At 36.1% G+C, this 67,500-nt stretch overlaps 1 protein-coding gene across 1 annotated transcript; it reads right to left on the minus strand.

Annotated features, from left to right (window-relative positions):
• Nucleotides 1-26,075: 26,075 nt before the first annotated feature.
• On the minus strand, nucleotides 26,076-40,146 carry LOC125671106 (plasminogen-like). The gene is made up of 4 exons (XM_048906571.2): nucleotides 39,447-40,146; nucleotides 36,279-36,795; nucleotides 28,353-28,471; nucleotides 26,076-28,028 (listed from the first exon to the last, which is right to left on the minus strand). The coding sequence occupies exons 1-4, from the start codon at nucleotides 39,525-39,527 to the stop codon at nucleotides 27,348-27,350; spliced, it is 1,398 nt and encodes a 465-aa protein (XP_048762528.1). The 5' UTR covers nucleotides 39,528-40,146; the 3' UTR covers nucleotides 26,076-27,347.
• Between the last annotated feature and the right edge of the window lie 27,354 nt (nucleotides 40,147-67,500).

A 67,500-nucleotide genomic window follows, 5' to 3' on the forward strand; every position in this document is an offset into this window, starting at 1 on the left:
GGGTGATCAGAAAAGCTCACTTGAGCTTTCAGCTCAGGTGAGCTAAAAAGTATGATTTTGAAATAAAAATTTTAAGCTTCAAAGAACTCTTCCGCGTACATCTTTCAGTATACAGTTTATAAAGGATCTAAACTTACAAGTTGCAACTGTTAAAAAATCTTATAGATAATGGAATGTATTGATGAAATAATTAAGAATTCATTTTCAATTTACTTTACAGACACTAATATCTACATGGATTATGTAAAACAGTTGTTTTGTCATCAGAAAGCAACCTGTAATCATACTTGGTAAAAGATAGTGCCATAGACATGATAAATGAGTCAACTTACATTTTTTAAACTACATTATTGAATTTTAAAACAATCCCATTCCTACATTACATGTATTTTCATAAAATTATATAAAGTCAATATAAACTGTCCAAATTTTACAATATTAATGACACAAATATCTGCAGTTTCTGTTCTGATTTTTATTTTTTCCTGAACAAACATATATATTATACGACTGTAAAAACGCACATTTCACTAAAAGTTTTTGTTCCACTCTTACAAAGGATTCATAAGGAAATCAAGTGCTAAAAAGTTTTATTTTAAAATTTGAGCCATATCATGTTTCTAGAATTGTTAGCCAAAGTTTAAAATGTCCAGATGCTTTGTAATAAATGTATTAAATTTCATATTACACAGAGCAAAAATGAATTCAAAATGATTTTTCAAATAAAAGATATTTTCAATGAATTATTTAGGGTAAAACACAAAAGTTGATAAATTATGTCTTAATGTTTTATCATAGGATTCCCTTGAACATGTTCAATGTATTTTCAGTTTTGTTTTTCTAAAGATATACGTTTTTAAAGAACATGGGCATTCATTCTCTTTATACTTGGGACTAAAATGCCAATCTCTTGTTATTCGAGCAACCTACAACGTACGTCGTTGACCAGCCTCACAAGAGTTGTTGATAGGTGAATTTCAAAATGAAAAACAATTGCCAACCAAGCATTTTTTTCTTTAATCTGTTAATTACCCACAAACTCACAACTATCCAGTCAAAAATACTTGCAAGTTAAACTCTCCATTCAGTGCAAAATATCCTATAAAGACCGGTCTAATAAGTTGTTTACAAAAACCTGAGGAAATCTGAAAGAAATGGGTTAATAATAAACGGACTTTCGATCCCGACCAAAAATGCTATGCATCGTTTCTTGCATTTACATCTATAGACATATCATTATGGTATGTAAACACATAAAGAAGATCATTTTAGATATTTATAAATATGATAATTACTAGAACATGACAAAAACGTTTGCTTGTTGAATAGTAGAAGAAAATTTAAAAACATGAAAATATATTATTTTCCCGCCATTTTTCACAATCTTCATATATTTTTTTCCGAGTACAGTAAAAACTTTCAAAAAAAATATTGAGTAAAAATTATTCAATAGCATGTACTTCATCCGTCTAATTATAAAACTTTTTTGAAAGTGTTTGCTGTTTCGAGAAAAATGGTCTTAAAGTTGGAATGTTTTTCCGTTAGAAAATCCTTTCGTTAACTACAGGAACGGTTACCATGGTAACACATAACAAATACTCACTATGACAACAGAAATTCGTAAACAGTAGCCTTCTTCTTCATTTTATATAAGCCATTTGAAAATGTATGATCTTTTCATTTAACAAAACCTTTAAGAATATATAGCATTTTTATGAGTCAATTTTGGTCAAAACATGGGTATTCTATTTTTAGTAACACAGCTCTGTGAAGGTGCGTCATATGAAAAAAATATTATCACCGAATGATTTCCTATAAACAATGTTACTATATATATAAGTATCGGCTCGATCCCTGACGGTCGACTTATCACCCTCTGCCTGATTTTTACATGGAACCAAAAGTACATGTACTTTAAAAGTGTTTTTATCGATCACCTGAGTATTACTTAAAAGTATCACTAGTCCCATTATGAAGGCATTATTTAAATGCTTTACACATATATACTATATAATACTAAGTTTTAACCCCACGCTGGAGTCAGAATCTTTACCCCAGGGATCATGAAATTGCAATTTTTGTAGAGGCCTTCTTACTCTACATCACTATGTATTTAGTTTCTCTCACACATGTGCGATTTACTATGACAAGTGGTAAATAGCCAAACCAAGGATTCTGAGAAAAATATATTCCCAAAATTGACAAAGTTCAACGAAGTGTATTTTTTTCACACATAAAGAAAATTAGAATATTGTTGGAAATCAAAATCCTTGCAATACGCACATCTTCAAATTTTTACAATGATCCTAGCTGAAAGCTCGTAAACTGTGAGAGGAATAAATGGAGAAACCATGTACTCATTTTTGAGATATACTGACAAAGTTCAACAACGTGTATTCTTACAAAAATTGAAGAAAATCGAAATTCCTGCCACATGCATATCTTCAATACTAGTAAAACACTCTGTGAATATAAAAAGGTTCTCATTTGAAAACTGTGGAAGGAGTTAAAGGAACAATTCATGTACTTTCTGTAATATTTTCTCAAAATTGACGAAGTTAAACAATCTTGTATTTTATCAATAAATTGAAGGGAAAAAAAAATCTTGCTACGTCCACATCTTCAAAACAAATACACTATGTAATCTGTATAACAAAAAGGTTGTCTCTTGAAAACATTGTGAGGAGTTAGTCGGAAAAGGTACAATATGTACTCTCCATACAGCATTTACCGCCATGGTGGCCTAGAGGTTAGAGCGTTAGTCCCGCATGCGGAAGGCCGGGGTTCGAATCCCGGCCGCGACAGACCTTAGTCGTTAAAACAGGTAGTGACAGTTCCATCACCAAACGCTCGGCATTAGGTGTGAATGTCACAGATCCTCGGAGATAGCCTTAAAAACGGGTGTCCCGTGTCACAGTAGGTGTGGCACGCTAAAGGACCCACACTGCTCCCGAGTTGCAGAGTATAGGCCTAAATTTTAAGCCCTTCACCGGTCTTGGTATATATGAGTGAAAAATTCTCGAACGAGACGGTAAGCAAGATACAATCAATCATATAACATCAAATTTCATATAAATTAGCAATACTCCTACAAGAGAAGTCGAAATGGATTAAAGCGCAACACGATCTAGAGTGGCCCACAGCATAAGGTTTATATGAAACAGCGAAATGTAACTTCGGTGTACCGTAAGACGAGCGTATAGAGATCATCGATATAATAAAAATGTTTGTACTAGTGAAAACGGAGTTTTACATAATAAGTATTTATGTACTATTGAATGTAGTTTTATCCAATCCATAAAAAGTACCGAAAGTATATCTACTTTTAATTTCAAAGGAAAATAGATTTTTTAAAAGGACAGTTGCAGCAGGACAATGATGTAATGTTAACCAGTTTTCACTAATTTTTAAGAAAGGTAACTCTTCTATGTCCATAACATTGACAAGAATCCCACATGCTTTCCATATTATTCACATTGCGGCCCACTTACACAAGGGTTGATCAAATATGAGGGGGAAAATCATTGATAAATGTTATTTTCATGCCACATTCTTGTTTTTTCCCTTAAGTAAAAGTACTATTAGTAGAAAGACTTTACCATAAGTACTTAAAAGTACTATCAGTAGAAAGACTTTACTATAAGGACTTAAAAGTACTATCAGTAGAAAGACTTTACTATAAGGACTTAAAGTACTATTAGTGGAAAGACTATACTATAAGGACCGTTTGAATTTTATACCTGAATATAGAAAATTTAATGAATTAAGACGAACTACCATGTACGAATCAGCTTTCGCGTTGTCTACAACGGACTTCACAAATAAGCTAGCATATCAACTCTTAAGATAATATGTGAGCGATTAAGGACAAATATATGCTTCTAAGCAGGAGAAGGTTGTCATTAAGAAAGCATCTAGTCTATGAAATATCCGTTCTCCAATAATATGTCCGTAAGAGGTATTCTTAGTCAAGGGATTCTTATTCAATAAAAACAATGTCACCGATTTAGAGTGTTTATCATTTCGATAACCGATTTTTCTCTCTTGGCCTGAAGACATCGCCAGATCTCTAACATACAGATTACTTCAATTACTCTTGATGGCTAAGAAAAATAACAGGATATCTGCTTCATTGACTGATAATCATAAATTTATATTCTTTTGTGTCTCAACGCAATGGACATTAACTACTTTTTGCTATATTTTTCTGCTGCGAAAAAGCCCCCTTAATAACATTATAATGATACCATAACTCTCCTTTGAACATGCAAGAAGGTTAGTATATTTTATTGCATACTCGGGTCAATGTTGATTTCGATCGTTGTATTGTGAGAATTCTAGAAAACCATAATTTTGGTAGTTTGCCTTAAGCCATTTAAGGCGGTCAGAGTCACTATCCTATACACTACAAAGATGTAATAATGCTTTAAATGTTCTTGATTATATCTCCGTTAAACATCTCAAATCCACTTGCTCTTAAATAACTAGTACAACTTTACAAGTGAGCGTTTCGAAACGTAAAGTAGTCAGATGTTGATGGGCAATATTTGCATTACTTAGTATATGTAAAATAAACAGTATCGTCAATTAAAATCGCATGTACAATAATAAATTACTTCACTGATTGAGAACATTTCGAACGACATTTCAAGCTGAAACTGCACCAACGTCTACTATGTGCTGTCAAGTAAATCTTTATGATGACAATCACTATCCCCAAAACAACGACTTCCTAGTTAACTTTATGATATAATGATAATATCAATAAAACATACATCGTAAGACAGAAGTTTAAAGGATGTATTTTTCACTTTTCTCATTTTTCTCTCTATTTCCTGTAAGAAATGTTATAGATTTATTACCCGAGGAAGAAGTCACAGGGTTTGTGAATTCTTGGTTTCAGAGCCCCGCTCGTGCCTTGGCCGTATCCGACCTGGGACTAGGTAGTAACTGCTCTTTCGTACAGGCGCGGCATTTAGAAAAGTGAGAATTACGAGTCTTAAAATTTCAGACGAGACCTTAAAATCGGAGGTCCCTTGTCACGGTGTTAGCGCGATGAAGATCTCACACTGTATCATGCATGAGTCCGTCAACAGTTGTTGACGTCGAAATATGAATGACAATTTTTTTTTAAACAAATGAACAAACAGGCGTGTATGAGTGTGTAATAATAGTAATAATTTGAGGGGGGGGGGGGGGGGGGGAGTCATGATCCATGCCCCAAGTGCCTGTGAATTTAGCTACGTTCCATCGAACTTAAATCTTCTTCATTCATTCATTCACATTGATGAACTTATTAAAATGTTGAATCTGGGACAACGCACAGCCTAGTGCGGATTAAAGAATGTCAAGTAGAACAGTTCTAATAAACAGCAGTTTTAGCTGAATGAAAGTGTATGATACCAATTTTTTACACTCACCTCTGCGTCGCACTACGGCATTGATGAAACCAAAAGTGTGAACATTATTTAGACCTGATTTAGATAATTGATTAATGGAGAGGAAAAAAAGACCTTTAGCAAGCGTTGATTATAAAATAATATTGATTTACGAAGACAAGGATATACCAATTATTCTCCGATAAAAATTAGAAAGGGTCAATGGAGAGGGTACAAAAAATACTATGCTCGAAAGGAACCAAATCCAGTGGAAAAAGGTCAATCAAAAAGTGCAATATTTCTTTCTGTGATGATGGATCAAACAAAATCAATTTGGTCCCTTCAAGAGTCATTGCCGTCTGGAGATAAAATCTGTTTTGGTCTGTCTGTCTCTTTCAGCAACATTAACCTTAATCATTACTTTTGAAATATACAAAATCATAGAGACTTCATACCCGGTGAACAAAGTTTTGTGTATCTGTATGTGATGTCCATTTTGAGAATTGTTCGTGTAGAGAGGTCACTAGCTGTAGTTGAAGTGTCAGAGACCTATTCATGGCACCCAGAGCCTTAATAGTGAAGGTTCGATTGGACCTCTGCTGACGTGTAAGGTCATACCTAAATTGCGAAAGACCCATGACCTAGGCTAGGCTAGGCGTAGGAACAGTCACTGTATTAAACGTCAAATTAATTAAGGAGGTATGCTACACCAGAGAAATTTGATATGGATGAAAAGTGGAGGATATGTACAACAATATTTTGAAATTGAAAACTTTCAAATTTACTTTATTTATTCAAAAATGCAGTTTTGGTAGAAAGCAATCTGAAAAAATTAAAACCCCTGCTGGACTCAAACAAGCGATCTATAGTTCAATAGTCGACGTGCCAACCTACTGAACTGCTCAGCTATGCGAGAACAATTCAAATGAATAGATAAATATTGCTAATATTAATATTTTCATCCATGTTTTAACAGGAAGTCAGCCATTATGACGATGTAGAGTACCTCCTTAATTTAAAGTGAAAATAACGAACAATGATCAATCTCTAAATTCTATAATAAACATACAACAGTGATTTACTAAGGCATTGTGTTAAAGACAAAGGGGGACTCTGGCTTCAAGTGGACCCAGGCGCGAGTTATTAAAGGTAAATATAATGAAGAAAAATTATATTTATGAGTTATGTACATAACAATTGATAAAAGTCTGACGACTAATATATGACATTGGGAAGGGACTCCATTTGTTTTGTTTTGTTTTTATTTTTTGTGCACATACCGGTACATCAGATATACATTAATATTATATCCATAGAAAAAAAACACCAAAAAAAAAAAGAAAAAAGCATATAAGCTGAAGGTATTTGGGATTTGAGAGAGAAAGAGAGAGAAGTTAAAAAAACAGAAGGTTCCATCGATTCTATTCAGCATCAAACTTTTCCATTTTACCAATTTTATAAGAAATAAAGTTTTGTGTTTCATAAAAACATTTCATTGTGATATTGCAGCACGCACACTCAAGGACTTCTCAGTGCATCTTGCTGTGTACACATAGTATTTAAGCCATAAGACAATATTGTTTTGTATCATATTATTATCAGTAAAACCAAGAATAAAGGATTGTTTTTGTAATAGCTATCTGTAAATCAGTCTTATCTTTAAGAAAAAAAATGATCAAATTCTGCTAGGATAAATCTAAAAAAAAAAAAAAAAAACAACATATCAGAATGACAATGATTGAAGTACTTAAGAGTCAATTTTTTTTTTAAATTTTGAATAAAAAAGAGTTTGTAGCTAAGATTCGGTTTATAATTCTGTATTGAAATCATTGGATTATTTTATGAATTATTCTCCATTCTTTAGTGTTAACTTCCAAACGCTCGCTCCATTTTGTTTTACCTGATATGATTGAGGTATTTTGATTTATAATTTCATAAAAAAAAGTTTTGATTTGTTGCATTTCATTATATCACAAATAATCTTGTATTTTCCCCAATCTATCTGTTGGGGATGAGACCTGTTTGATCTTGATTAATTATTTTGTCTAAGTATCTTTTTTATTCTATTCGCAATACAACCCGATGCAATTTTATACACAGTATTCAACAAAGTAATTGGTCTCCAATTCTTTAAATATTGTCTCGGCTTGTCACCTTTCGGTAACAGTTTAATAACACCAAGTCTTTGTGTAATAGAAAGACTGTTATTCTTGTACCCATAATTAATAGACCTAACTACAAAAAAGACCAATATACTTCCAAAACATTTTGAAGAATTCAGCAGAAAAACCACCAGATCCTGGGGATTTGTTTGATTTCATTTTGTAAAGGGTATTGGAGGCTTCCTCAATAGTAATGTTACCTTCTAGTGATTCAGATTCTTTATTTGAAAGCTTTGGAACATCTTCAATACCAAGCTCATTGTTATGTTTAAATTGCCTTCTTGTATAATTGTTCATAGAATGTTTTTGTTTCCCAGCTTTCCCTTAATATTTCTGATTGTTTATAAATTACTGTCCCATCATTACTCTCTAATCTTGGTATGATTTTGCTAGTGAAATTTCTAGATTCTAAAGTACAAAAATAATGTGAGGGTTTTTATACGCCCGTCATTATACGGGACGTATTATGTTATGGCGCTGTCCGGCTGGCTGGCTGTCCGTCCGTCCAGGGTCATGTTTTCCGGACTTTTTTCCGTAACGAATGCACGTACAACTTTGAAATTTGGTAATAATATCTCCCTCAAGAATTGTAAGAGTGAATTTGCATTTCAGCTGGATTGGTCCATCCTTGACCTACTTTAGGGCTAGAAGTAGGTCAAACAGTTTTCCGGACTTTTTTCCCGTCACAGATACATATATTGCTCTGAAATTTACACATAAGCTTTCTTTCAGAGGAATACGAGTTCAGTTTGCATTTCAGCTGGATGGGTCCATCCTTGACCTACTTTTTGGAAAAAATAGGTCAAACAGTCTTCCGGCCTTTTTTCATTATGGATACAGATATTTCCCTGATATTTAGTTAAAGGCTTCATCTCAAAGGAATACAAGTTCAGTTTGCATTTCAGCTGGATTAGTCCATTCTTGACCTATTTTTGGACTAAAAATAGGTCAGGCAGTTTTCCGGGCTTTTTTCCATTACGGATACAGATATTGCCCTGATATTTAGTCAAAGGCTTCCTCTCGGAGGAAGACAAATGCATTTAACATTTCAGCTGGATTGGCGCACAATGACCTACAGTACTTTAGGGGTAGAAGTACATGTAGGTCAAACAGTTTTCCAGATTTTGTTTTGGTATGGTCACAGGTATAGCTCTGAAATTTAGTCACAACCTCCCTTTCAGCGAAATACATAATCTGTTCACATTTTAACTTAATTTGTGCACCATGACCTACTTTAAGGCTAAAAGCAGATCAAATGGTTTCCTGGACTTTTTATCATCATAGATAGATATTGCACCAATATTTTGTTTCAACCTCACTCTCAGAGAAATACATAATCAGTTCGCATGTCAGATGGATTGGTGCTCCATGACCCACTTTAAGGCTTTTTTATTCAGAATGTGTGTTGTATCAATTCAGAGTGCACAATATGCTTCCAGGTTGAATTTCAGTCCTACAAGCGTATATTGTACCGTTTGCGGTACCCTTCTTGTTAACCTTCTTCAATCAATTCCCGAGGGGATCCGCGTTAGAAATGATCCTCAGTACCCTCTTGCTTTTCGTAAGAGGCGACTAAATGGGGCGGTCCTTCGGATGAGACCGCAAACACCGAGGTCCCGTGTCACAGCAGGTGTGGCATTTACATTGACACTATCTTCGTGGTCTTTGGTGAGTAGGTCTTCCAACAGTCTGTTGGAATTCCCATGGGCACGAATTGTGCTCGTTTGTTAGCTGATCTGTTTTTATATTCCTACGAAGCAAAATTTATTCAAAAACTTTCACGTGAGAAGAAAAATCTCTTGTTGTGGCCTTCAATTTGACATTTAGATATATCGACGATGTATTATCTATTAACAATAATAATTTTCATTCATATGTCGATTAAATATATCCCAGTGAACTCGAAATAAAAGACACCACGGAGTCGTCAACTTCTGCTTCATACTTAGATATTTTATTGAAAGTAGATATTAACGGTAAACTAACAACTCAACTTTATGACAAACGGAATGATTTCAACTTCTCCATCATCAATTTCCCATATTTATGTAGCAATATTCCATTATCACCTGCATATGGTGTTTACATCTCTCAACTGATTCGATACGCAAGAGCTTGTTCTGCGTATGGTAAGTTTTTAAATCGAAGCAGGCTACTGACAAACAAGTTGATGTTGCAGGGGTTCACACATTCTTGTTTAAAATCAGCATTTCGCAAATTCTATGGTTGTTATAACGATATAGTTTGCCAATAGAATCTATCATTGGGTCAAATGCTATCTGAAGTGTTTCATGCGGATTGTTAGGCCGTTTTTGGCACATTGATTTTGACCACGGATAACTCCATTTACCTGATCAAGATATAGGGCTCACGGCGGATGTGGCCGGTCAATAGGGGATACTTACTCCTCCTAGGCACCTGATCCCACCTCTGGTATATTCAGGGGTTTGTGTTTGCCTAACTCTCTGTTTTGTATTGCTTATAGGAGTTATGAGATTGATCACTGTTCGTTATCTTCGATTTTCACATGTAAATGCATATACAATGTACATTTATAACTACAGCTATTTTGCATCGAAAATGGTATCATTTGCTAGTATGATAGCAACCACCGGCATTCACCTCTTTCTTTGTTTAAATATTTCCAAAGAATTCATTAAGTTCCTTACTATTTTTATTAACATTTGGGTACTGTGACTTGCATTCAGTCGATTAGAAGTAAGATTGAGATATGTATAACTGTTCACTCACCATTATAGGTTTTTTTGGGTTTTTTTTGCTGTTTTCCGCCACACTCAACAATTTTTCAGTTATCTGGTGGCGCCCAGTATTTATTGGTGGAAGAGATAACCCAGATGCAATGTACCTGGGAAGAGACCACCGACCTTCCGCAAGTAACCTGGGAAACTTTCTCACTTACCGGCGCGAGCGAGATTCGAACCCGCGCCGACCAGATGTGATATAGAGACGTGTCTTTAGGAATTTCTAGGTCAAGATAGAGGTAAGTGCCTCCCTTTAAATTTCTGACCATGTATACTTTCAGTTATGCATATTTGTTTGCAACGTTCTTGGAATTGATAGGCAATCTTAATCTCTTTCCGTTTTAAAAGGTGAATTTTCAATCTCTGAAACATCGAAAAGGGTCAAATGTTTTAACCACGTCTGCTTCTTTCCGGTTGGCATTCACTAATAAAAATATTTATGAAATGGCGAAGAGTATAACTGATGCCATTTATAGTATTTTGACAACAAAATGATGTAGGATTGCCTATAAAAGTAGCATCACTGAAAGGATGGTGTCACGCCATTTTAAAATCATGCTGGATAGGGGAGGTCAAAGATTAAACGTCACTGCATAGCAACTAGACCATATTCTGAAGCAATCATAGGTACTGTATCGTTCCAACAGTTTAAGAGCCAATACTCGCATGAGAAAAGTTCAAACAGTCGTTTTTAATGAATCCATTACTGGGGAGATCAGTCCAATGACTAAATACACTCCTTGTGAAATATTTCACCGGATAGTAATTGGCTTATTCGAACCAAGAACTGAACGCCTTACAGCTGCGACGTGACGAATGACTGCTCTCTTATCTAGATTACGTACAACACGTACTCTTGCAGTAATTGAAAACACGATCGCAGGCATTATGTACATGTAGTCTTTTTCGAAACAGGAGTGGTGTGTCTCATTTCAAACTGATCTAATGGCTGAATATTTCTACTTTTCCCCTGCAGTATATGACACATTAATTACATAGATACAGGTGAAATTTCAGTACATAAAATACGGATTATATGGTACATTTTCATTATCAAAGAATTGGTTCGTATTTTTTAAAGTCAGGCAAATTTCAAACAATACTACTAGATTATGTACTCTGATTGTAGGTATCGAATTTAAAGTCGATGTATTCATAATAGTAGCTCCTACCGATATAGCGAGCGCAGTCCATGTATATGAACGGATCCAGACATTTTCCATATGGAAGTTGATTCTTCAATGTACCATATACAATGTTTAGGGGTCCAATTGAAACTATGACTGACATGGGTATTTTACAACTGAAAGTGCATAGAAATAAACATATATACAGTGTACTAATGTTCTACGTAGTCCATGGTTGAAGGTTTTAGATCCTAAATCCCCTCATATATGAATTCCTCTACCAATGAAATTAAGACGAGTGGTTTGAAAGAAAGAAAACGGGAAAATTTATAGTGTACTGAAAATCGCAAAATTAGATAATAAAAAATCACCAAGACTCACTATGTAATGAAAAGGCGGTGAATATCATGAAAATTATTTAATAATTTCCATCTACAGATTTAGCAATGGTGATTTCAATTCAACATAATAATCAAATATTTCAAATGGTAAAATTTCTCTAATACACCCCTTCCTTTTTTCGTTGTTGTAATGATATATTGATTTCCATTAATCAATTATATTTGATCACGATCATTTGATGTAAGATGTTTCCATAGACTATGCACAATAATGAATTACGTTCGTTTTCCTCGTTGTTGGCGTGCACGCTAAATTCACCCTTCATCTCCAAATATAGATCCTCCACGGCTTCAGGTGTGTTGTGACATTAAACAATCTGACTGAATATAATATAGGTCTGTACTTTAGTCACATTGGACATTAAAGGCATCTATGGTTTTGCTTCGATATTACATTTTGTTACATGTACTCCTACAGGCCTGAGGCGCCGCACTGCATTGTGTTGGAAACCACAAGACTAGAATGAAATCGAGAGATAATCTAGCTAAAGTAATCTCGTTAACTGAGAGCAAGATGTGACTTTGCGAGATCACCACCATTTTTTATGAGGCGGTGCACTGTATTGTGTAGAGGATCACAAGACTTGGGGTGAAATTGAAATAATCTACGTAATCTCGTTAACTGAGGTCAATGAGATGTGACTATGCGAGATCGCCACCATTTTTGATGAGGGACTTCTCAGGATCTAAGAATTTTTCTAGACGAATGTACAGCTTCAGCTCGGACTTTATCGCGTGCTTTAATTATTAGTCAGTGTCATACATTGTACATAGTTAAAGTAAACTAACGGTGTCTCGGAACAGGACATCACCGCAGTTAGAATAAATGTAGCAGAAAATTGCAGAATCGCTCCGAAACGATTTTAAAATCACCAAAGAATAAAAGTTAAAATTGAATACAACTAACATCATTGATAATTCGTAAGTCCTTAACATTGTAAGAAATCGTAAAATAATATTGTAATACTGAACACTTTGAAATGTCACTTTTCTCGATTCAAATTGACTGCCATTTTACCGGAAACTGTCATCGGAACACCCTGCTGTTTTCCAAAACGAATGCTCAATGAAGAACCGCCCACTACTATACATGGTAAACAGTGAAACGTACCTTTCGCAAAGAGCTTAAAGACAAAAAGAGTACGATGTGCAATAGATATACAATTACTCTGTAGAATTGAAAGACGAACAGACAGAAAAAAATATCTAGATGGAAAAGAATTTTCTGCAGTAAAAGCAATATTTATAAAAAAAATATGAATATTAAACCTTCATTTTAACTTATTTACATATATTTCAGCTTGTCTGTAAATACCTGTCGTTATCTAAGCGCCCCTTTCACTTCTATGGGTAATATTGCATTGAAGTAGATGAGTGTTATTGTGTCATCTGATGATTGTATATGTTGTTTAATCTAAGGCAGCTCAAGTTGTTAATTTAGGCATCAATGTTAGGTATGTTTAATCCGGAATTGTATTCTGGACTTTAACAGGCATCATTCTAAATTTACTGCAGCATCACTTCCCTTTTCCATTCTGCAGCATTCGAGAAGGTTGGTAAAATTTCACAGCGGAGAAATTTGAAATAATCTTTGATAAATAAGAACATATTTTTGCTAACCTTCTTCCACAGTAAGAATGATTGTGTTTGTATATTTTTTCGAAGCAAAATGCATCCGATGACGTCTGAGTTTTGCGATTTTTAAAGGATTCTGATTTAGTGTGCCATGCAACTGTGCACATGCATGAACTACTCATTTGAATCCGCCTAGGTTATAGAAAATATTCGTATAATGCCAGTGGCGGATTTAAAGGGGGGAGGGGCGCAGCCTAAAATTTTCAAATTTAAGGTAAATCGTGGTCTCTTGTTTAGAATAATCTAAACAATAAAAGAAGCAAGAATTTCTTCCATTCTCAAAGAAATAAATGACAAAATCTTTTGATTTGTTGAATTACTTTTATTGGGAGAACTTACATTTTTTTCCAAAAACCCTTAAAATTTGCGTCATCTTATTAATTTCACCTTATTTAAAATGACAGAAAATAGTAAAAATGACTACATAGGATACATATTTCAAGCCCTATAAAATCTGTAAAATCCCGGACCTTAAGGCGGCCCCCAGACTCCTTGCCTCTTAAGGTTGCCTCCCCCCAATTCCTGGATCCGCCCCTGAACGTTCCCTCTTATATATGATCTATTAGATTGGAAATATTTTTTGTTTAAATTTGTGGGAGTAGGCCGCCAGTAAGAACGATCGAGACGGATTAGAGGTCAGACCAGGGAAGACCAACGTTCGCTCTACCCACTAATACTACATAGTAGTACATATTGTATTTGGTGTTTTGCGGCTTTTTATTCACAATATTTTCAGATCAAGCTGAAAGTTTATTAATATCATTCAATGTTCAATTGCGAAGCATCGATATTCTCGCATTTTCCATCATTAACAAAAAAGTTTTTTCTCTTCATATATTAATCCCTACATCTGTTGCGGTTCCGAGGATGAAAAATAACATGTTCAAACGACTTGTAGAATCTGGCGAAAGCTTCCTGGTGATGACTAGACTTAATACAGTGCATACCATTAATTTTTTAAGTGAAATACAGCACAAATGTCCCATCTCGGTGCTTATTCATGGGATTTCCCTGTAAGTCTTAATTTCTGCCTTGAGGGCATGGAATTAATATGATTTATTTTGAAGTTTCGTTCTGTATCTAAAACAATCCTTCCGAATTTTGCTAACGACAAGCATATTTCTTTTTTTTTTTTTCTTTTTTTTTTTTTTTTTTTTATAAATTACGGCAGATTTTTATCCATGTAAATAACAAAAAAGCCTCTTTTGATTGTCATTTTTTCGATATAAAGCTTAAACTATTATTATTTTTCTTCGCGTAAAGCATAGTTGACAAGTTGATCTCGTTACTCAATTCCTTGATATTTGCTTTGGCATGAGTTTGAATCCTGCAGTGACCAAACAAAAACAAGCCACATGGACATATATTTAACAAACAGTGTTGACTTTATATTCATGTAGTATCACTTCCACTTTCAACATAGACCAAAACACCCCGGAATGGAATCACTAAAAGTTTATGTATTAACTTAAACCAATAAAAGAATGGAATCACTATAATTCCTCACGATAAATTAAAGACTAAACTTTTTGACATCATAGACAGTTGCTTCTTCAACAAAAATGGGAAAAGGAAATATTCATATCTAGTGATCAGTCATCCAAAAGCTTACTTTGTTAAACACCTCTTTGATTCCACGTACAAGTTCCTCATTGACAATATCTTCGTGGTCTTTGGTGATCAGGTTTTCCAACAATGTGTTGGAATTCCCATGGGCACGAATTGTGCTCCTTTGTTCGCTGACCTGTTTCTATATTCATAAGAAGCAGAATTTATTCAAAAACGTCTACATGAGAAGAAAAATGTCTTGCTGTGGCCTTCAATTCGAGATTTAGATATATCGACGACGTTTTGTCTATTAACAATAATAACTTTCATTCATATGTCGATTCGATATATCCCTGTCAGCTCGAGATAAAAGACACCACAGAGTCGTTCACTTCTGCTTTATACTTAGATATTTTATTGAAAGTAGTCATTAACGGCAAACTGACAACTCAACTGTATGACAAACGGGATGATTTCAACTTCTCCATCATCAATTTCCCATATCTATGTAGCAATATTCCATTATCACCTGCATATGGTGTTTATATCTCTCAACTGATTCGATACTCAAGAGCTTGTTCTGCGTATAGTCAGTTTTTAAATCGAGGCAAGCTACTGACAAACAAGTCGATGGTACAGGGGTTTCTACAGTCTCGATAGAAGTCAGCATTTCACAAATTCTATGGTTGTTATAACGATCTAGTTTGCCAATACAACCTATCATTAGGTCAAATGCTGTCTGCCGTATTTTATACCGATTGTTAGGCTGTTCTTAAAACAATACATTTGTCAAAGAGATACAAATTGAATTTTAAAGTTTACTAAAAGTTTATTAGAACTTTTTAGAATCATATCAGCCTTATTATACATATTTTCCCTAAAAATGACTACGACTAATTTTTAATTCACAAGGTCAAAGGTCAATTTACACTGGACATAGGAAGATATACTGTAAACCAACTTTTATTCACGAGTTTTTTATTTCGCGATTGGTAAACTGGCACCCGGCGTGTAGTTTTCGCGATGCTTTTTAGCTCACCTGAGCTGAAAGCTCAAGTGAGCTTTTCTGATCGCCTGTTGTCCGTCGTCTGTCTGTAAACTTTTTACATTTCCGACTTCTTCTCCAGAACCACTGGGCCAATTTCAACCAAACCTGGCCAAAAGCATCCTTGGGTGAAGGGCTTTTAGTATGTTCAAATGAAGGGCCATGTCCCTTTCAAAGTAGAGATAATCACAAAAATAGGGTGTGGTCATTTAAAAATCTTCTTCTCAAGAACCACTGGGCCAAAAAAGCTGAAATTTACACGAAAGCTTTCTGACATAGTGCAGATTCAAGTTTGTTAGAATCATGCCCCCCCCCCCCCAGGGGTCGGATGGGCCAGAATAGGGGCTTAAAGTTTTACATACAAATATATAGGAAAAATCTTTTAAAATCTTCTTCTTAAGAACCACTGAGCCAAAAAAGCTGAGATTTACATGAAAGCTTCCTGATATAGTGCAAATTCAAGTTTGTTCAAATCATGGCCCCGGGGGTTGGATGGGGCCACAATAGGGGATCAAAGTTTTACAAACAAATATATAGGAAAAATCTTTAAAATCTTCTCAAAAACTACTGGGCCAGGAAAGTGGAAATTTACAAGAAAGCTTCCTAACATAGTGCAAATTGAAGTTTGTTAAAATCATGGCCCCGAGGATAGAATGGGGTCACAATAGGGGATCCAGGTTTTACATACAAATATATAGGGAAAATCATTAAAATTCTTCTGGAAAATCACTGGGCCAGAAAAGTTTACATTCACAAGAAAGCTTCCTGACATAGTCCATATTCAATTTTGAAAAAATCATGGCCCCCGTGAGTAGGTTGGGGTTACAGTAGGGATCAAAGTTTTACATGCGAATGTATAGGAAAAATCTTTAAATATGAGCCAAGGTGATTCAGGTGAGCGATGTGGCCCATGGGCCTCTTGTGAAAGCATATGATAGACATTTAAAGACTGGTTCGCGACGAGAAATAATTGCAATCTCGCAAAATTTTCTCGCACGCAAATAAAAGTTGGTTTACAGTATTGTCCGCTCTTGAAAATCCATTTGAGTTACCGAGCCGAAACTGGATTCTAAAACTTCAACAAAAACCCTTACAAAGATACATTGTAGGATCCAGTTAATGTTCTACCAAGGCCCTATATTTACTCCTCACGAAAATATTAACTGCCGTCATGGAGAAACTTCAGACATTTGTACCACATTATATGCGAGAAGTGATGGGTTCTAAAAGCTTCCAAAGAACTTTTACTACATTTGAAAAGGCAAAACTTTTCCAAAATCATCAGCATCAAAACGTACGACTTTAAACACTTTTCACCACCATTCAAGATAAATTAAAGACTACGCTTATTGACAACATAGAAAGGTGCTTCTTCAATAAAAATGGAACATTTAAATATTCATATATTGTGATCAGTGATCAGTACTCTGAAGTTGATATAAAACAATACTATGAGTTCTTCATTGAGAATATCTATGTATAGTATTTAGTGATCAGTTAGAATTCCTGTGGATACGAATTGTTCTACATTATTAGCTGAGCTGTTCTTGTATTATGCGACATAATTCATTAAAATGCTGCTTCATGATAAGAAAACATCAGACGCTGTGATCTTCAACTTGACCGACAACGTTTTATCTATTAACAACTTTATGACAAACGGGACAACTTCAGCTTCCCCATCGTCATTTTCACATATTTTTGTAGCAATATTCCACTATTGTACACGAACTTTTATTTTGCGATGACTATTTCGCGGTTTACCAGTGATAAACTCTTTGCAGCGACTAATTTTTCGTGGCGGAGGTACTTTTAAACTGTAGTGGACTGGTTCGATGCAAGAAATATTCGCGACAATGAGGTTCTTGCGAACTTCGCGAAAATTTCCTGAACGCGAGTAACAATTCATTTATACAATGTAGTATCACCAGCATTTGGTGTTTATGTCTCTCAACTTATTCGACACGCAAAAGGTTTTTCTCGTATGATCAATTTTTAAACCGAGGCAGACTACTGACAAATAAGTTTATGTTTATTACAAGGTTTCGTTTTAAGTCAGCATTTCAACAATTCTACAGTCGTTATAATGACCTAATTTGTAAATATAACGTGGTATTAGGTTGAATGCTGTCCGACATGTTGCATTTCAATTTTACATACTGATTTTGTCTACGAATCCTTTTACCTGATCAAGATATAGGGCTCACGGCGGATGTTACCGGTCGACAGGGGATGTTTACTTGTCATAGGCACCCGATCTCACCTTTGGTGTGTCCAGGGGTCCGTGTTTGTCCACTCTTCATTTTGTATTCCTTATCTTATAGACATTATTTGTCGAAATGCGCATCTGGTGCATCAAAATTGGTACCGTACAAGTTTTGTATTATGACCCCTGGGTCGAGGCATCTGCTGGTGGACTTGTTAGTCCCCGAGGGTCTCTACAGCCCAGTAGCTAAGTACTTCGTTACTAGCTTGAAAATACGGACGTATATTTAATTGCTGTGATAAAATTTAGAAATTCATTTCAAAATTAAGGATTATCTCCCTCATGCATAACTCTTATCCTTAGACGAAGTTGACTCCACTTTTTGGCAATGTTTTTTCCTATAATAGCTCTAGCAAGTTTACCGTTTATTTTGGATTTCAAACATTTCGGTTGAGCATCACTGAAGAGACATTATTTGTCGAAATACGCATCTGGTGCATCAAAATTGATACCGTATAAGTTTTACATTATAGAAGTTATGAGATTGATAACTGTTGCTTATCCTCATCTTGTCACTATTCAGTTTACCTGATCAGGATAAAGGGCTCACGACGAGTGTGACCGGTCCACGGGATGCTTACTCCTCCTAGGTACACCTCTGGGTGTCCAGGGGTCGGTGTTGGCTACTCACGTTCTTTATAGGGTTTGTCACTTCGTCCGTATTGACCTTACTCTTGATTCTATGTTCTGGAGTGACAAGATTGATCAGTACCGGGTATTCGTTGTCTTCACACCTTTTTGTTAACTTCTGCACCAGATAACTGAACAATTGTTGAGTGTAGCGGAAAACATCAATCAACAATCAATCACTTTTTCATCTATGAACAACCTTCTTTTTTATTTGTATGTCGATTCGATATATGTCAATGAACTCTAAATAAAAGACACCACAGAGCATTCGACATCTGTTTCCCATTCTGATACCGTTATTTACTGTGCATAGACGTGAACGGTAAACTAACAGCTGAACGTTATAACAAATACGATGACTTCAACTTTTCCATCGTCAACTTCCAGATTTATGTGTCGATTATCACTTGCATATGATGTTTATATCTCAACTGATTCGATGCAAGAAAACTTGTTCCGCGTATCTAAATTTTCAAACCGATGCAGGCTACTGACAATTAAATTCATGTTGCAGGGGTTTTAAGAGAAATGTTTAAAGTCAGCATTTCGCAAACTCTATTGTCGTTATAATGATCTAATTTGCAAATACAACCTGTTATTTGATGAAATGATGTCTCACGTGTTACTAGAGATAGATATCAGTAGGGTTACTTGCCCACACCACAATATACACCGTCATATCAATTGTTAGGCCGTTCACACACAGTATGGCATAAAATCTTGCATCTATAAAATTATCAAAATAAAACATTATTATTAAGATCGATAGTTAAAGTTTTTTGTTTTGTTTTTTGGTAGAACACTATGCAAAGTATCTAAAAAGTACTCTAAAATATGTTAAGTTAAAATCTAAAACACTATTGGTATAAATGTTCTAGGGAAAAAGTTATAAATACACATAAAAACAGAATCACAGATTACACATTAAAAGCAAGACGAAATAGGTGGATCTTTAAATTTCTTTTAAAACAGTCGAGTTTTGGTACATTTCTAAGTGTGGAGATGTTTGAAAATGTGTCAATTTTTTGGCAGTTTTGTCCCGCCCTATAAGCGTCCTGAAATTTACAATTGATGGCCACTTGTCCCAAAAATCAATCATTGCCTTAATTTTGTATTCTTTATAGGAGTTATGAGTTTGATCACTGTTCGTAATCTTCACCTTTAATACCTAACTTGAAAGGGATTAGAAGGGTGGTTATCCAGAAGTGAACAATGCGACTGAATCAGGTGACCTAACGTTCATAATTTTCACACGTGTATCAGTTTCCAGGATGTGTACATAAGAAAAGACCGTCGATTTGCAATGAAGTAGGTATGGGTTGTTTTTTTTTTTATCTCCGTCGCATGCCATGTAATTCGTTGTAATTATTCGTGTGAATCTTTTAACGTGAATCGCTTTTAACTCGAAGTTTGATCCACGTTAAGCCAATATATATATGCCTTTTGTGGTGTTCTTAGTTTAAGGGTATTCTGTTTGATTATAATATGCTCTGTATTTGGGTCATTGTATAGAAATGCTGCAATTCGTATTCCATAATCGTAATTCAAAAACCTTAATGATCAATGGCATACTGTTGAATTTTGCGATGACTATTCAAAAGACAAAGGAAACGCACTGTTAATAGTATCCAGACTTATATTGAAATTGAAACTAATGCCTATAGTGCTTTTTAATGCGGTAAATCGCATGTCCCCAAATCAATGTCCAGGAGATTAAACTTCAGCAAACATATTTTCCTTTATTTGCGAAACTTTTTCGTAGATAATATTGTATGTAAAGTTCAAAAGCATATACAGATTAAGTCTCGACTTCTTTATCATTAGTTAACATTTTGGTATAAAAAGGAATACTCAAACTTGAGGTAGAGTTATCGTTCTTTGAGCACATTTATGACGTCACCAAGAGTTATTTATCGTAGTTAAAATGAATGTCAGATATGTTGTCAACCTTGGACAATGAGAATAACTAAAAAACCCATAACTTTCTTGAATATAACAGATAGACACAAAATTTGAATCAAATCTGCTCATCAGTGTTAAAGAAACACTAAACAAATGATGTCTACGGACAGACGGACAAGGTGATTCCAGTATAATCCCTTCGTTTGCTAGGGGTTTTGTCAAGTTTTGAACACTTATGAGTATTTGTAACATACTAAGTAAGTAAAAATTTGTATCTTACGTTTTGCTTTTGATTGAGTAATATACGAGGGCTGTGCGATATGTAATGTGTATTGTTCCAAAGCGCGATAACGCTTTGCACGATTTCGTGGATGATGATACTCTTGAATAGCTCAATTCAATACCTTTCCAACAGTATAAATAGGAGCCTTCAGCTCCACGTAGTTTTAAACTTACAGTCATTTGAATAGACCCAGTCGTTGACAATTGTTGTAAAAATGGTTGAGAATATTGAAGAAATCAGAGCTTATTTAAAAATTCGCACAAAACTCGGTCATTTGGTAATGTAGATTTTTACTGAATTAGGGGAGTATGTATCTTATGAGACAGTTCGTAGGTGGAAAAAAAATTCTGACTGGCACAAAGTCCGTCATAGATGCAGCAAAATCTGGCCGACTTGTGACTGTAACAGGCAAGGCAAATGTCTCAAAAGTCAGGGAAATAATTGTAAGTGATGGCAGATACACTATTCTTGATATTGACAAAGCTGTTGGCATATCGCTATCGCGGGTTCATTTCAATTTGAAGCGTATTTTGAAAGTACGAAAGATTTCTACAAGATAGATACCGCATATATTGACAGATGACCAAAATCGGCTGATCAATTGCTCAAAATGTTTCCCAAATTCAATCAAAGCCAATGTGCAAACATTGTTACTGGTGACGAAACATGGGTTCATTATTTCGAACCAGTAAGCAAAATTGGAAACAAAATATGGATAACTAAACACGGCAGAGGACCAGTAGTTGCCAAAATAACCATAAGCACAAAGAAGGTTCTTTATTGCGTATTCTTCTCGTGTGATGGTATAGCCGTACAAATTCCGGTGTTACACGCTCAAGATATATTATCCTAAACGACGCCCTGTGTCAGGATTTAGGCATGTTCGTCTACTTCATGATAATGCTCCATCACATACATCTGTGCTTGTGAAGCAAGTTTTGAAGTCGGTGCCACACCAACCATACTCTCCAGATCTAGCCCCATGCAACTTTTTCTTTTTTCCAAAACTTAAAAAGTTCTTATCTGGTCGTCGTTACAAGTCCCGACAAGCCCTTGGCTCAGCCATCAGTCAGTGCCTCAGAAGTCTACTTAAATCAGCGTACTGTGACGCATTTCAGAAATGGATTCAGAGATTGAAAGTATGTATTTCAAACCGCGGAGAATACTTTGAAGAGATGTAATATTCATTTCACTATTCGAGTCGAATGGTTTTGAGATATCGTACAATACACATTACATATCGAACAGCCCTTGTAAACCGCAGACGCACTCCAGGATAATTTTCTGATATCTACATGTACATTTGTACATTGTACAGTCTATGCTGCTCAGCTGCATGCGTACTGAAATATTCGGATTTATTGTCAATCATTACGCTCAACTGGTAGATATAACTTAAAACTTGGGATCAATGTTGTTCTCTATCCTTAACAACTTAAATACGTTCTTGCGGTCTGTTTATTTAGTAATCATTGATAATTAACTTTTTTAATCAACGCAATACGAGTTGAAACTACTAGTATTTAAACATCTCCGCATTTGTAGATCTTTATCAAGTCTACGTCAACCGACATTTTTCAATTTGCTTCACTGCATCCGAAATATTCCGAACAAAGCGTTCACCGTTCGCTCACCATTCACTTTGTTCGCTCACTGTTCAAATGGGGAAGTAGAACGTTCACCGTTCAAAGTTTTGCGGTCAACCGTTCATCGTTCAATCACAATTCAATTCCCGTGGGAATCCGGGTTAGAATAGGTCCTCAGTACCCCTTGCTTGTCGTAAGAGGCGACTAAATGGGGCGGTCCTTCGGATGAGACCGCAAAAACCGACGTCCCGTGTCACAGCAGGTGTGGCACGATAAATATCCCTCCCTGCTCAATTTCCATAAACGCCGAGCATAGATCTAAATTTTGCAGCCCTTCACAGGGGCGGATCCAGGAATTGCGGTTACGGGGGGCGCCACTTTATGAGGCTGAGGACCACCTTGAGCCCACGCCCCCGGAAGCTCCTGAATTTTACAGATTTTATAGGGCTTGAAATATGTCTCCTATTTAAGTCATTTGTACTATTTTCTATTATTTTTGATAAGGTGAAATTAGTAAAATGACGCAAATTTTAAGGTTTTTGGAAAAAATTAAGTTCTCCCAATAAGGTAATTCAAGAAATCAAAAGATTTTGTTATTTATTTCTCCGAGAGTGGAAGAAATTATTGTTTCTTTTATTGTTTAGTACATTTTTCTAAACAAGATACCACGATTTACCTTAAATTTGAAAAATTTAGGGGAGGGGGGGGGGGCGCCGGCTGCGTAAATTTGATGATCCTAGGGGTAGAGGGGTTTTGGTATCGGGGTGGGACCAAAATGGTCAATTATTAAAAATGTGAACACTAGACATTTTTAACTTCATCTTGATAACTACCATTCCAAATTATTTTCAATTTTGGTATGAAGGATCTTGGGAACAAGGGGAGCATGAATTGTAAATTTCAGGATTTCTGCTCCCCTGGGGTCTTAGGGGCGCGACAAAAACTGCCCCAAATTGACCTATTTTCAATTTTTTTTTCTCTAGAACCGCACATAATTAAGGAAAACTAAATGGACAATAATGCAGCTCTCTACCAAGAAGGCCTTTACCAAAATTGTAAATTTCATGATCCCCGGAATAGGGTTCTGGACCCAGGGTGGGGCCAAACTTGTGTATAGTATTTATGTGTAAGTGTGCTGATACTGTATAAAATCTAAATGCATACTTGGGAATAGCAGAAAAGGATGTACAAAAAATGGTGAATTTCACAACCCAGGGGTTTGACTCTAGCATTGGTCCTAATTAGTCATATCTTAAAAATGTTAATACGCCTGTTATATTACGTAAAGCCTTTCATCAGTGTATGTTTTAAGAACACATCTTGTTATAAATTGTTGCTAGATATCAGAATTTAGCTTAGATATTGAGAACAGGATTTTTTTCTCTAGATTTCATAACCCTTGGGAGTAGTGATACTTTTTCACTTACTCAGGTGACCGATAAGGCCTGTGGGCCTCTTGTTACCCTTTCCAGTAAATTCAAACGGAGAGTCTTCACATTCTTCATAAATGCTGTGTATATGTATACACTGAAATGATTTTAATGAAACAATAATGTGGAATATATAATTTCTCTTTTGTTATGTCACCTGAGTCACTATCAATTTTTGTCCATCGCGCGTAAACTTTTTCATTTTTTTTAACTTGTCCAAAATCACAGTACCAATTTCACAAATCATCCTTTGGTGAAGTGGATTTAAGGTTGTTGGTTTTTTTAAAAATGAAGGACAATGTCCTCTACCAAGGGGAGAGATAATCAAGAAAAGACTAGGATAAGGTTGCGTCATTACAATATCGTCTCAAGATCCACTGGGTAAAAACGATCAAACTTGTACGAAAGCGTAGAAACAAGTTTGAACAAATCAAGGGCCCCGAGGTAGGGTGGACATAAAATAAGGGTATTGTCTGACGTGTTTCATACCGATTGTTACCACAGGTAGGCCGTTCTTGGCACACTGATTTTGACTACGGATAACTCCATTTACCTCATCAGGATATTGGGCTCACGGCGAATATGACCGGTCGACAGGGGATGCTTACTACTACTAGGCACCTAATCCCACCTCTGGTATATCCATGGGTTCGTGTTTGCCGAACTCTTTTTTGTACCGCTTATAGGAGTTACGAGATTGATCACTGTTCGTTATCTTCACCTTTCATAATAATGCACACACTGATCACCAAATAAAATTAAGCAGCAGAAACCCCATTAGTAATACATACATGCAGGCACCATGCTATGATACATTTGCCGATTTAGGTACAATGTATGTGAGCAGTAGAGGATTTAAAATGTATTTCAATTTTACGATAGCTCGCGTTTTATATGTGAAGCGGTGAGGAAAACGTGATCTTTGTTGCATATTGAGTTGCTTCAGCGGAAATAGTTTTATAGATTGTTTTTCTTCGATACTGGTTAAAGTAAATGGAATACAATCTATGAAAAAACGTTTGGCCAATGAAATAGTTCGGCGCCGGGAATTTGTTTCGTATTCAGCCATTTGTACACAAGAAACGTTGCCATCTTGCTACGCCTCTTTTCCACTTATACATTGTAATAGTATTAGCGTTGTATGTTACACTGATAATAAGTTGGTAATACGATATTTTAGTTAAGGATTTAAATAATTTCAATCTAGTACTTTTCCTGGTATAATAAATTAGTTGGTTGTTTCTATTATATTTCTTGACATCGAAGACAAATGGTACACAGTGCTCGCATATTTGTGCTTTAAAATTATATGTGAGTAAAATTTATTCCATTAAATAAAGTACCATGCATCACATCTAACTAGCATGTTGTTATGATAACAACTAAGTTTTACATTCATATTTTCCATAGAAAGTATATAAGTGCCCCCAAGTTTACACGTTTGACTAAGATTTTCGGCAAATTTGCTCCCCCCCCCCCCCCCCCCCCCCCCCCGATTTTTTGGTATTTAGTAAGGATTTGTATGGGGGAGGGGAGATTTGTATACAAAGTATGCCACATATTTGTTTGGGAGAATATTAAAAGTAATACCGTACAGAGTTCTATGATTGCAAAATAGATAATTATGTTTTTAAAAGGGGTTTAATTGAACAGGTAAGAGGAGATATATGTACATGCAGGTTTTTATTTTACATGGGATGATATGTTTGAATTCATCAGAGCATCTATATTATTACTTCTCACCAATCTGAAGACTCTACAACCAATTTACCTACTTAATAATATATATGCCAATCGGCACACGATACTCAGGTGAGTGTTTGGGCCCACGAGCCTCTTGTTCTCTGCGTGTCTGGTACGAGTACCGATAACGATATGCTTGCGAGTGCTTCCACTTCTATAGGAAACATGGTCAACACCTTTTCTTTCCATTTTAAAAATATTTTTATTGACAAGAAAAGATAACGACGAAATATCAATATGACACTACATTCATAACAACAAAAAAGCTGACCACAAATACGACGAGGAATACATCGTGTGACGGGGTTTACATGAAACTGTTCGCTATGAATTAAACAATGTTTCAACATTTGCTAAGAATGTTACTGTTGTAACATTTTATTTTACATAATTATATAACAGAAATCATACTAAATGCATGAGTAACAAAAATTGAAAGTCATGAACAATTCTAGCATTTCCAAAATGACTGTTTTGTTGGGATCTTTTTATGTAATGCTTCATTTTGAATTCATATTACTCATGTTTTGGACAAGCTTGAAAATATGGTTTAAAGCATTATTCTGAAGGAAAAGAAAAAAACGAAAAGAAAAATGCAATGTTCTTTCATTTCAGTCTCTCCTTTATAAATTCCAGAAGCCATCATTGTGTACTTCTGTAAATTTCTGAAGTATATGGAGAGAGCCCTCTTGTGTGGCCTTGGCCTACTGAGAATAATTATGGCAGACATCATTAGTAACCTCCAACCCTTATGCAGAATCTGTTAGGATCACGCACGCGTTGTTTTTGTTGTAATGTGCAGCTTGAAACAATGCCATTCGCAGAGGAAACAATGGGGCCTTGTGTTTTAAGAATTTTAATAGAGTATCTCCTTTGTATCATTCATGAAATAAACATATTTATAATTCTTGAGTTAAAAAAACAAACATATTTAGTTACATGCAGATCACATAACTTACTGACTTGCAAGTTAATATGAAAACGTTCTCTTCAGTATCGATAAGTTTTGTAAGAATATAGAAATATGCATTCTGTCAATCAACGGAGAGGATTTGCGACCTTGACCTATTATATAAGTTTCATTAAGTTATCCTTTGATATTCAACAAATTATGAAAGTGAGAAAATTACATTCAGCCTTTCGTGGCGATGTGAAACCTAACAACCACTCCCATCTACATCATAGCAAAGATTCAAAACAACAGACAGGTGGCTCATTGCAAAATATAATTACGCTCTTCATACAACCAAACCTGCGTCATATAATTGCGTAAGTGTTGAGCAAAAAATCACCCTTGCGTCGTAAATGATTTAAAACAGTTGAAAATTCAACTGGAAATAAAACATATCAAAATAAATAACACTGAAATTTAAAGATGTCCTGAGTTGAACAAAATATACAATCAAGCCCTAAAATCTGCCGGTTTTTAACAAAACGATGAAACACAACTCAGTTGTTGTTTCTGATGACCCGGTTTATCCAGTTGAGGTAACGAGTCACCTTTGTATATATCCCATATTTTCCTTTCTGACCACAACCTTCCCCGTAACTAGTCACCCCATAAACAATCCATCGTTCAGTCCCATTTACGACTTTGGGACAGATGAGGGGACCACCGCTGTCTCCGGCACAAGAGTCAACACCACCCTTTTTAAACCCCGCACAAATTTGTTTGTCACCTATATTATAGTCGAATGCTTTCCGACATTTTTTCTTGCTAACGATGGGTACTTCTGCTTCACGAAGTGTTGCAGATCCTGATAAATGTGTGTTTTTTTGTTTTCCCCAACCTACAATATAGCAACTTGTTCCATCGGGAAGATCATCAGATGGATCCGGTAAGCATGCGTACTGAGCTATGTTACTTATCTTTTCCGGTTTGCGGAGCTTGAGAAGAGCTATGTCATTAGTTATGGTTTCATAATCGAAGTTGCTATGAGGGAAATCTTTTTCTAATTTCATGTCAATTTCTTTTTTGTTGTCAACAGATATTTCGTGTTCGCCAACACGAACAATGACTTTTCGTTTCCGGCCCCGGCGCCGGATGCAGTGGGCAGCAGTTAAAACCCAACCCGGGGCGATGAGGGTACCTCCGCAATACTGTTCCTTCCATTTTGTTAGGATGGCGACCTGTCAAATAATAGATGTTTTGTAATTTTTGTATATAAAGTCTTATATGAAGTAGGCGATACATGCGTGTTTAGATTAATGTTACAAAAAAAGTTTGAAAGACAATTTAAATGAGTGACTGACAAAGAATATATTTGAATTATAATTTTAACCCCAAAACCCAGCAAGCCCGATGTAAATTTAGAAAAAATACCTTCAGCAATACGTGACTATAAACGTTAACAATACTCGTAAATAAACCCATTCATTAATTGATCTGTTTGATATTTGAAATTCTGTTAATGTAGTCCGGAAAAGCGTCGCGTCTGTTTCTTTATTACTAACCTGCCATGGCCAGCTGTGAGGTATGGCTTCTCTCCCTCCAACAATGCGGTATCCCCCACGCGGTCGAACCCCACAGATTTTCTGAGTACTGACCAACAATGGGGATGTCTGGTCGCGAGCTGAAAAAGTCGGTTATATTCTAGATATTCAAAATACGATTGTTGTCATTGTTAATACATGTACATGTAGCTTTCGTAACTCCGAATATTACTAAATAAAATTTTGTTTTTAAAAGTTCCTGATACTGAGTAGTTTATAAAGGTTATCTATGAATCGAATATGCTTTACCTTATTGACATACTGGAAAAATTAATGTACATGTTATGAAAACAAGGTCACACATATTTTCCGTGTCCCTAGATAACGATAATTTGACTCGTCTGTCTCGTGCAGTTTGTCTCGTCTCATTAAATTAAAATTCAAACTAAAAATTAGTCTTGGAAAACTGTTTTGTTACTGTATCTATCTAACTACATGTATTGACATTGGAAGCGCCATGAAAGACCTTTAATGACACTATCAAACGGTATATATACATGATACAAAGTGTGCGCTCGCCGTGGGGGGTCTGCTCATGGCAGCGTTGTCTAACTCTTACTTGAAATTTCAAGGCGAATGATTGTATATAAAACGGGTAGAAAATTCCAGGGTGTCCGCATGAGTGACAAGTTCAAAGAAATCGGGCAAATATTTCAGCGAAAATGAGTATTTTCTGTGTCCCTCGGCGGAATTGTTGTTTGGATACTTGGAATAGAAAGGAAGACATTAACTTTGAAAATAAAAGTGCAAATAAGTGACTCAATTGGAGTATCCTCATTGAGATTTGCAAATGAACCACGCTGGGCTCATTTAGCAGAAGAACAGGTGTTTTCCCCGAGCCTTGGCAGATTTTGGAGCATCCAATGAGAAAATAAGAACACTAATTTTGCGTCAGTATTCTTGTTTTTAAAAATGCTTACCCACTTCTTTCACTCTCGGAATAACACGATATTTTTATTATCTCGTATGTATAGCTTTTGTAATTGATAACGAACAAAGGCATGAAAAAGCGATAAAGATTATGAGGGTGTCTTTATTTCTGGAGGGTTCGTTATTCCAAAAATGATATCAGTAATTGTCTAATGAGAAATATCACTAATCAAGGCCATCTCTGTGTCCTTGACATTGCTGTGTACTTTAAGTAAAAGCTAATTGCATTGTCGGGAGGAATAATCGAATCGAACATTGATTTGGCCTTATGTTAAGTTTTCCACGACGACCTAACTACGATCGGAATAATTGTGTATCTCGACAAATCTCGATTAACCCGCGGCGCTGGAACCTGCAGATTCAACTTGACATAAGTCGAATCATGAGGATTTGTTTTTTAAGAAATAACAAGATTAGAGCGACCAAATGCCTACAAGACATTGAAGTTTATTTTAATGTTTAATACAACATAACGGCTAGAGTTGCTACTGTACGTGTACATAGTTTTATTGGTGATGTGCCGATAACCCATATCCTAGACTGCTTGGTTTTAGATTTTGACCGAATATTTTCAAAGTTTGCCAAATCTGTCAAAGAAGATCAAATTAAATGTATTGATAGGCTATATCGTAAATATTTCCCATTTAGGAGATCATTAAGGAATGTCTCGACAGACAATATTACCCAGTTGAATAGAAAATACAGAATTTTAATTTGAGATGATAATGGAGCGTAGGAGCGGAGTGCAAAGAGCTAATAAGTCTGAGAGCGTGTCTCGAAAAGGTAAAACGAATATGTGTATTGAAAATCTTATGTAAAGTGTTTCTAACATTGTAATTTTTTTTTTATTTTTCACAGCTGAATATCTCATTAAAATTCAATAAGTGGATTATGCAGGATGGTGAGATATAAAAAATATTCATCAGCCTAAATCTTAACACTTCACTGCAAGTCAATATTGGAATACTGTTCTCAATCTCCCTCGATCTAGCGTCGATCTTCGCGTGTGGTGCCTACATCTCAATCTTAGATTCTTACAATGGCAATTCCACGATTATTTTCCAACAGGTCAGGTATTCTGCGATGCATTGTCTTCTGTAGCACCTCTGTCGAGGTTGCGAACCCGGTTTTTTTTTTTGGTAGCAACATTCCAAAGAGAAGAGTGCCCCACGCAGTGAAACGATCAATATTTTGGATCGAACCTTTCTATGGAGATCAATTTATTTTATCGTAGGAAACTGCTTGAAAGATTAAGGTTCTATTGAGAAAGACCCCTGAAGTCGCAACTCTACCGCTTCACGAAATTCCGTAACATTCTGATATCGTATATCAGGATTGTACCAACAACAATAGAGAATTCATTCAACAGTGTGTTATCTCCTATAACCATGAGCAAATTAATAAATTCAACTTGTTATCGTCTCATGAGTGCAAAAATGTTACTGTTTTTCCAAAAGAAAAAAAAAACACCTGTCGTACTTTTCTGAATTCACTGTCTCTTTAAGTTTTGTATCTTGCCACCTATATAAAACTGTGAAATAAAAAAACGTATCATTCTAAAAGCAAGAGTAAAACAACTACTAAATATTCCATGTAAAAAAAAATCATTAATTATATCGAATTATTCCTATAAATCATAAATTGTAGCACTAAAATTCTATTACGAAGAGACAAATTGATACTACGAAGAAACACATTATCACATTAACACTCCAACTAATAATAAACTTTAAAACTACCAGTAATCTTTATAACGTTTATGATAAATCAAGTTAATTAAACACATATCATAATGATGAGGTTTAGATATGATAGGCCTTCAATCAAAAGCATGCCATCCTTCAAGATTTTATACACATAGCTATAATAATTGCAAACGAATTATCCCAACCTTGTTGAGGATTTTTTTCTAAATCTGTCTGATATATTGCTAAGCTCCTTGCGTATAAAAGAACCTGACAGACAAGTTCATCTCCAGTATAAACGTACGTTCCAATAAACCCTGAATGTCTTGTGGCACTAAATATATAGAGTATATAATTGTATGGTTATTTTGTAGCTATTACATCAAAGTGCCAATGAGTGCTCATACACAGCAAAAGACAGACAGAAAGTAGGACAAGTGGATTTATTATAAAAACCACGTGATGGTGCACGGACAGACCCACTGACACATGTTTATATGAACAGTGTCTGACATGAATTTGTATACACATGAGACGAGCAAACAAAATGCAGCCTGTCTTAGGATCTACTTATGATAAGACAAGCACGTTAGTAGGCAGACACATTCAACATCGTCAGTTGTTTGTGTTGCTGATTTCTAAGAATCATTCGTAAATAGAAACTATAAGTAGCCTTGGAAAAAGAAAACAAGAGGCAATGGGCCCAATGCATGCTCACTGAAGTACCTATTTGGGTGTATATTGCACATAAAACATATGTTTATGATGGTATTGTCCTCTGGAGAAAACAAAACAAAACACGTCAGCATTGTTGGAATTAGAACCGATACATCACCCGAGGCTACTGATGAAACAGATATGTGTAATGTACATATACTAGCTCGACAGATCCACAGCTTGCAATACATCTTTGATCCAATCAACCAATCAAATTTTCGGACACTTTCGAATTTCAATCACCTCCCCCCCCCCCCCAACAGAATAACAAGAGGACAACAGAATTATCCTAGAATGCTATATTTCAATACACTGTGCATAATTAAACTGTATTCTAAAGGATTACCACATGGAATCCTCTACAGTAGGCCCCAGGCCGTTAGGCTAATGGATTCACATTAAAAAAAAACTTGTATCTATACCACATATCAATGCTTGGGTATCATTTTGCCAAATTGCTTTGCCTGTCAATATAAAGCATTTTTAATGTACCTTTAGTGACCTTTTCTTAACCCAGAAGGTGTTGGTTTGTACAGAACTGCAGTTATATCAAATGTGAATGTTTGCATATTATTTTGACAAATTGGAAGCTTTTTCCAATTCGCAATTTAGATATTAGAAAATGTATTCTTTTCGTTGTGAGAATTTAAGCAATTCTTGCACCCTATGGACCACATCCAGATAGTCCTTGGTTTGGACTAATTTGAATCAACCTATTGTGTTTAGATATGATATTGTACATATAACCTGAGTTTATTTCTATGGAGTCTCTATCTAATGGAAATCAAAAGTAATGACATAAATATAGAGGCAACAGAATTAATTATTCCTCGATCTCTTATAAAAACTTCAGTTGACCCCATGACATACATGTAGGTGAGCTAAAATTGACATTACTGCCTCCAACGTGCAGACCTTGAGAATCTAAACCCTGTTAATGAAAGTTGTTTTCTTGACACGGTTCCACATTTAAAAAGACGGTCTGCGTATACACCCAGTAATAAACAAGATGTGTTTGTGAAAAACTGATGCCCCCGTATGGCCAATATTATTGTTCTCCTCTCTCAGTCTTTTCTTGTTTCCTTGAAATTATTATTTTGTGAAATTCATGATGCCAGGAACAGTGACATGGTGTACGGTGTACTAAATCATTGCTCGGGTTCCTTACGTGGACGTCTTTATTTCTGTATGATCAAAGTGACGCAGGTGAGCGTTGTGGCCCATTAGTATCTTTTATTGTTCAGTAGGTTTTATCGTCTCCATCATATTCCAATTACACTATCCTCTATATTCAGATAAAATGGCAACTCCGATTATTGATATACCTTGAATATTGTTTGAACAATTCAACATTTTCTCATGAATGTCGTGATGGGAATCCAGCGAGTCGTCTATCCTACACGCAATAATTTCATTAAGAACTTTTATCAATGGTTGAAAGGAGAACGCAGTCTAAATAACAAGAAATCAGAATTGGAAACCACACTCCTGTCATGATAATTACATAGTATTGAAGGATGGCCACACGACGTAACGCATCTCTCTGGCGGTGGACTATACCGTAATTCATAACTGCTGAATCAACTTCTTATGTTGGGTGATGTAAATTTAATTATACCTTTGTAATCAGAAGGAGCGTTCATATTGAAAGAAAATTCGGAAGTATATCTGTCTCATTCAACATTATTGTTAACAATTGAAATGATAACCTTTTCGATGAATGCGACAATGGTATAATGGGTTGCCCACCAACACACAGAATTCCTACATCATTTAAGGTTTTCCGGAATTTCTTAAAGACGTGCATTTTACATATACATATTTACATTTTACATATACATATTTACATTTTCAATATGCTTACCTTCAATATCTGTACCAATTATAATATGATAGATATTTCCTCAGGAATGTGAACGAAGTGCGTATGAATGTTGATAAAAATGATAATATAGTACGGTTATTTTAACGGCTAGGGATATAAATGAAAGTAAAATGTAAAAAATAAATAAAAATAAATAAATTTCATTTTTGAAAATACATGAGGGTATGAACAGTTATGCTTCACACCAGCATGCTTTTGGCGGAGCGCGTCATGAAGTATGTTGGTGCAAGGCGTCCCAGTTCAGGTCCTCCTGTATATTTTCAAAAATTTAATTTATTTCTTCAATACAGTGCTAAAGTTGTTTTGTTTATGATTTTGTAGATTGTTGAATAACTCTTCTGTTTTTGAAATGTTTAAATTCATATACATACTATTTTCAGCCTTTCCCCCAAAGAAATGATATATATTCAGTTTGATATGAAAATCCTTTGAATTCTCACCAAAAAACGGCAGCAAAGGAATTCTGTTTGCAAAGTATGTTGGAAGGTAACAGATGTTGATGAGGCTATCGAAGTAAAATGCTTCTTATTCAACGCTGGTTAACACCACAGTTATTTTGCATTGATTAAAAAGTATGTCTCCGCTTCAATTTCACAATGATATAAAATATGTCGTAATTTACAACGGAATATCGAGAGAAAAAAATCAAAGTTGGTTCGCTGCATCGAGAAAAAGAAAATGAATATTCACAAGAACCTATTTAGAAGAAATAGAAAGATGAAAGTTAAAAATACACTTTCGACGTGATTTAACCTAAATATAGGATATTTGGATTTTTAAAAGTCTATTTCAGTTAATTTTATAATGCAAACATTAACCATATGGGTGATGCTTTGAAAAAGAATAAAAATAATCGTGTAAGAAATTCTGATAGCGGGTTATACTGAATGAAAGGATGATTTACCGTCCTGACATGTATCAACTGATAGTTCACCATGCAGACAATGCACATGCTTTGGTTACGAGTTTTGATTACATGACCTTGACCTTTCAATACACAAAGTTTCTTTAATCGGATGAACTCGCCCTTTTCCGTAACTGGAAAGAAGATTCGGACGTGGATCGAGTGCATTAATTACACATCGAATTGATGCAATACCGGTAATACACCGGATACACACATGTTAACGTCTAGAACCTAATCCCTGTGTAATGCGTTATTCGTAAGATTAATTTTCACAATTACAACAGATTCAGTTTTGGTATCATCGAAGTCGTATTCACTCTAATACATAAAAATAATTGAAAATGATAGCGGTAAAAAAGCTTAGCTTAAGCCCCGAAGCCGAAGCTCGTGTTTCATATCGTGACGCACATCTGTGACGTTATAGTTTCCGTTGTATATACATGTGCATAAGAACAGGGTTGCGTTCAAGATCGTAACGGCTAGTCTAGGGGCTAGTTATGGTGGCAGAGAACCCATTTTACAATGTGTTGTCTCTACACTAGCCGCTACGATCTTGAACACAGCCCCGACTCTGATGGAGCAATTTATATGCGTTTACGGAAATAGTCGAGTAGTTACGATTGGAAATATCCTACATAGCTCAAAAGTTTGCATCCCCCGGGGATCCGGGTTAGAATAGGCCCTCAGTACCCCACCCCCGGGGATCCGGGTTAGAATAGGCCCTCAGTACCCCACCCCCGGGGATCAGGGTTAGAATAGGCCCTCAGTACCCCACCCCCGGGGATCAGGGTTAGAATAGGCCCTCAGTACCCCACCCCCGGGGATCAGGGTTAGAATAGGCCCTCAGTACCCCACCCCCGGGGATCAGGGTTAGAATAGGCCCTCAGTACCCCCTTGCTTGTCGTAAGAGGCGACTAAATGGAGCGGTCCTTCGGATGAGACCGCAAAAACCGACGTCCCGTGTCACAGCAGGTGTGGCACGATAAAGATCCCTCCCTGCTCAATGACCATAAGCGCCGAGCATGGGCCTAAATTTTGCAGCCCTTCACCGGCAGTGGTGACGACTCCATATGAATGAAATATTATCGAGCGGGACGTTAAACAATATTCAATTAATCAAAAGTTTGCTCTACCAGACGCCGTAGCTTTAGTGGTTAGGATACTTGCATCTGGGTTTGATTCTCAATTCCGCGTTTCGTCAAACTTAAGACTTTTGAAATAGGTATTGACCGTTCCTTCGCCAAGCACTCGGCATTCAAAGTTTGGATATGACCATTAAACCGGAGGTCACGGTACGCGTTGGCACGATAAACAACACTGTAAGTGCCATGCATAGGTCAAAATTTACGGCATTTCACCAAAAGCTGGTGACGTCTCCACTTGAATTTAAAAATGTTGAATAGAAAGTATAAAAAACAAATAAAACCAAGGATGCAGATAAACAGGTAGCTGCAAAACTAGGACGATAAAGGAAAAATATTAGAAGAGACTGGTCTGATCTATCTCAATTTTCCAGAAACCTACTTTAAAAGTTCTGCAGGTATGAAAGAGACAGACCAAAACTATCGCCATCAATCTCGTGGCGTAAAAATGATAGAAAACATGGATGGACTGTTAATAAAGCAATTGTTTAAAAGAGGAAGAAGACAAATTTTCTAAGAAACAAAGACTTTGGGATAATGTGACAGTAGAAGTGATTTGTATTAAAGATAACAGTCAGTTAAAGGGAAATTAATGAAATTCCTTGCATGCAGTCGACTTACCCCACTCTCTAGGTGACAATTGGCTGACTGAGGGCGAGTGTGGTTCATGTTCAAACGTATTAAACGTGTACTTTTTACCACAGACAGACCCCGCTAAACGACACTTCCGCTCCTCCTGTATGTAACTGTTACCGCAAATTTTGTGTTCTTTGCACTTACGAAATCTTCTTTTACGACAGGAGCGAGTGCAATGTCCCCATTGCGACCATCCATCGTATAGTAAATCGTATAATAGTTCCTCTATTAACCTGTTTCCACGACGAAATCCTATCACTTTATACGACAATGTCGAGCATCTCCCTCGGCGTCTTTTACAACTTTGCTTTTCTTTGAGTACACTTGTGCCGCAGTTTTCTGGTTGATTACACCGTCTTACTCGGGTCTGCTCGCACTTCCGGTTACAACGGGTCCAGTCTGACCACTGTGTGTAATACTCACAGAGAATCTTATTTTCGCGGTCGTTGGAGAATGGATTTGATGTTGTCGAGTTCTTTGATTCTACTTTTCTGCCTTTTCTCTACAAGGAAAGCGGATGAGAATTCATTGCATAGTTTTACCATTCAATATCTACATTTAATATATTGCGAAACTTACTATTCAAATATTGCAAACATTGAATTTTGAATAATTATTATCACAAAAAACTAAGACCCCGAGAGGAAACCACATAAATGTCATGAAAGTAGCGGTTAAGTACTTCCTATTGATAGGTTTAAGTCACGTGACGTACGTTTTGTATTACTGTCTGTTCTTGTCCGTCGTCAGCCATAAACATTTGAACATTTCCACTTCTCTGGAACGGATACACCAATTTTAATTAAACCATCTATGGGTCAAGGGGAACAAAAATTGTGAATTTCATGGTCTCTGTTTCCTGACGGGTGTGGCTAAAACCATAAAAATTAATGTAATTTAAAAAAAATTACTACTGGGCATCAAACAGTCACACTATCGGCATGATTATGATAAGCAAGGATGCCTTTACCAAATCTGTGAAATTCATGATTCCTGCGTTCAGGTCCTAGGGTGGGGCTAAGTTAGTCATATATTGAAAATGTATTTAAATCCTAAACATTTATTTTACTTCTGAACATCAAATAAACTGTTGCCATTATGAAAATGAGCCCGATGCAGTACCTAATATGTGCAATTCATGGCCCCTGGGTTCTGCAGGATTCATACTACAGGGTGGAGCTTAGTTGGTCTCATATTAGAAATGCTATATATCTTAAAAAACTTCTCTTTACCTCTGGACATCAAAGAGTCAAAATGTTTGCATGATTAAAATGAGCCCTCCGTCAAACAAAACTGAAATCCACCACCCCCTGGATTCAGGCCCTAGGGCTGTACATATATATTGAAAAATACTTGTAGATAGAAAAATATCTTTACTGTTGGAAATGAAGCAGGAAAACTGTTTGCATGATTATGATGAACAATGTAAAATTCGTGACCCCTCGGTTCAGGCCCCAGGGTGGGGCTTAGTTGACCACAAGGTGATATATAAGTGTGTAGTCAGGTAACCATTAAGGACCCATAGGTCTCTTGTTAATTAACCAGACTGTCGCAAAGAGATAAAGATTGGGGGTGATGCTGCTGAATAAGGCAAACATTGTTTTGATCTACTCGTCAAGTTTGATATTTCTAAATTTTGTGGGCTTAAGCTCTGGCGAAAATAGAAATAATTTACGAACACCGGATTAATATGTATGAGAAATTTCTGGGATGTATTGGGACCTGACAGTAAATGCGTCCTCCTAAAATTAGGTGAAAGAAAGTCGTAGTAGCATATTTTGCTGACACCTAGAAGTTTTCAAACAAAGATTTGTATGGAGGGATTTGGAGTGACTTTCCACCTTAACAGAAAATAATTGCATTCATTTTCTCTCCCCGAACACATTTGACTTAAAGGGTATGAATGTATGAATCGCATGGACTTTAACACTTCCAAGGTAAAATGAGATTATCAAAGATATAACGCTGGGTTCGTTTAGGGCAAGGCGATCATACAAATCTCAAGATTGGGGGTCCTGTACATTGACAAATTATAGGAGCTGGCTGGTACTATTGTACGCCAGCTTTCTCCGTGGTACTAGAAATTGAAGATACTATGTAATAGAGAGCGGTGACTATTATATCGTCATGCCGTCTTTTCTATTACAAATGTGGCATGGTGGGCATTTGTAGTTTTGCCCGATAAATTATTTCGCCCTCAAGGGCGATTGGTATCCCATTCCAATGTCGGAGATTTCTTATCCACAAAGCTTTGTTATACAGCCGCACTACTAAAGCAGGTGTTCCAAAATCTGTTTTATCAATCAGATATAAATTTTTAAAAACGATTTGTCTGGACATTTTTGCCCTAAAACTTTTAAATATAAACAGGTTTTATGCATGTATCATCACCAATTGCAACAAAAATAAAATGACTAAGAGCAAACATTTTCAAATAAATAATTATTACATAGTCGACCTTCACCGATGTGCAATTCAAAATTCACTGCTCTCAACAGCCGCATTTCCTAAACAAACTTCACCATACGGGAACACCTGAGGTGGCTTCATAAACACTCGGGATTCTGTTCAACATTCATATCAGACATGTAAATGTTTGTTTATATAATATGTATATGTTTCTTCACAAACGTATCAAAGAAGGCAGATGAATTCTGATCTAATTCTAAAATGTATACCTTGGTGCACTGTTAATTATTGCGCTTGCCTAGTCTAGTTATGTCACTTAGAATTGTGTCAGAGAAAACAGACGTACGTATTTTGTTTTCCTTTGCCCAATGCATAGAACAGGGAACACTATGCCAAAATTGTGTCATGTTAAGAATTCCCCAAAAGCCATTGCTTGTTTAACTCGTTCTAATGCCCATCCTTACGTGGAAAGAGGAAACGCAGATCTTGTGGAGTAAAATATTAATAAAGATTGCTCAAATTAGAGAGGACAGAAATACGTGCTGCCTTTCCCCCCATTCATCAGGCCGCTAAGATATTTATAAACGGAAATAAGGTTTAAATGATATCGCCTACATTTAAAAAAAGAAGAAGGAATTTTAATTTAATTTACTAAGCTAGTGTACATTTATTGCTTAAGCAAAGTTGTGAATATATTAGTAATCAATTTAAACAAATTAGGAATGAATTAAATATATAGCTTACCCTTTTCCCGTTAACCATCGACAGATCCGACGTGAAAACAAAAATTAGTATTACTACAGACACACGGATAATTCTGCTCATTTTCCACGCAATGTCATAACAACCAACTAAACAGGATATTTATAAATTATCTGTTGAAGTCAGGTAGACATATACATCCTGATCTGAATATATTTATTATATGAACACACGATTCTTCTCTTTGGGGGAGTGTTTCTTGGAGTGAGCAACCAGTCTTACTATCCGATAGGAGTACCTTTTCATAAAATGCGCCGTGCCAGCACGTGCGTCGCACGCCGACTGTGTGACGTCGCCAGTTCAAACTTCACCGATTGTTATAAAATGCCATCAACCCCGAAGAACACGTTTAACTGGAGAGTTTCTTCCACTGACGATGGTTGCTTGTGGTCCCATGCTGCTATTTAAAATATCACACATTCCAACAAACTTTACCCGTACTATACACTGTAATTGAATACAACTTGCTTACTCCCCGATTTTTGATACTCAAATAAAAGCTGCACATTTTTTCCCCAGCGCTTGAAGAAGTTGTAGTGCTGTTTACATTGTAGCATCAGTAGAAGTCTTCATTCATCTGCCTGTGATAAGTGTCTTCAATGAGTATATTCGCTTACGGCCTGATTGCGACTGGACGGTATCTACGTATAGATCGCTGTCCACCTGCCGGATAAAGCGACTCAGGCGCGGCGAGTTAGCCCTGCGTTGAGAAGCACCACGGAAATTTTACCTTCGAACAATTTTCACATCTATATGACACTTGGATTGCTAACTTTAAAATTGTCAATAGTGTAAGTTGTCCTTCAGGAGATAACGAGCTATTTGATGTCTATGGATAATCGGGGCTTATCCATGAAAATTTAATTTGAATAGTGTTACACCTCTTGGGGCTATATACGTGTTAGGGATATAAAACTTTTATGCGTCTTGTGGGAAGTTCAAGTTTAATAGCATAAATCAGACTGTTATGATATCAATAAATTTCCTGCAACCCATTTATATAAATTATTGGCAAACTACACGACTAAAAATACCCGATAAACGGAATTTTCATAAAATGTCTGATAATTATTTTAATGTGACACGACAACATTCAATGTATGCTTCTACACAATTTTGGAAAACGCTAAAGCAAACAATATTGTGATGAAACATTGTCGTTTATATCACTGAAGTGGCTACATGCATATGGCTATTCATAGGCGTCGTTTCTCCATTAGAAATTGCTCACAATATCCGTACATGCACTCTTAAAACCTGATGAGATTTTTCCAATAATCTCATTTCAAATTGCTCCAATTATTGATATGTCAGACTGGAGGTTTGTCGGAAAGATGAATATTTTTTAAAAGTGGTTTAAATTTGAAAATTAAAAGGAAATCGCTTTAAATATATACTAGCAAGAACTCTGAAGATTAACAGTGATTTTTTTGTTATTCGGTTAAGAGGTTCGGCTTAAATTAAGGATGAGTGAACAAATTTAAAATTAAAACCAATGTAACCTCTCTAAAAGCACGAAGTACAACAAGAGGGGTATGTTTTCGACTTGTGTATACTTCGAAGGCAAAGAAGAAAAAAAACACCAAATGGAACAAAGATGTTGAGAAAGTATTGAAAAGAAGTAGATTGTATTTATAAAATGGAATTCATGAAGGAAGTCATAAACTCCCTCCAAAGTCTTGTTTGCGGCTAAAACGAGAAGTGTTGATACTTCATATGCCAAAACTGTTCAAAGGTTGATAAAAGGTCGCAAGGTTCGATAGCACTTACAACCTTTGTTAGAAATGTCGTTATGTAAGGAAAGGCTGGATACTGGCATAGATATATTAACCACAGCCATGGATTACTGCATCTCGCATCTTTAATTACAACCAAGCCTATATGTACATGATATGTGTACCTACCCTTATTCGCTGCAGGATTTCATCAAGTCTTTCTCTTCGGCCAGTTAGAGTTAAGAGCGTGAAGTGACGTAAAACTCCTGAAAATAAACATTTCCTTTTATAGGCCTATATAATGTGTTTTAAATTTCTCGTTGATATAGGTCTGCTAAGTAAGCTAAACGTCAGCACAATAAAAGTGGTGAACTGCAGGAACTATCTTCAACGTGTTTGTAATATAAATGCATGTACATACCAAACAACGAGAAACAAAATAATGTTGTAGTTTTTTTTTTTTTTTTTTTTTTGTCTCCCAGTTTCAATGTGTTACGTAAAAATATTATCAAAACATTTACATGTTTTCAATCTCTGCAAGATCGCTTTGATTGGATAATGTGGCGAGGTAAAATGTACGAAATCAGACACCTTCGATAAAATGTTGTTAACACTGTAAATGAATTGTAAGCTGTGAGTAATATTTAACTAGAAGGAAAAAAAATTAATAAGGTTTTTTTTTTTGGTCATGTGATTGGTCAAACAGAGTATTAAGAAATATTCGTTCTAGGAAGAAGAGAAGACGTATATTAATATTTCTTTACTGAGTGATGGACACAGTCGTCCTGTGATTCTGGATACTGAGTGATAGACACAGTCGTCCTGTGATTCTGGATACTGAGTGATGGACACAGTCGTCCTGTGATTCTGGATACTGAGTGATGGACACAGTCGTCCTGTGATTCTGGATACTGAGTGATGGACACAGTCGTCCTGTGATTCTGGATACTGAGTGATAGACATAGTCGTCCTGTGATTCTGGATACTGAGTGATGGACACAGTCGTCCTGTGATTCTGGATACTGAGTGATGGACACAGTCGTCCTGTGATTCTGGATACTGAGTGATAGACACAGTCGTCCTGTGATTCTGGATACTGAGTGATGGACACAGTCGTCCTGTGATTCTGGATACTGAGTGATAGACATAGTCGTCCTGTGATTCTGGATACTGAGTGATGGACACAGTCGTCCTGTGATTCTGGATACTGAGTGATGGACACAGTCGTCCTGTGATTCTGGATACTGAGTGATAGACACAGTCGTCCTGTGATTCTGGATACTGAGTGATAGACACAGTCGTCCTGTGATTCTGGATACTGAGTGATGGACACAGTCGTTCTGTGATTCTGGACATTGTATTCTGTCAATATTTTTTAGAGCCTTACTGTGATGTTTAGAAGACAGACAATTGTATTCTAAAGGCTTTTGACGAAGATATGTTCACTTATAATAATAACTGGTTAGCTAATATAAAAGAAGAATTGTCTATCTGGGTTTAACTTACTTGTGGGACCACAATAGGAACCACAATATTCATAAAATTATCGAACACAAAATGTTAGATATATACAGACAAAATATAATGCGTAGTTTTGAAAGCTCATCAAGATGTATGCTATACCGGCACCTTGTTGACAATTTTTGTGTACAGTATTATCTAACAAAACCAATAGACTCCTATAGTAAGAAGCTTATTACTCGTTATAGAACCTCGTCACCTTCATTATGCATAGAAACCGGTAGAAATAATAATATTCCCATGCAGAAATATGGGGATTTGTAAATACTGTAATTTAAATGATATTGAAGACGAATTCCACTTCATTCTTAGATGCCCTCTTTATAATGATTAAGAAAAAAATATATTAAACAATTCTATTATGCAAAACCAAGTGTACTTAAATTGACCAAGCTTCTGAGTGTAAATAACATCAAAGAACTGAGTAATTTAGGTAAATATCTTAAATGTGCCGCGAAACTACGTAATGACACGGTTATTAATTAGTACAAAGAGCAGGTTTTTCCCCGCATATACAGTACATATTATGAATCAGTGTATCAACGACCTACTATGCGAATTATGTTTAAAATGATGCTAAGGGCGTGGGTGACATCTTCGATAAAATGAGACAAGGTACTCTTGTTAAAAGAGATTCTGATTTAAAAATGACACAATAACGGCGGGAATCGATTCAGTTGTACAGACAAAACAATGCATTCTAAGGACACGTGACGTTTCTCAATAATATAGAATTTTTCGTGACATTTCGGATACAATTCACTTGCATCCTATCTTGCCTCTACAAAACGGATGGGGTTATTACCAGGTATTTTTTTTTTTTAGAATTCGCATATTATGATTGTTCCTGATAGTGGTAGTTAAAATTGTAAAATAAGCTCTTCTGTATTTCAAAAGGTTACAGCAGCACAGAAGAGAGAAAAATCTTTAGATAAATCGGGGATCGAACCCGATACTCTTGCAATATTAGATAGTTGATCACACACTAACGGCACTAATCACGCTGGTGGTGATATCACTACGCTAGAAAATTTAAACCCATTTCAGAAATGATATAAGAACTCTTCCTTGAGAAAAGAAAAAAATAATTCGAGGGGAAAATGTCAGAAAGGTTGCGTATAACCTTAAGAGTCTTGATTTTTAAGGTGTTGGATGAAAATTGATTGGAAGATACCGTTTGAGCGGGTACATCGAATAGGAAAGCGACGTGAGTTCAGCATGCTTCACGCGCAACCGTAGCAACATTTAGCTTCTTTGATTAAAGACCGAGAATACGTGAGGTTGAGAGCTCCCAAGAAGTGGAGGGGACCAATTTCTGGATCAACGAACAGTTTCCTCCCGAAATATAGGAACTACAACAACAACAAAAACCAAAAAAAAACCCAACTCCGTCCTGTTATGCGAGCGGTACGTAAAGAGAACAGAAAGTGAAACATGTACGCGACGTCACGAACGCCAAGGATCCACACGCGGAGGATCCGCCACCGCATTCAAACAAACGCTTACGTAAATCTTCCTGGCAGAGGAGATAGGACCGCACAGAAGCCCAGACGACAGGAAATCGTCCTTTGAACTTTTTGGTCATTGAATGTATGTCGCATAGAAATAGAATTAATTACTGTGAGTTTTCCAATTCCTTATCTAATTATGATGTAATATGCCTGGCCGAAAAGCAAAATTAGAAATAGCGATGAAAATAACCTGGTTATACAATTTTAATGGAAAATGAACATCAACTAACAAATATAAGATCAGGTGGTATATTCATTGCTGTTAAAGATAATATTGAGAAGCATTTATATATTGCAAGTACAGATTGTAAATATGTTTTGTGGCTTATGGACACTTTTTATACTAACAAATCAAACTTCTCTGTTTTCAAATATTTCTGTACAAAATGTGAATGAAAACATTAGGCAAAACAGGCAAAACTAACTACATAACAAACTGAAATACGTCAAGTTGATAAAGTTATTAGTGCTGACTGAGTATTATAGTTTTCATAGCTTTCCCGTACAGAGATACAAATGTACTCTGTTAATGGCTTGAATTCGTTTCACACATTGATTAAAAAATGTTCTATGTGCATTGTGTTGGTAAATAAGAATCAATATTCTACAGTATGTAAATTTCAAACATCCCCGAATTGTGATCAGTAAACGTGGCTTTCACCTTTTATGTCAGTTTTTTGTTTTTGTTTTACTTTTCATCTATGGTAAAACTATTTAAGCCATATCTTAGTTCTGGCATTTTTTGCATCTAGCTCTGTCAAGAAATGTCATGATGATACATATATCTGGATACACATGAAAGGTGAAAATAACGGACAGTGATCAATCTCGTATCTCCTATAAGGAATACAAAATAGATATGTAGTTCAGGTGCCTAGGAGGAGTAAGCATCCCCTGTCGACCGGTCACACCCGCAGTGAACCATATGTCTTGATCAGGTAAACGGAGTAATCCGTAGTCAAAATCAGTATGCCAAGAACGGCCTAACAATCTGTATGAAAGAAGTCAGAAAGCATTTGACCCAATGATAGGGTGTATTGGCAAACTAGATCATATAAAACATTTTGAAGCTATTATACTGTCTCTCTTCGAATTGAAGTGTGGATAAATTTTGGCCGTAGCAAGGTCCATTGTAGAGACTTAGCATTTGAATCAACATCTCTAAGAAATGGATAACGTTAATTTCCAGTTAATATAACATCATGAAATGCATTAGTTCCGCTGCGCCTTACGGCATCATGCAGAAATTGCCACTGAGCAACCGCAGCTCATTACTTCGTGTTCATTGAAAAAAAAAAACCGTCCTTTTTTTTTTTTTTTTTATATTTTACTTGCATTTTGGTTTCCCCTTCGACTTAATACTGGTATCCCCTATAGAGTAGATGACCCGATTGGTATTGAGGTAACAAAGTCAAAAGTCAGGAGTTAAACTACTTTGGACATAAGAAAATATCTGCTTAATATCATGTGAAACTTTTGCTTCATAGACATTATTCTTCGTGCACTAGTATCCCGAAAAGAGAAGTTGACGCGCATAGATTTTGAGGCACAGGACTAAAGGCCATAGATAAAATTCTCTTTATCCTTTGCTAAATAAAATTCAAACTTTGTAAACTTGTACCCCCTAGGTAAAGGTCAAACTACTCAGGATATAAGAAAAATATTGTCTGCTCAACCATTTGCTTGCTAGACATCAAACTTGGTACACATGTAAACCCTAAGAAGTGCATGTAGAAAGTCGAGATTGGTTTTGATGTAAGGTCAGGTCAATATTTCCTGTACATCAGTAAATATTGTTTTATACTGGTAGTCACAAAAAGGGGAAGTGGTCCTTTTTAATTTTGAAGTCACAATGTCAAAGGTCAGGGGTCAAACTACACTGGACATAAGAAATCATTGCACAATATTTAAAGAAACCTAAAGTTCACAAAAATTAAACTTGGTACACTGTTAACCCCCTAGAAGGAGATGACCCCTATTTATTTTAAAGTCACTTTTGAGGTAATAGGTGAAAGACTAAGGTCAAACTATTCCTGATAAGAGGAAATAATGTCTGCTCAATATTTTATACACCTTTTGCTTGATAGACATAAAACTTGATATACATGTAAACCTTAAGAAGTAGATAATCGTGACTGATTTTAAGATCATTAGGTCAAAGACCAGGGAAAAACTTTTCAGCACGTAAGAAATATTGTCCTCTCAATACCCTATGGTTGATAGATATCAGGGTATTCCCAATTTCCACTATCACAGACATTAAAAATCTAAAGCTGATCCTTTTCAATATTGTCACATGGATGACATATATGTTTCTAAGATATTTCTTGTTCTTATCAAGTTATTCAATCTACGCATTTTTAGGGGAATAAAATTTAATTTCTGCTTTAGTGTAAGCCGTTTTCGTGTATGACATTTCTGACTATAGAATTTAACGACAAATAAGGAATTTTATCATTCTGTTTCATCTAACATTTTCAGAATTGATTAATGTTTCACAAGTAATAGGAGAAAAACTAATATCTCGTGAGTCGAGCCATGTGTGGGATTAATAGAATCCTTCATTAGTATGAGTGTGGGATGGGGAAATTCCACCGAGGGGACATTTGCAGTCTTGGACAGCGAATCTTATTCCAGAGGTGAAATATCCTTATTATATCCCATACGAGTAAATAATGAAGGGCTATTTTTCTCACATTTTACCCAGTATAGTGCTTAAATTCAAGAGCTTCGAGAAAATTCAAAATGATCAAAATCAGCAATTGAACTTCAATGCAAAAACTAATTAGACAGGCATGCAGAGAGAGAGCATACCAGTACCCGAAAATGGTTTACACTTTAGTGTATGTAAACTAAAAAAAAACAAGGTTATCCACCAGAAAGCTCTATCGAAGGTGGAATTTAAAGAAAGCAATACAAAATATTGTACTTCACCGTGTACCGTAAATCATAGACAATATACTTTTGTACATTGTATGACGTCATATCAAATAACGTTGCAGCAGTGTGAGACAGAAAAATCTCATATGGCTGTCTCACATGGCTAAGGTCGATCTCACAATGGAGAAGGGAGATAATATGAGAAAAGAGAAATCTCACTCTCGGAGTTGAATATTTCGGTCAGGGATTCGACAAGCCTCGTCCTTGACCGAAATATTCACCCCATTGAGTATGATTTTCCGCTTTCAGCATGGATACTTATATCATCACACCCCATTTAACATTGGTATAATGTAGAAAGCCATTGTTAAATGATTAGAAAAAATACATATCTGTAAGCGTCTGAATCCTTGCCTACTTCAATGCATAGCATATTAATTACAAATCCATTAATAACATTTCATTTGAATGCATTTTGTGGGGAGTCTCTAACCGTAAACCTTATTTTTTAAACCCCATTAATTTTGTTTGTAAACATTCAATACTTCACAAACAGTCATATACCGGAGTAAACGTGGCTTCCCCAGAATAACTGGCGGCACGCGAGCGGACGGGCTCTGACGAAGGAGCACTCCATTAACTTTCATTCATAAAAGCTGCACTCATTCACAATTCCGGTATGGTTTGTAAGTGTATTAACAGGAGCAGTAAGTTGATGTTCCGATTTTCTAAACAAAACCCTTAACCAAAGCATCTGTAATAAATTCCGATTTTCCAAACAGAACTCTGAATCAAAGCACCGGTAATGAAAAAAAAAAATTAACGGACTTTAATTTTTTCCCTCTTCATATTTATTTTTGAGAGATATTACAATGAATATATCTTGATTATAGATTAATATCCAAATGCATCAAAATATTTTCTCTGTAACTAACCTTGGCACACTTATTTTGTTGTACACATCGGTGCTTTGTGATTAATGGTCTTCATTAGCATTATCAAGGCAGTCTGGGAAAGCCTCTGTGAATTGATGTCGCTTTTTGGGTTTCGTTGTGCTGAATAAGTAGTAAATTAGAGACTGGGAAATCGTGGGAGGACCGAATATCACTAACGACGATTTATTGTTGCGGGTAATATATACCTTATCTATTTACATACTGGCTAATGCATCTGAACATAAGCCTATCACATGGCGAAACATCAAAGCAAGCACATTTACCAGAATTTAGAATTTTAACTTCTTTATATGGCGAGCAATGAAGGTTTGCACGATAATCGGACAATAGACTAATTAGATCATGCCCGCCACTTTGAAGTTTCTATATTAAGTCAGTACGAGTTATGCTTTGATATTCATTTAGCCATATTTCACTACCAGGTCTGCTCTGATTCTATAAAAGCCACCCTGTATTGAACATTGCCTATTTTAGAACCATGTTATCAATATCGCACAATTTAATTCAGCTCCGTTTTCATTAACCGATTGTCAAGTTATGAAGGTCAGCCATGACGTAAACGCTGACGAAACAATGATAAAATAATCAAATATCGGATTAGATATAAAAATGTTATTAGATAATAATAAAATACATCAGAAGTGATGGTAATATAAATTTAATTAATTACATGACAGAAAGTTGACATCCTGCGCTTTCGTAACGAACCAAACTTCAAAATATTTGTTTTCTTCAGTCAAGTTTTACCGAGAAACATTTATCTTATAAAAGTTCGTGCTGAACAGGTGTGATCCTGTTACGGTTCTTTACAGTCAGAGTTACGTAACAGCTTCCTGCAAAATGACAGTTCGGAGCCTCATATTGTGTCAGTCTCGCGGTATATGTGCACCTAATGACGATTTAACTCGCAATCGATTTTCAAAGATTACGGAAAGAAAACCATGGTAAATTGAATTCGTTGAGCTATAGGAACCAGCATTGTAACCTGTTTGTTTCATGGTGATCCAGGAGGGACACGTCGAACCTCTCTTATAAGGAGTCAACAATCGCCTGATAAATCTATTACATATCTTACGCACTCAATAGCTTAAAATAATAAGAATATGACAATACACTATTCCGGAAAAGTTACTCTGTGATTGAATACGTATTCACAAACGTGTATCAGTAAAACAAAATTACTCAAAGCTTTATAACATGCTTCCTCGGAACGTCCCCCAGGATAATGAACTTCTTCAGTCGATAGATACCTCCATACCGCGGATTAAAGCCACCCTCGTTGATTTAAGCCCACATAAAACGTTAATCCGTGTGTAGTAATCATCTTGGCATGACTTAGCTTTGGTCGGATTTGATGATCAATCGCATCACGGGACGGGAGTCCACCACGCAGGGATGGAATGTAGTTTTAAAGATTAAATTGCATGTAACTCTCAAATTGGATTGTTCAGTTACAATTATAGTTTTAACGAGTCAAATACGACAAAATACATATATGATTTAGGGGCTCTTTTCATAACAAGGTCTAAATTTAGGACGCAACTCAGGCCGACTAGCAAATTAACGCCAACTGCTACTCAGCCAGTCTGCTTTATGAGATGTAAATGTGGAAGTATCAAAGTGAGTCGAGGATTTACGCCCTTGACAACGAGATAGTCCGAAAATGCAAACACCGATGGTTTCTGTGATGGGTTACTTTGTGCAGTACATGTTTTAATTTGAATGTTTTAGAAAATGCTTTTATGATATTATCCATCGAAATGTGCTATACTTTCAGTATTCAGCTTTACTACTTATCCTCTTTATAGGAAGTCTTATAATGTTGATAACGAGATAAAATAGCGAGCATTAACGGAAACAAAACCACATAGTTTGTCAATAAAATTGAATTTGTCAGATTTTTGTTTGGAAACATACACTGTCCATTAGCAAAACATTAAGAATTTCACTTCAAACTCGAATGTTTATCAAGACTCTGAAGTTACAAGAATACACGAGTAGAATTTAGGCCTATTGTAGTCCTTGGCAAATCTCTGTACTAATCCTTGATTTACGTCCAGACAAGGGGTAATGAATTTCACAATTTTGGTATCAAATTCTATCTTGATAATTACTATGTACACATTTTACGCCCCTTTTGAAAAAAAAGGGTGGGGGTATATTGGTTTGCACCTGTCGGTCGGTCAGTAAACCAAGTGTTGTCTGCTCAATATCTTAAAAATCCTTTACTTAACAGACATCAAACTTGATACACTGGTTCCACTTAAGAAGTATATGTCCCCTGTTGACGCTTTAAGGTACAAGTTCAGAGGTCAAGTGTCAAACTACTCTAGACATAAGAAATTTTTTTGTCCGCTTAATATTTTGTGAACCCTTTGTATAACAGACATCAAACTTGATAATTTGTATCCACTAAACAGTAGATTACCCCATTGACACATATTAATTTCCGTGGGGATCCGGGTTAGAATAGGTCCTCGGTATCCCTTGCTTGTTGTAAGAGGCGACTAAATGGGGCGGTCATTCGGATGAGACCGCAAAAATTAAGTCTCCGTGTCACAGCAGGTGTGACACGATAAAAATCTCTCCCTGCTCAAAGGCCATAAGAGCTAAACATAGGCATAAATTTTGCAGCCCTTCACCGGCAGTGGTGACGTCTTGATATGAGTGAAAATTTTTCGAGAGGGACGTTAACAATACACGATACGATACACATATTAAATAAACATATTTTGATGACTCGTCAAAATGTCATATGGTATCATGACTCTTTTCATCTCAGTCATTTAATTCACCCTAGATATAAAAAATCCTGCTTATTATCTTAAGAACAGTTTTCCTGATGAAGATCAAACTTAGCATTGTGGTTGCCGCCAACTAGATAACCTACACTGTATATACAATTTTCACTATCAATAGAAATTCTAAATTTAAAGTTGATCCTTCTCAATATAGTCACAGGGGACATATATGTTTTTAACACATCTCTTGCAATAGCTTGCATGCCCAGGGGTCAATATCATTACCCAAAGCCATAACCCAGGGACCAATAATTTCACAATTTTGGTGAAAGCTTTTCTCATTATTATTACTGTGTCCTTAGTGTTATTGTTTGATGTCCAGGAGTCAAGAAAATATTTAAATAAATAACTTTATGAACCATAAAGGTCACTGGAATGTATCCAGGCCTGGATTTTTCGAAACAATCTTAAGTCAGAATTTGTTCTTGAATCTGAGATTTTACTCAAATTTCGACTGTTCAAATTTTTGAAAGAGTTTGAGATTTTTTCGAGAAATCCAAGTGAAAGGTGAAGATAACGAACAGGAACAATCTCATAACTCCTATAAACAAAACAAAATAGAGAGTTGGGTAAACACGGACCCTTGGACATACCAGAGGAGGTGGGATCAGGTGGCTAGGAGGAGTAAGCATCTCCTGTTGACCGGTCACACCCGCCGTGAGCCCTATATCCTGATGAGGTCAACGGAGTTATCCGTAGTCAAAATCAGTGTGCCGAAAACGACCTAACAATCGGCATGAAACACTGGCCTATTTTACAAGTGGCATGAAGGGTCCTCCGATGGTATGTTCTATCTGGACGGTGATGCCAGAAATACGCAATGATAATATCGAATCCCGTATTCATGGCATCGATGTTATTATGAAAGATAGACGCCTTCCGGCCTTTGCTAAAAGCAAGCTAACAACTCAACTTTATGACAGACGGGATGATTTCAGCTTCTTCATCATCACCTCTCCATATTTAGGTAGAAATTTCCATTATTACCTAAATATGGTGTTTATGGCTCTCAGTTACCATGGCTCTCAGTTGATTCGATTCGCAATTGGTCTACTTGGTCACTAGATGGGACGGTATGGCGCTGTCCGTGCGTCTGGCTGGCTGTCATTCTCTCCGGGGGTAATGTTTCCGGACTTTTTTCCGTAACGGATGCATATACAACTTTGAAATTTGGTCACAATTTCTCCCTCAAGAATTGTAAGAGTGAGTTTGCATTTCAGCTGGATTGGTTCATTAATGCCCTACTTTAGGGCTTTTAGTAGGTCAAATTTTCCCGGACTTTTATCCCTTACAGATACAGATATTGACCTGAAATTTACACATAAGCTTCCTTTCAAAGAAATACAAGCTCAGTTTGCATTTCAATTGGATTGGTCCGTCCGTCTGTGACCTACATCAGGACTAAAAGTAGGTCAAACAATTTTCCTTCCTTTTTTCATTATGGATACAGATATTGCTCTGAAATTTAGCCACAGGCTTTCTCCTGGAGGATTACAAGTTCAGTTTCAATTTTAGCTGGATTGGCCCATCCTTGACCTACTTTTGGACTAAAAATAGGTCAAACAGTTCTCCGGGTTTTTTTTCCATTATGAATACAGATATTGCGCTGAAATTTAGTCACAGGAATATAAGTTCAGTTTGCATTTCAGTTGGATTGGTCCATCCTTGGCCTACTTTTGGGCTAAATTAGGTCCAACAGTTTTCCGGACTTTTTTTTTTTTGATTACGGATACAGATATTGCCCTGATGAAAGGTGAAGATAACGAGCAGTGATCGATATCATAGCTCCTATAAGCAACACAAAATAGATAGTTGGGCAAACACGGACCACTGGACACACCAGAGATGGGATCAAGTGCCTAGGAGGAATAAGCAACCCCTGTCGACAGGTCACACCCGCCGTAAGCCCTATATCCTGATATTTAGTTAAAGGCTTCCTCTCGGAGGAAGAAAAGTGAATTTAGCATTTCAGTTGGATTGGCGGACTATGACTTACAGTACTCATGGGGTAGAAGTAGGTCAAACAGTTTTCCAGATTTTTTTTTATATGGTCACAGGTATTGCTCTGAAATTTACTCACAACCTCCCTCTCAGAGAAATACGTAATCAGTTCACATTTCAACTTAATTGGTGAACCATGACCTAGTTTAGGGCTACATGCAACAGTAGATCAAATAGTTTCATGGACTTTTTATCATCATAGATACATATTGCACCGACATTTTGTCACAACCTCACTCTCAGAGAAATACATAATCAATTCACATGTCAGATGGATTGGTGCACCATGGCCCACTTTAAGGCTTTTCTATTCAGAATGTGTGTTGTATCAATTCAGAGTGCACAATATGCTTCCAGGTTTAATTTCACTATCCGACGGGCGTATATTGTACCGTTAGCAGTACTCTTGTTAAATCGAGGCAGGATGCAGACAAAACGGGTGATGTTACAGGAATTGCAACAGTCTCGTTTAAAGTCAACATTTCGCAAATTTTATGGTCATTATAAGGATCTCGTTTGCTAATAAAACTGGTCATTGGGTCCATTGTTATCTGACGATCGTGCGATCCGTTACGAATACCTCAATTGACTTTTCGTAGATGATCGCGGAAGTTTTCTGGAATTTCAGGTTTTGATTCGAGATGATGCGAGTTAATCCGTTGTGCTTTGATCCCGTTAGGTAGATGAATTCAGGTGACACGATATGAACACCCGTTTAGATACGATCACATACGTCTTGATAAGATTGTCCCGATCAAGTCCACGATTGGACCTCGATCTTATACGATTATCACGATCCGGATTCCCGATTTGGGACGATCATGTACATGCAGATACGTTCGTATAAATTACAATACATCAATCACGAACCGATGCGCTGTTGCGATAGGATACGATTGTGATCGCGATATCTTTCACGTTCAGGATCGAAATTGATCAATGTTTGAGTTACGATCGGACCTCAACGGGTATCTACACAGCCCGATTGACCATTTTTGTTAACATCTAGAAAGTGAACAACACAACCCACAACCACTAAATTGGCGGACGTTGAGGTTGATGCCAACGTGGCATTTGCAGCATTACTGTATGCTTATATTATAACTATCGTGACAGATCGTGGGACATCGCAACAAAGTGTGGTGTTTACCTTAAGATTGATTGGTATCATCGCGATTTGGGAGCACGATTAGATGCGATATGTTGCGCTTTGTTACGATGCAATACAATCTGTCAAAATTAATCGTGTTGGTCGTAGAAAACTATTTGACAGGCAAAAACCTTTCTACGATCGACACGATTGTCACCACTATGAACATAGCTTCATACTTGGATATTTTATTGAACGTAGATATTAACGGCAAACTAACATCTCAACTTTATTATAAACGGGATGATTTCAGCTTCTCCATCGTCAACTTCCCATATTTATGTAACAATCTCCCATTATCACCTGCATATGGTGTTTATATCTCCCTACTGATTCGATACAAAAGAGCTTGTTCTGCATACGATCAGATTTAAATCGAGGCAGGATATTGACAAACAAGGTGAGGGTGAAGGGGTTTCAAAGTTTCATTTAAGTCAGCATTTCACAAATTCTATGGTCGTTATAACAAAAGGGGTCCATGTTTGCCCAACTCTTGAATTTGTATTCCTTATTGGAGTTATGAGAGTGATCATTGTTCGTAATCTTCACCCTTTTATAGTGATAATATAACATACGTGTGCATGTATATATTATCAGTATGGGTACTACCTGGGGGATTTGCGTTTTGAGAACACATCTTGTTTTACACTGTTGCTGAAATACTAAAATTTAGCATAGCTATATAGAATAGGGAAATTACTTTTTTAGATCTCATATCCCTTGGGGCTAGTCATACTTTTAACTAAAACTCAGATGACCGATAAGGCCTGTGGGGCTTTTGATTTGAATACAGTTATTTGGGTATACTATTCCCTGAGCTCGGTAAACGAGGTGAATATTGTAGGTCGGGGGCAAGTAAAGCATTATATAAAATCATTGACCGAGAAAATGTGAAGGAGTGCAGAGAGACATTGGTGACAAGGACAAGCTTTAAAAGCAACATAAAAAAGCAACATAAAAAGCAAACATAAAAAAAGCAAACATAAAAAAGCAACATAACCCGATAAACAGATAACTTTGAATATTGAGGACTGAAGAGAGAACCCTAAACATATATTGGTCAAACTTAAACTATGACCTAGAAAAATGATTCAGTCTTGTGGAGTTTGCAACTCATTTTAAACACCAAACAGTCACTTGGGGATCCGGATTAGAATAGGTCCTCAGTACCCCCTCCCCCGGGATCCGGGTTAGAATATGTCCCCAGTACCTCCTTGCTTGTCGTAAGAGGCGACTAAATGGGGCGGTCCTTCTTATGAGACCGCAAAAACCGAGGTACCTTGTCACAGCAGATGGAGCACCATAAAGATCCCTCCCAGCTCAATGGCCGTAAGCGCGGAACATCGGCCTAAATTTTGCAGCCCTTCAACGGTAATGGTGACGTTTCCATGCGAGTGAAAAATTCCCGAGAGGGACGTTAAACAATATACAATCAATCGAACACCAAACAACCTCTTATTCCACATGAAATACCTTCTACTCCTTAGAGTTGGAGTGGACATATTTCAAACGGTAAGAACTATTTGTTATTTGTGGATCATTACTCCAAATAAAATACCATTTCCAAATTTGGTAACCTACTATTCTGCAATTGCTGCACGCAAAACCGTATTTGACAGTCAAGCATACTCTACGAATCATTTCAAAACAATGGGTCCGTAATTCTTAAACGTTTTGCACCAGAATGGGATTTTACACACAAAACTTTCAGTTCCCGTTATCGACTTTCATGTAATCAAGCAGGGCGATGCATATAGACTGGAAAGCTCACTCAGAAACGCAGAATTGAGTAATAGCGCTATAAATATTCCTCTTCTTAATTACAAAAAAAAACAACTCACAAATTGATAGCATTGATTTGTTGCATGGATTTTTTTTTAAATTTGCGTTTTTAGGCATTTTACATTATAATTGATAATACAGCGCTTGGATTCTAATACTAAAAGGAGTTACACTGTACATTTATGTGTGGCACCTGGGACTGCTTCTGATGTTAATAAATATTTAAGTACATTCATGATAATAAATACACTTACATGCATGTAAACTACATTTTCTTTGTTCGTTTAGTAAAGTAGTAAAGTTTAGTAAAGTAGTAAAGTTTAGTAAAGTACAAAAATTATTGAAAGAAGCTTTATGTGCATCATGCGCAATTCTAAGATGGTTGCTTTTTCGCCAAAGGCTCGGCATCTAGAAGTGAGAATCACAGGTCTTTCGAATATGACTTTAAAATGGAGGTCGCTGTGGGCGTTGATACGATAAAAAACCCTCACTGTTACAGCTCTGGGCGCTAAACATTGTTCTAAATTTGGAGTACTTCACTTACAGCTGGTGGCGTCTCAATGAGTGAAAAATTCTTGACGGCACGTAAAACAAACCGCCCAAAGAAGATATTACGTAAACGTATTAGACATTCACTATATATTCCAAGTTTGGCTCCGTCCTGAAGTTAGAAACTCTACCCCGCTGATCATGAAAATACAATTTTGATAGAGGCCTTCCTTCTCTATAATACCATGCATTTGGGTTGTTTTTTTCCTTACAGATGCTTGTCTTTATATCAGACGAACGAGTCAATGCGTCTTGATGTTCAAGACTAACAGATGCGCAGTGGTATAGAAGAAATGTTTTGAAAATTGGGCAATTTTTTTGTATTGTGTGCCCTGCCACTAAGCCCCAGGGTGATGGGGGTCCTGAAATTTACAATTTATGACTGCCAAAGGCTAGTTGTATTCAGCGCGTCGATCGTGGTCAATGTTTCCCAGTAAAATTCATACTCAAATGATCTCGATTTTCATAAGTTTTTAGCTTTATCGCTTATTTTTACGGAAATAGCTTACGCGAATATCTAGCCAAATCAAAGTTCAAGGAATGTTTTAAGCATCAACCTTTTTTCAAAGTTAACAAACTATTGATACTTTGTATCTTTTAATTTTATATTTAATAAAGATATATAGTTTGCATTCAGTTGTTTGTATTTATATGAGAAATTACAATTCTAATTACGAGTACGGTATACAACACACACTGGTTTCCACTTGTGTAACTTTTTTTCAATAGTTTACCTTAACTCTCGCATGGGTCCACTTGGAGCCAGAGCCCAAATCGAAACCGTGTAATAAGACCTTGGCTGTACTTGAAACATTCGGAAGTGTGTGATAAAATTTCAGATAAACTGGCTAGTATTTGCACTATACGAAAATGGATTTAAAATATACATTGACGTACAGTTCGTTAGAATAGATCCATGTGAAACCACAGATGTTGAGGTGTGGATCATGCAACAACGCCCCCTACTTTATTTCTTTTCTGATATGGGATCAACACTTTCATTTTAGAGTACTTATGTATAAATCTATATAAATATACATCAAAGATTATCGAAAAATGTTATTTTCGTCTCTGTTACGTATTAGTAAAGCCTCGCTCGTTTTTAGTGATTATATTTCTTCTTACAATCGCTGAAAACGGTGGTGATTTATACTAATATATGTGACAAAGACGAAAACTTATACCTTTAGATGGTCTTTAATGTATATTTAGAAATCATAAGTAAAAAAAAAACCAACAAACAAAAAACAAAAAAAACTGTAGGTCCCAAATCAGATAAAAAAAAATAATGGGGTTGCATGATTAATGACTTAAGTTCCCGTATATACATTAAACTACCCCTAATGTGACCCCACCACGTGCGACTTCTGGCGAAATATCGAGCCCGAATCGTACGATTATAAATAAGCAATAAATTGTCTTCAGATGGAGGTGCATTTAGTGGCAATTTTAATGCCGAAGTGGGACAGAGTGGACCTTGAGTCCATGGGAAAGACAATGACATGTTTCTCTTTAAGTATGGATTGATTGATTGAATATTGTTTTACGTCCCTCTCGAGAATATTTCACTCATATGGAGACGTCCTTTAAGTATGTAAATGTAGGAAATGTACAATACTATCGAAAGAAATATTTTACTAAAGCGGAAACATAAAAACAATGTCAAATTTACAAGTAATTTCCTAGATATGTTCCATACGAGCAACGAAATAACGTGATATAAAAAGAATTCCATGTATCTAATTACTCCCTGAATACTTATAATTTACTTAGTTTATGTATCAGTCGAATTTGGGTGAAGAAACTGCGTATGAGAAACTTACTGAGCAGATTCACTTATGCAAGGATGAAAAATTGTCCCACTCCCGCATACAAACAAATTGTTTCGCGTCGTATTGTGTACGAAAGTTTTCCAAAGGGAAATAACTCGAACGTATCACGAAACCGGCGTATTGGAATGGTAGTTATAAAGACGACGTTAAAAATGTTCAATTCTAAACGAACGATGGACGACGACGAGCGCTAACCATTAGCAATAGGTCATCCGAGTTTACTCAGATAACCTAAATACATATCTGTACATGGATACCATACAGTGTTTATCATTACTCAAGAATTCTCTGTTTTCATTAACAATATCTGCAATATATATTATTCTATTTTTATACCACTTTCTTTATCTGAATGTTGTTTTTGAACCATAAGCATTCTTTAAAAATAGCCTGTTCCTGATCAATGTGCACATCTTTATAGCTGCTAGATTCTCTCCAACCAGTAAAAATATCTACTCAGAACTGAGACAGAGAAACATCAGAAAAAGTTATGTAACCTCTGATTTAATCAAATCATATAAACTTAATCTTTTAAATGTCTGTAAAATATATTTCAAGTTTGGGCTGCAAAGATATACGGTGTGATTGCAGATTGTACTTAACCTAATCTGATTGATTTGACCTGATATTCAAAATTTGGATAATCCAGTTTTTGACAGACTAGAGTTATTTTTACCTTTGGTTGATTGCTAATCCATATGAATAAAAACAAAATGAGTATTTTACCTATAAGTGACAGATGTCTCATTTTCCAGACAAGTCGTGTTGCTTTCATGTCATCTAGTTTAAAATTAAGATTCTTAGAAAGAGTAATGTGTTCACCACGGGTACTAAACCATATACCAAATGTAGCGATAGTGTCACTAGGCCATTTTATTGGTTATGCTCCAGTTTTCAAGTTTAGACCTTCCAATCCGAATTGCTTCTGTATGTTTTGTTTAAATTGATTATCTAGCCAGAACAATATCTGAAGGTTTGAATTATTCCTCATTATTGACCTCATAGCCTGATTCCCCATCACTTTAGAAACAGTTGTGTCATCTGCTAGCTGGCTAATTCTAAATTCCGTTTCACCTGTCTTTTATGCCATGAATATTTCCATTTGATCTAATTGCTATTTCTAAAAGCTCGACACATAAGATCAAAAGATATGGAAATAAAGGACATCGCTTGCACAGTAGCTAAAGAACAGGTTTTAACTTTCAAAACTTCCAACAAGTAGAACATATATTGATTGTGTGTTTTTTTTTGGTTTTTTTTTTTTTTTTTTTTTTTTTTTTTACGTCCCATCGAGAATTTTTCACTCATTTTAAGACGTTACCAGCTGTAGGTGAAGTACCACAAATATGCATACCGCTCAGGGCCGTGGCAGTAAGGGTTCTTTAACGTGCCAACGCCTACTGCGACACGGGGTCTCCGTTTTTAAAATCATGTCTGAGATACCCGTGATTCTCACTTCTAAATGCCAAGCGTTTGGCGAAGAAGCAATCATTACCTATGTTAGTGTCTAAGGTTTGACGTGGCCATGGCACGAGCGGGGCTCGAACTCACGACCTCCCGGTTACGAAGCGAACGCTCTGCCATTGAGCTACCGCGGACAAGTAGAGGATAATTGAAGATAAAACCATTTACGTCGCATCAGTCCAAACTCAAACGTTGACAAATGAAAGAGAATCATATTCATGACCGTAAGTTTGCAACTTTAACACGCGTAGAGGATAAGAAATTATCCGTATAAGGAATACAAAAGTCGCCAGACCGTATACCGTCTTAAACCTATCAAATAAACAGGCGTTAAACTTTAAAATAGCGTGAAACAACTTCCATATTTCAGCACTGAAAATCAAACCACCAAATGGTGATTCCGTTCCAGGTGTTAGTACAAAGTACGAGGCCACGATGGGCGTTGGCATGATGAAGAATCCGCACTGCTACGACAAAAATCGTCATGCATGTTTCAAAATTTGTGGCACTTCACGCCTAAGGCTGGTGACATGCTACACGAGTGAACAAGAGCGACGCTACCGCTGGAAAATGCGCCCATCTAAAAATGCAGGAAGGCGGAGGAATTCAACATAGAAAGAATTAACATCCAAATAAAGCTTTCATCTGTCAAACATGTTCTTTCGACACTTTCTCTAATATAAAAAAGTACTCCCGATTCCTGTCCCCAACCAGAAAAATAGGTAGGAGAAAATTAATTGGAAATGGAATATACATGTACATGAAAATGTGAAGATAACGAAGAGTGATCAATCTCATAACTCCTATAAGAAATACTTATTTAAGAGTTAGGTAAACACGGACCCCTGGGCATATCAGTGTTGGGACCAGGTGCCAAGGAGGAATAAGCATCCCCTGTCCCTTTGTACAGTTTACAAAAGAAACAATGTGAAAATGTTAAAGTAGTTAAATTCAAATTAATATTGAGGACTCAATACGAGTTAAATTTATTAGAAAACAGTCTTTGGTTCAGATTAATATCGGGGTTACTAACACTATGTGATTTATTCTTTTTATGACAGTAAGGTACAACATGACATTTGTTTAATGTCCTTTGAATTACTGGTGTCTACAGTGTATTAGTCTAACTTTGTAAGTCAGTGGATAAAGCACCAGCCTTCTAAAATCCCAAGTTCAAATCCAGCAAGGAATTCCAAAATTACAGTTTTTGGTCTTTAAATTTGTAGATTCCCATGGGAATCCGGGTTAGAATAGGTCTTCATTACCCCTTGCTTGTCGTAAGAGGCGACTAAATGGGGTGGTCCATCGGATGAGGCCGTAAAAATCGATGTCCCGTGTCACAGCAGGTGTGGCACGATAAAGATCCTTCCCTGCTCAATGGTTACCGATCATAGGCCTAAATTTTGCAGCCCTTCACCGGTAATGGTGACGTCTCCATATGAGTGAAAAATTCTCGAGAGGGACGTTAAACAATACACAACCAATCAACCTTTTCAACGATACTAGATTTGTTGACTTTGTTACCTTTGACCTAGCTTTTGGAAATTTTCAAAAGGCATTAACATTGGACATATCCTTTACACCACAAGAGGTATTCTTTTATATTTGGAATGTGTATTTAGTCTTGCAAGACCTTTGAATTAACACCAAAATCTTTGGATTGGTGACCTTTGATCTACTTTTGGAAAATTCAAATTTAAGCCATATCTTCGAAATCATAAGAGGTAATGTTTTATGATAAGCATGTGCATCTGTTGTGAGAAGACCTTTCTAATGATACCAGATTCGTTGGCCTTGTGACCTTGTGCATTGACCTAATTTTTGGAAATTTTCAACTACAAAAAAAACAAACAAAAAAACCCAACAAAAAACAACAAAAAACACAACCAAACAAACAACAAACAAACAAAAGCTACTGTATCTTACAGTTCCACTTTGTTGTAATCAGTGTTTCACAAACACATCTTGTTTTTCACAAAAAAATACAAAATCTCCTTTCTTTTCAAGACAGCATCCAGCAGTAAGCATTGTTGTTGGATATTCAATATTGGTACCCTGTGCTTAACTGTAGCATCTTCGACTATTGTTCTCGCAGGGTTCGTCTCTGTTTGAATTTTCTTCATTCTTTGTCAGGGTACAAGAAGTCTGCCTAGCTCTGGATTTCTTCACTCCTCTTCTTCCAAGCTACATTTGAAGAGCTTACTGGCTTAGCAGTATACTGACAAGTTGGCTCTACTTTGAAACATGTAAAATAGATGAATAAACAAGTTGGCTGTTTTCCGGATTGTCATTTATTTCTGTCACTTGTCAGATTTTACGTCCATTCATCAGATCCAAAAACCACAAATAAAATCACCTTTTAATCATTTTAAATTTGTGACAGATATTTGACGATATACATTTATTACCCAGTCAAAATTTTAAATTTTAAATTGCTTAGTGATTTATAGATTGATCTGTATACTGTTCAAGACATCCAGCATCGAGTGGCATTTACTTCTTTTTTAAATCATTAAGGCCCTGGTAGTACTTCACCTTCTCTGTCCCTTGCAGCATCCTTGATTGTCATACGTTGTTTATAAAGTACCACAGAGCATTACATGACATATGAAAACTTAAGTATCATCCTGTCTGGTAAATTTAACTAATAAATTGAAATATTGACCATCGACTGTCGAAAAAGTTCATGAGATATGACTTAAGTTTTAACCACTTTTAGTTTCCATAATTTAAAATGTATCTACAATTACCGAAATGTTTTCAAAAATTCAACAATTGACAATTAATATCATATAAATGTACATGTAGAATGAAATAAAGTGAATTCGAAAAGAAAATAAGTTTAATAAATACAAAGCTTCTAATCTCTCTAATATCTGCTCATCTATCTAGTGGAGAAAAAACCCCACTAATCAATCAGAATATGTTTCATTTCTAATTTTCTAAACAACAATGCTTTTTGGTGAAGCCCTTTGTCCCTCTAATATGAGGAATTACAACATTTCAAATATACAACACAAAGTCGCTAGGCCCATTATTTCGGTCGATCATATACTCAACAAATCGTCCTTGATACCTTTCTTACATTGTTAAATTCCAATTTGTTGAAGGAAACCTTGGAATTGTTCAGGGGAACGCCCTAACAAAGTACAGCTAATCAATGGGAAACAAAGCATGGCGCCTGTCCACACCCCGGATCCAATATCATATTGATGAGAAATTATTTAAACTTTAATTTGTTGTTGCACTCAAAATACGTTTTCGTACCTGCCGGGAATGAAAAACCAAGTTTTAATTTAATAAACCGCGTACATTCTATTGATAGAACGTTTGCATTCACGGCTTCCGTAAAGATAGGGACGGTTTGAATTACACCAATTGTTATAATTCCCTTCACGGGTACATGTAAACACCCAAACGATTAAATCGGATCTCTAAAGAATAGCGTGTCAGTTGCTAGTGCGTGTCAATACCATTTGCTGTTATCTATTATCAGTTATATAAGTAGTAGCGGTTGAGATGTATATTAGTTACTTGTTCTGAATTTGGGATTAAAACATTTTACAATTCTACTACACGAGGAACGGGATGGCTGCACTGTCTCTAATCTTGCGTCTTTGCTTCAATAATGCTTAACAAATTCTTTTTAGTTTTTATGATATTAAGAAAATATTTCTAACCCATCTCGGCCCTTTATTTGAGGGAATCACCCTAAAACTTTATATTATCGAAAAGCTCTTGACAGTAACTACAATTCTTGTTCTTTAACTCTAAACAAAAGGTTTTCAGTTTTCTAGATATACATGTATAAGATATTCAGTTATTCCTGAATTCCCTAAAAAGGAACGTAAGACAAAATTCAAATATGGCATATTATTTAGAGTCACATTCTTGATAACGTAGAACATGTCTCGTCATTATCTACAACTTTTGTTACACAAATTAATTTCATATAAAAAGATATTAACAAAAATGTCGACGCATGTTCGAGAAATCGCGCACACACAATTTGTAAAAAAAAAAAATAATAATAGAGAGAAAAAAAAAGAAAAAGAAAAAAACAGAGTAAAAACAATATGTTCCCAAACTTTGTTTGGGGAATATAATAAAAAAAATATTTCACTCATTAGGTCGAACGCTGTCTACCGTGTTTCATATCGCCGTTCTTTACATACTAATTACTCCGTTTACCTGATCAAGATACATGTATACGGCTCACGGCGGGTGTGACCGGTCAACTGGGGATGCTTACTCCTAACCACCTGATCCCCACTCTGGTATTTCCGGGTTTTGCTTGTCTTTTGATTTGTATTCTTTGTAGGATTTATGAACAAGCGAACACTGGCCAATCATAAATCCTCTACAGAATACAAAATTAAGAGTAGAACAAACACAGGTGGAGATAACAAAGAGTAATCAATCTCATAACTCCCATAAGCAATACAAAATAGATAGTTGTGCAAACACGGACCCCTGGACACACCAGAGGTGGGATCAGGTGCCTAGGAGGAGTAAGCATCCCCTGTCGACCGGTCACATCCGCAATGATCCCTTTATCTCGACCAGATAAATAGAGTAGTCCGTAGTCAAAATCAGTGTTTAAAGAACGACCTCAGTTGATATGAAACACGTCAGAAAACATTTTACCCAATGACAGGTTGTATTGGTAAATTACATCGTTATGACGACCATACAATTTGCGAAATGCTGCCTTTAAACGAGACGATTGAAACCCCTGTGATATCAACTTAATTGACAGTAGCTTGCCTCGATTTAAAACTGACCATACGTAGAACAAACTCTTGCATATTGAATCAGTTCAATTGAAATATTTATATTCCATTAGGATTTGACACCATGTCATAATCTAACTCGAAAAGCATAGGATACTCTTTAGAACACCATGCTGTTTCTAAGGTTCCATAGCTGAGGAATGAATAACCCTGATTTGAACATGGTTAAAACATTCCGGGTAAAATAAAGAAAACCCTTGGTGAAAGTTTGCCAACGACCGAATTAAAAATGTTTAATGCACTGGAGTGATACTCAAATTTAACTAAATTCATAAGGCATTGTGTCAAAACTTCGTTCACAGCACGCCAAGATGTACGACTAAATACTAGAAGGAAAAAAAACAACCTTAATACTAGAAGAAAAAAACCAAACCCCGTAATATTTATGAATGTAAAGACTATAGTACAATTGAAAAACTCAGCATACCTGTTGTTTAATTGCTTTTCTCAATAACTGCAATATATATGTATATATAGATAGATATATAGATCTATATATAATATAATATAGATGTGCATTTAATTTGTTCACAAAAAGCATATTGGGTTATAGAGTTTACCGGAGTGTATAAAGCAATCACTAAAGAGGAATGTTATGTCCATCCTTTATTCCGGAAACACCCTATGAGCAACATCGGTTTTACATTTACATTATTCTGCATATTAATTGGTTTCTTGGTTATACATGAAAGTTCAAGGTCACTGTAACGAACGCATGTTGTGTAGCTACATTTTAGCCTGATTTTATCAGACTTGGATAAATATCCTGTTTCCTATTACAAAATAAAGGTGGGGGTCACTTTCGAAAGTTTTCGTTCACAAAATATACCGATACTATAAGCTACACTTTTTATTCAAATACATAAACGGACAGCAATTGAGTCCCTTATTTTTATTAGTTGTTAAGGTTAAAGGTGAAAGGTCAAGGTCGCTGAAAGGATTTTTTTTTGCTAATTAGTGGGGAACCATGAAAGGCAGTCCACATACTGGGCTCAATTCAGTCAGATGAAGATCGCGTACATGTATCTATTTTAGGACGTATTTGAAAACGAATAGCTCTGTAAATTGTGTATATGTGCAGAGGCAGTGATAGAATTATTCAGAGGTGTACACATTAGACGTCGCTGTTTAAATGTCAATATCATCGACACATGCAAGATTGATCCATATTTCACTTTCAGTGACGCACATCTTCGTCATTTGTCACCATAGTAACGTATGCCATTGATTTTGGAGTTCTTTTGTAATACTAGTACTTGGATAACCCTTTTAGGTCCATGTGCCCCAAACTGCCAACTATGGGCAATGTTCTAGTTCTGTTATGCTTGAGAGGCAACACATATTTCAAACTGATTTCTTTATGAAGAAATGGTATCTATTTCAGTTTGTGTTAAGACATTAATAGTTATGTAAATTTCTCATATGTGCCGAGGCAATACTAAATATTATGAAGGAGTTTGTAAAACGCAGACGCGATCCCAACATAAGTTTTTTTTTTAATATACCGAAAAGATAGCTGAAAGGTCCATTTTTAGATTATGGTACATCATGTGCATGGTTTGTCAAAAGGAATATTATCATTTATGTTGAGACAACACCAACTATGGATGCCGTATTTAGACTTCAGCAGGGGACTGTTCGTGTGACTCAGTGCCTACCACAACGATTATCAGATTTTAATCGTTTTATTAGTATCTAGTCTGTGTTACTGTGTTAGTCTATCGTTACAAGACTGTTTGAACTGCATGAAAGGTGAAGATAACGAACAGTGATCAATCTTAAAACTGCTGCTTTTCAGAGCCACTGTTAACGTACATGAATTATTCGGGAAGAAATACTCGTATTTAATGGAAAAGCAAGAAGTGGGGATGCTCAATTTCGGATTGATGCACGTGATGCTTATATAATAATTATTCCGGAACAAAGTTTCCGGATTGAAACACAACAGAGAGGAACTTTAGATTGATATAATATCGTATAGCGGGTTATTTCCGCGGGTCTAAAATTTGGCGATTTGTTGACACAAAGGTATGTTAATAATTTTAGCGGAATAAATTTTGGCGGACAAGGAAGATTTATGTCTCTTGCAAATACTGAAGTCGCAAATGGGTGCATATTTGGCAATTGAAATTTTGGTGGAAAGCTATCTCACCGCTAAAATAAGTCAAATTTATCACCCCGCGGAAAAAAACCCGCTATACGTTAATATAGTAAACAAATACTATAGTAAACAGATTGATTGTTTATTGTTCCTCTCAAGAATTTTTCACTCATATGGAGACGTCACAATTGCCGGTGAAGGGCTGCAAAATTTTGGCCTATGCTCGGTGGTTATGGCATTTGAGCAGGGAGGGATTATTAACGTGTCACACCAGTTGTGACACGGGTCATCGGTTTTTGCGTTCTCATCCGAAGGACCTCCCTATTCAGTCGCCTCTTACGACAAGCAAGGGGGTACTGAGGACCTATTCTAACCCGGCTCCCCACGGGATCCCACCATATAGAAATTACCAAAGAACAACGAGTGTTTCTGTTTTTTGAAGCAAAAATGAGATAATTTCTCTTAATGATGATATCATATAAATGCCTTGTAATAGTTGATTTATTTTCTTTAATTGCAATTTTGTTTTGTCATTATTTTTTTTAATTGAAAAATATTGTTAAATTGTTAATTCGTACGTAGATTAGATCATAGAAAAATTATCTTCCTTGGGTAGAACAGCATTTTTAACCAATGTGTGAAGAAGGCGCAAAGATGTCCGCGAGTTAATCTAGCCAAAATGAATTTGAACTTCTACTTATTCCTTTCATCTGGGATGAAATCAATTAACGTTGCACACGTTAATGTATAGTGCCATTATAGGTACTTTAACCACGTTAGTTTGGAAACAATATTCCTAATCAATAGTACGTATGTACCTTTAAGAGGTCGTTTCTTGCTTCTTGTACATGTATATAGATGTATTTGTTCCATGCAAAAAGAAGAAGTAGTAAGTGTCTTCGGGTTTTTCAGATGAGCAATTAGGACTGTCAATTATTTGACGTTTTGAATAAATCAAACTTGAGAATGCAGTTACAGAA

Source organism: Ostrea edulis, chromosome 4 (assembly GCF_947568905.1).
Source record: "Ostrea edulis chromosome 4, xbOstEdul1.1, whole genome shotgun sequence".
NCBI lineage: Eukaryota > Metazoa > Mollusca > Bivalvia > Ostreida > Ostreidae > Ostrea > Ostrea edulis.

Coding starts and splice junctions, on each gene's coding strand:
- LOC125671106 (XM_048906571.2), bottom strand. CDS start 39,527: ATGAGCAGAATTATCCGTGTGTCTGTAGTAATACTAATTTTTGTTTTC. Junction 28,472..36,278: donor ATTGTCACCTAGAGAGTGGG/GTAAGTCGACTG, acceptor CGACTTTTTCAG/CTCGCGACCAGACATCCCCA. Junction 28,029..28,352: donor CTCACAGCTGGCCATGGCAG/GTTAGTAATAAA, acceptor ATTATTTGACAG/GTCGCCATCCTAACAAAATG.